Consider the following 64,751-nt stretch of genomic DNA (forward strand, 5'->3'; position numbering starts at 1 on the left):
GTCTGCTCTGTACAGACTATAAGGTTTTCTCCAGGGCTTTGGCAAACCATCTGAGGACTGTAATGAGATTGGTTGTAAATTCCAGTCACGTTTCCTGTGTACCTGACCAGTCAATTTTTGATAACATTTTCTTCATGCATGATGTGATTGCAGCATCCAAAATGTATGGCGTCGATCTGGGAATTTTATCTATTGATCAGGAGAAGGCTTTTGATAGAGTTGATATTTCTTTAACATCTTGAGATGCTTTGGGTTTGGGGAAAATTTTATCAAAATGATCAAACTCTTGTATAGTTAGTGTTTTTGGTATTTTAAAGATTAATGGCCCTGTGACCCTGTATTCGGATTCAGTGGGTTAGAAAATAGATGGATGGAAGATTAATGGCACGTTGAGTGCCCCTTTCTTGGTCAAGAGGGGGATTCGACAGGGGTGTGCCTTATCAGGGATGTTGTACTCTTTGTCAATTGAGCCATTCCTTTATCAGATTAGATAGATAGATAGATAGATAGATAGATAGATAGATAGATAGATAGATAGATAGATAGATAGATAGATAGATAGATAGATAGATAGATAGATAGATAGATAGATAGATAGATAGATAGATAGATAGATACTTTATTAATCCCAGGGGGAAATTCACATACTGCAGCAGCAGCATACTGATAATAAAACAATATTAAATTAAAGAGTGATAACAATGCAGGTATAACAGACAATAACTTTGTATAATATTAACGTTTACCCCCCCACCCACCCGGGTGGAATTGAAGAGTCGCATAGTGTGGGGTCTCCTCAGTCTGTCAGTGGAGCAGGATGGTGACAGCAGTCCGTCGCTGAAGCTGCTCCTCTGTCTGGAGATGATCCTGTTCAGTGGATGCAGTGGATTCTCCATGATTGACAGGAGCCTGCTCAGCGGCCATCCACTCTGCCACAGATGTCAAACTGTCCAGCTCCGTGCCTACAATAGAGTCTGCCTTCCTCACCAGTTTATCCAGGCGTGAGGCATCCCTTTTCTTTATGCTGCCCCCTGAGCACACCACCACATAGAAGAGGGCGCTCACCACAACTGTCTGGTAGAACATCTGCAGCATCTTATTGCAGATGTTGAAGGACGCCAGCCTTCTAAGGAAGTATTGTCAGCTCTGTCCTCTCTTGCACAGAGAATCAGTATTGGCAGTCCAGTCCAATTTATCATCCAGCTGCACTCCCAGGTATTTATAGGTCTGCACCCTCTGCACAGTCACCTCTGATGATCACGGGGTCCATGAGGGGCCTGGGTCTCCTAAAATCCACCAACAGTTCTTTGGTTTTGCTGGTGTTCATTTGAAGGTGGTGTGAGACTTGCCCGGACTCCACCAGTCGGAAACCACATCTTTATAAAACACATACGTTTATTAAAAGCACAAAAAAACAGTCCCCAAAAACAACACAGTACTCCCCAGCACCAATCCCCCTTTTGGGCTTCTCTTAGTGTCCCTTTTTTCCCCTTTTCCCCCTCATTATGGGGGCCTTCCCGGGTCCCCTCCCCAAATTTAGCTCCCCGATTGTAGGAAGGCAGCCCCCTTTTTTTCCCTTGGATTTACGGTGTCCCTGGCATCCTTCCGGCAGCACTTCCTTTTGGGGGTTGGACGGGGTTATAGCCACAAACTCCTTCTTAAAAAAAATTAAAAAATAACAGAGGATGACCCGATTAAATTTTTGTGAGCAAGAGAAACCATTTTTATACAGTGTAAAAGGAATAGACTGAAAACCAAAAAAGGTTTGGGGCGTTTTTATTTTATTTAGGGCTGCGGGGTTAATGAATACAGAGATGTTCCTATACTGAGTCCCGTACAACAAAAACTGTTGATGGTTTTTTAAGATGGGGTTTTTTGGAATAGGACAGAGTGATGTAGGGGCCGGAGGATGTTCTTCAGTAGTCAGAGTAGGTGCTGGAAGGGGGTAATATTCTGGGCATTTGGGGCCGGGGTATTCCTGGGTTTCCCGAAGGAAATGATATAATCTTTTAAAAAAGGCAGGTTTTTTCCCCTGGCTGGTCTGTAGAGATAACAGGGGGAAGGGTTTGGGGCCCTGCCACCCCTGGCCCGGGCTTTTAATTTCCTTTGCTTGGTTCCCCACAATGTTTTCCCCGGTCCCGTTGTGACAACAGTCTTTTAAAAAAATTTGGGGAAACCCCCCTTAATTCTTTGGGTTTTCTTTTTTCCCTTGGCTGAGCTTTCAAAGTAACCTTCCTTTTAATATATGACACCTTTATGGAAACAAGAAATATTTCAACCCCGTTTATTGGATTAACAGAAAATTGGGAGCCCTTAACAAAAAATTTGACAAGTGCATAAATGTGACTTAACAGAATTGACATCAATCAGTTTTAGCCTCCTTTTGCTCCCTTTTTAGCCTCAGATGCTGTTTTTAAGCCTTTTGATGAGTGTCTGGTTTTTGGATGGAGGGAACCCTTTTTTCCATACAAAATCTCTCCAGTTCAGTTAAATTTGATGGCTGCCCAACAAAGGGGGGGCCCCGCTTAAATCATCCCCTAGATTTTTTATGATATTCAAAGTCCCGGGTTTCTGTGGCCTTCCCGAACATTGTACTTCTCCCTCTGCATGAAAGCCCCTTTTTTAAATTTCAAACTTGTTTTTGGGGCATTTTTCTTGTTGGAATATCCCAAAACCCCCCGTAACTTCAACTTTTGACCCATGACAAACCCGAATAATGTGGTTTATACTGGGTTGAATTCGTGATCCTCGACTTTAAGAAGGGCCCGGGCCCCGAACTAGCCCCCACAACCTCCCCCAGCAGATGGAACCTCCATCAGATTTTTTTTGGAATGGGGGTGTTCTTCTTCCCGCCATGCAAAGCGCTTTTTTTTAGGACTAAATAACTCCATTATTGTCTCCCTCCCGGGCAAAGCACTTTGTTTAAAAAAAGAATCTGGGTTCTAAACCCGGCATACAACAAGCGACTCTGTTTGTGGCGTGGTGCAGAAAAGGGGTTCTTTCTCCCTCTCCCCCGCCATACAATGTTCTTTGTGCAATTTTGCTAATTTTGAGCGATGTACAGATACACCATCTGCAGTGAGATCTTCTTGCAGGTCTTTGTGGGTTTATCTGTGGTTGTCCCCGAACCCTTTTCCCCAATCCCCCTCCATTTTTCCCTCCTGTATTTTTTGGCCTGCCAGAAACCCGCTGTGTTGGGTTTTCAGCAACTGTGCCTGGAATTCCATTTCCCGATTTTTCCTTACAGTTGAAAATGGAGTTTAAACCCCCCTGAGATAACTTTTTGTAGCATTCCCCAAACCCGTAGACTGAAAAATCTTTGTTTTTGATCTTTTTTTAGAGTTGCTTTTGGGGGCCCGATGCGTCAGTCCCTTTTTGGGGGGAGGTCAAAGGGGGCACCAATTTTCCACCTTAAATACCCATTCCTTTATTTTGGGCACACCTGTCTAGGTTCAAGGCTTAACGGCTCTAACCAATTTGGTGTTGTGGGAATCAGCATTGAGCAGTGACGGCATTCAAATCAACAAATTACAAAGGGGGCCCACATTTGTTTTCCGGGCCCGTTTTTTAATTTTTTTTTTTCCCTTTTAAAAATTTTGGGGCACTAAAAAACTTTTTTAAAACAAGGGAAAGGGGGTTCCTAGGAAATGAAAGAAAAACCACTATTTTCTTTTTTTTGGGAAAAGGGGGAGTCTTTTTACAGGTTTAGGATTTAAAAATTTCCTTATTTTTTTTTTTATTGGAGATTTCATTTGGGTTTTTTAAATTTTTTTGTAAAAACTAAGTCTGGTTTTTTAAAATTGGGTTTATTTGGAGTGTTTTATGATTAAAAAACTGGAACAAAAGGGGAAGAAAAAAACAAAAAAGAAAAAAAAACAGTAAGGATAAGGACCAAAAGGGCGTCCCTTTTACTGTTTAGGCTGAACAATCACTCAAAGGGTAAACTTTTACTTTTAAAACTAACACACAGAAAGGACATTTTTGAGGATGTGTGGTGTGGAAATAAAATTCTGTGTTGCTATAGAGGAGGGAGAAATGAAAATAAATTAATAACTCCCGTTGAAAAACGAAAAAAATGGAAGTTATATGGAGGGTAAACCAAAATGAGAATCCCCGGGCCCCACAGGGCTTTGGTTTTAATTTTTAGAAAATAAATGGGGGGACATTTTGGGGGGATGGGAAAAAAAAAAATATTTTTAAATTAAAAACAGTGTGTTTTGGGGGTTTCAGGGGGTTTTAAAAGGGATGGAAAAAAGGGTTTGGGTCTTTTTTTATAGCTTTTTAAAAACTTTCTGTTTTTATCTGCTTTTATAAACCCGGGGTGTCTTTTTTTTGATATTTTCTGTTTTTAAAATTGGGAAAATAAAAAAAACTATCTATCTATCTATCTATCTATCTATCTATCTATCATCCATCTACCCTTTGACTCTCTATCTATCGTTTGACTCTATGTTGTGGTTTGAGTGTCTGTTTGATGATCGGGTCGTGTTGTGAGTATCTCTCTCTTTCTTTTTCGTTTTTTTTGTTTGTTTAGTTTCGAATACTTTCTTTTTAAAAGCGGGGTTTTTATTTGTCTAAATCTGAGATGCATCTAATAGTTTTCAAGTCTTTCCGAAGACACACCATAGTTCTTGTTGATCCGGTCTGGGGGGTCGCGTTATGAGTCAGTAGATTGGTGGGTTTGGATATGGTGCCTCCTATTGTGGTGGTGTTTTCCTGGATGTGGCTTTGGGGCCCTGGCGGCAGGGTGTTGTGTAATGTCCCCTTTCGTTGAAATCTTACGTGTAAATGATTAGATATGGTGATGATGTTATAGTATGATTTCACTGGGCTGCCCTGATTTAAAGCTGGTGTCTTTTACCACTTTATATGATTTTAAATACGAATATGACTTACTGTTTAAAGTTCTGAGTGGTGTGGATAGTTGTTTGAGTTCTGAGTGTGAAATGTTCAGTTGTGGTAGGGGACATAAAGCAATTAACTGTAAAGAAATGTTTATTTAAGTGATGAAGAAGTAGAGAGTGAGTTTTGGAGACTGAAGAGGAGGAGGAGGATTTGAGAGGTGGCTACGAAGGTAGAATTAGATGAGAAAGGAAAACTGAGAATAACTGACTGGAAGGTATGCTGCATTAGGGCTCTAAAAGAGCATGAAAATAATATGAGATGTGCTTTGGTGAGGCTTGATACACCCTGTAGATGAAGTGTCCCAGGTGAAGGCCTCGTCCTTAATGAAGGGTGCACGCTGGGACTAGGAGCCCTCACCTATCAGGCTGCAGAGGTCTGCAGTGATAAGGAATGTCACCCTGTTTCGGGATGAGGGGGCTGTAATGATACAGCAGGGAATGATCATCTCCAAGTGGTGCAACCTGCCCACTTAGTGAGAACAAATGTAGTCATGCCTAATTTTGATACTCTAGGGCAATCTGAGTTGGGCCTGGGCCTGAACAAATACAGCAGCAGCAGTAGGAAAGTCAAAGGTGCAAGGGGGGCCCCAGCAGGTGAGTGGGCAGACAAGATGGATGTAGTGTGGAGGCCCGGTGGGTGTAAGGGAGACATCGCTCACCACTAGAAAAAAAAAGCAGTCAGGTCCACCATGGGCACAAAAAGATTTTAATGTCCTGACAATCGGTCCAAAAATCAATTTGTCATTTAAAAAAGGAATTGCAGATATGGTGAAGGTGTGGAGTGAAGGAGGGGAATACCTCAAATTTCTGTAACACCTTCTCAGTGTTTGTTTTGACCTAAAGGGGGTTACAGCACTTAGAGGCATCAGAAAGTTCTTGGAATTTTGGGGTGTTCAATGCAGGACTATTTCCAGACCTGAACTGTTTTTGAGCTCAGGAAAATATAAAACACAATGCAGCTAATTTAGGGGTTTGGACCAAAAGGAGACCACTAGGTTAAAACGAAACTGAGCAGGTCAAAGATCCTTCAAAATAAGTCCTGAGGATGCTGCAGTAAGCCAGTGAATTCCTTGGTTTTCTGGTGTGTTTGTGTTTCTTTGTGGGTGTAACTAGGGCTGAGTTACTGTGGTCCCTAAATGTAATGGCTGTCGAGATAATTTAAAGAGGACCTTGGTCTGTGATTTTTTATGACAAAAGCACCTCAGTTGTGGGTTTCCTACAAAGAGACCCCATCTGATCCATGGGAATCAGACTGCCTGGGTGCAGGACTGGGGAGGGACAGGCTTTTTCAGTCATGGCACCAGTGTGAGTGCAGGGGGGGCCCCGGTGCTGATTAGGTGAAACCTCCCTTGTAAAAATCAAAAAGGTGACTGGGGTTATGGCTGGCAGATTTTGTTGAAAGTTGTTTGCAGGCGAGGGAGGCCCCACTGGTTGGTTTTTTTGTGTTTTGCCCCAATAATGGCACTGCCAGGGTGGATTTTTTTAAATTATTATGGGGGATTTTGGATGAATTCACTAAAAGCGAGATCGTTTGTGCTTATTTTAATTGTACAGAGGACTGGTTTTATGGATAGGAATGGGACAGAACCACTTGGGTTCAGTCCAGGATCTCAGGAAATTAAGGACCTACGACTTGGTGGATGTGTGTCTCACTTTCAAACTGACAAACAGTTCCCATTGGCTCAAGGGTGCAGAGGGACCTTCGTTTTCTACGTTTAGATCGCTTTTGTTTAAAAGCGGCACCTCAATTTTAATTTCACTCTCATCCACTCCTGTGCTTTTTCCGATCACTCTCTGGTTTCTGTTACTTTTCTCCTCATTAAATCTTGACATTTCCAACACCTCCTTCGGGGACAGTCACTTTTGGAATTTTTTAAATTTCTTTTGGAAGAAGTGGATTCCACAAACTGCAGTTGGATCCCTGAGACAGTGGTGGGACTGTGTCAAGGTGCAGATCGACAATTCTGTCAAAAGTACACTGAACCGTCAAAGGCCTGCATTTTAAAAGAATGGAAGACTCGAGGGGGGAGATCATGGGGATCCATCAGACTCCTAAATGGCTACTCGGAGGATCTGTTTTTGCACACAGCACAAAGAAAACAACATTTCACAGGTTGTGGAACTTGAGGCTCCACGGGCTTTTGAATCGTTAAAAACCTTTCAACAACAACCACCTAAAGCACCTACAAAATTTTTCTTTGCTTTGGAAAAAGGGAGGCCCAGGTGGGGTTTCATGTCCCTCCAAAGACACTGGAGAGCTGAGAAGCCTGAGGGACATCGGGACTTTGCTGTGTCTTTTCACGAGACTTTGTTTCAAAGGGCGCTCAGTTTCTCTTCTTCATCCCCCTTGCACAAGGACTGCCTCATATTTCTGATATTTGGAGTTTATGGACAGTGCCCTCAATTTTCAAGAACTCAAAATTTGCACTTGACAGTCTAATCGGAGATGCGAGAGGGGGCTTACGGTTGAATTTTATAAACAGTTCTAGCGTTTGGGCATGGACTTCTTTGAGGTGGTACAGGACATTTTGCAAGCAGGGAGCTTCTGGTCAGCTTTTGAACTGTAGTCCGTTGCTACCTAAAGGAGCCCTCTGTCTTCTGAAGAACTGGTGGCCGTGAGCTTACTCTGCCCCAGATTAAAACCATCCCGAAGGGGTTGCGGGAGGGCTGAGAAGTGAAAATCATAACCCTCCCAGCCCTTTATGCGTACGGACAGACAAATACGACAACATTTGGCGCAGGGATCATTTCACCATCAAAAGCTTTCAACCCTACGATGTTGCGTTCATGTTGCCAAGAAAGGCTTTTTGTCGAGATCACAAATATTTGTTCACAACTTTAAGAGTGTTTGGTTTTGTTTTGGTTTTACCTTTTGTACAGTACATCAAACTGTTGTATTCCAATGTGTTTGGAGTGTTGTAAAATCAATGGGGTGTTAAGCCGGCCATTCTCTGTGACCAGAGGATTAATCAGGTGTCCTTTAGCCGGGTATGTTACACCATCTCTTTTGAGCCCTTTTTTCTTGGAAGCGAAAACACCTACAGGGTTTCCCAATTCCCGTTGTGTAAAAATCTAACTTTTAAATTTCTGGCCCTTCAGACAATGTCGGGGTGTTTGTGAGATTCTGATCGACATCTCCACTGTGTGTAAATGTTTAGCATTTTTGAAGGAGCATCTTCTCAAATTAACTGGAGAAGGGGAATTCGTTTTTTGGGGTGGGCACATGGTCCCTCCCAGTTTACCTCAGGGCTGGGCTGGAATAGGAGGCTTTCCGTTACCTTGGGGTTTTGTTGGGGTGGTGAGGGACACGGGAAAAGGACAACTGGGAGGGCTTTTTACAACAGATTGACTTGTGGTTAAAAGAAATGGCAGTGGAATGCACCTAAACTCTCTTTTAGGGAAGAGTTCTAAACAATCTTGTTGCCTCCATGCTGTAGCACAGACTGATGAGTGTTGACCCGCCAGCAGGACTCTTACACTCCATACAAACATTATTAGTTGACTTATTTTGGAATGGCATGCACTGGCTCAAGAAAGGACTCATCAGTTTACCGGTGGAGGAAGGGGGGACAAGGGCTGATTGATGTCGCAAGGCGCTAGTTTCAGGTTGATGGTTTTACAGCACCTGTTTTTCTTTGGAACCCTTAATTTGGAAAAACTGGCTCTTTCATTTTCCATAAGATTGAAAATTTGATTTTTTGATTGCGGTTTTTGCTAATGGACTTGAGCAGGTTTGATCCCTCCTTTACCCAAATTTTATAAAGGGAGTTTTATGTCGGTTCCTTTCTTCAGAGAGTGCCACCCGAATTCCCTGGCTTTTCAATGAACACCTCATTTTAATTCTTTATTCCAATGCCCACTGCTTTTTAAAATTAGTTTTGTAAAGACTTTGATCAAAAGTGGCATTGTGGTTTTTTCTCAGTTATTGAAAGATGAAAAGAAGAGTTTTAAAGATCCCACTGTGTTGGCTTCAAAGATGGGCATTTGATCAGTAAGAATTGTCAATTATTTACCATCCTTTATGACAAAAGACTTCATCAGGCTAAGAGAAAATCAGGGGAACTCGACCTCAGTGCAGACAAAGATGGAGGAGGAGGAGGAGGGCTGCTTTACAGATCTGAGGTGGAACCCAAATTGGACATGAATGGTGTGAGGGAGGAATCGATTTTAAGGCTTGACGCACAGGAAAATATTTTTTTTCGATCTTTAACTAAGAAAGACGTGTATGTGTACTGTGTGACAAAACGAGTCAGAGACAGAAAAAGGTTTGGGGCAGCCACCCATGTAATTTGGTATCCCGGCTGCAACTTCGTTCGCTTTTAAATACCAGCACTGAAGTGCTTACAACAGAGTCCAAAACAAGACTGACACAGAAGGGAAAAGGGAAGGCTTTTAAAGGGGGAGACAGGAAGTGAGGTCATAAGGGTCGGGCGCGTGTTCATTGTTCATTGGTTTAGTCCCGGATGTGACATCAGGGGGGCCGGAGCTGGCAAGGTCTGTCTCCATTGGCTCGGTCCCAGAAGTGACGTCCAGAGAGACAGGTGGAACCTCCCGGGTTAGGTCTACAGGGAAGTGAGAAAGAGAGTTAGTGCGCTCTGCCACATCCCGGCATGGCTCAGAACTGCCTTCACTCGAGCCCTTTAGCTGCCTCCCATGCGCGCGTGTGTGACAAGGCCCCCCCCTCAGCCCAGACCGCGTGGTCGGGCGACCTTAACCGAGAGGTCGAACCCGAGAGAGCATCGGCGTTGGCATGGAGAGCACCCCGACGATGAACGAGCGAAAACTTGTACGGCTGCAGGTCAAGAAACCACCGGGTGACCCGCTGGATTCGACTCCTTGTGCAGGGCCATCCACTGTAGAGGTGCATGGTCCGTGACAAGGGTGAACTCACGGCCCAACAGGTAGTACCTCAGCTGAGTGATCGCCCATTTAATGCGCCAGAGCCTCCCTCTCCACCGCATACCTGGTCTCCCGGTCCAACAGTTTCCGGCTCAGGAACATGACAGGGGTGTTCGACACCATCGACACTTTGGCTCAGCACGGCTCCCAGGCCTGTGTCAGGCGTCCGCCTGGAGGATGAAAGGCAAAGAAAAGTTAGGTGCCATCAAAATAGGTGCGGGCGTAAGGGCCTTCTTCAAGTCACCAAATGCAGTGTCTGTTTTGCAGTCCATACCACAATGTTCGGGCCCTCTTCTTTGTTAAATCAGTCAAGGCGCCGCTTTCCCAAAAACGGGTACAAACCGGGCGGTAGTACCCGGCTAACCCGAGAAAGGCTTGGACCTGCCGCTTGGTTCGCGGACGGGCCATTTCAGAATGGCATCAATTTTGGAGCACTGTGGCCTTACGGTACCCCTACCCACCAGGTAGCCTAAATATTTGGCCTCGCTTAATCCAAAGAAACATTTCTTGGGATTAATCCGAGCCCGCCTCACCAAGTGTCCGTAATACCGCTTGGACATGCTGTAGGTGTTCCTTCCATGTGCTGGAATAGATGACCACGCCATCTAGGTAGGCAGCACTGTATGAGTTATGAGGTCAAGCACTTTGTCCACCAGACGCTGAAAGGTTGCTGGAGCCCCGTGTAACCCAAATGGAAGGACACGATACTGCCAGTGTCCGCTAGGGGTACTAAACGCGGTTTTTTCCTTCGCGGAGTCCGTTAAAGGAACCTGCCAGTACCCTTTTGTCATGTCAAGTGTGGTCAGGTATTGAGCCTGTCCAAGCCTCTCGAGGAGGTCGCCGCAGCGCGGCATTGGATAGGCATCAAATTGGGAGACTTGGTTAAGCCGACGGAAGTCATTGCAGAACCTCCAACTCCCGTCAGGCTTACCGACGAGCACAATGGGGCTGGACCAGGGACTATAACTCTCCTCAATTACACCTAGTTCCAGCATATGCTTGATCTCAAGCTCCACTTCAGCCTTTTTTGCCTCGGGAAGACGGTACGGGCGTTCTCGGACAACAACCCCGGGCTCTGTCACAATGTTGTGCTCAATCAGAGAGGTCCTTCCGGGGTGTTCACTGACTACCTCTCGAACGGTCCGGATAACTGTTTCCAGCTCCTGCCGTTGTCTGGGTCTCAAGTCTGCCCAAAGTTAAGGTGGTGTGTGTGTGGCGAGAGAGTGAGCCAGGGGCTGGCCGGAGGAGGGATCAGGGTCCCTGTCCTTCCACGGTTTCAGCAGGTTCACATGATATACCCGCTCCTTTGGCCGACGATTGGGTTGACTCACCAAATAGTCGACCAGTCCCTTCCTCTCCTTAACTTCGTAGGGGCCCTGCCAGTGGGCAAGCAACTTAGAGTGGGAGGTAGGCACTAGGACCATGACCACCTCTCCCGGGTGGAACTCCCAAGAGACGTGCAGCGGTTGTATGCGAACCTGTGCTGCTTGAGCCTCCTCCATGTGACTTTTAAGGACAGGCCAATCTTTCCAAATCTATCAGCAGAATCGCGCCGATATACTCCAGTATGTTAGTGGTGGGAAGAGCCTCTTCTTCCCAGCCTTCTTTCAAAATATCAATATGCCCGAGGTTGTAGCAGCCCATACAGTAGTTCAAAGGGGGAGAACCCCGTGGAGGCTTGTGGGACTTCCCGATAGGCAAAAAGGACGAGGGGGAGGAGCTGATCCCAGTTCCTTCCATCCTCGCTGACCACCTTACGTAGCATTTGCTTGAGAGTTTGATTAAACCTCTCTACTAATCCGCCGGTTTGAGGATGATACACCGAGGTTTTTAAATGCTTTATTTTCAGTAATCTGGCAGTCTCCTTGAGCGTCTCCGAGGTGAAGGGGGTCCCCTGGTCTGTCAAGACTTCTTTAGGGGATCCCCACGAATACCCCTAGTAATTCCGTCGCGATGGCTTTAGAGGTAGCTGAGCGCAACGGAACAGCTTCGGGGTATCGTGTAGCATAATCCACGAGGACTAAAATGTACTTGTGTCCTCGGGCTGAGGGCTCTAGAGGTCCCACCAGGTGGACCCGATTCTGTGGAAGGGAACGCCAATCAAGGGAATAGGAACAAGAGGAGCACGGTCCCTCCTAGGAATCTGTCGCAGTTGACACTCCGGGCAGGAAAGCGCAAAAGCGGCGAACCTCCCTCATTAATTCCTGGCCAGTAAACCGAGCTTGATCCGCTCCAGAGTTTTTCGGTGCCCAGGTGGCCACCTAGGAGGTGGCGCGTGCTAGCTTCGCAGACCTGCCGCCGAAGGTACAGCTGCACTAGCAGCAGCCTCGCTCTCCTGCCCGCCATGCATTGCTACACGGTAAAGGAGGTCATTATCTAACACAAAGTAGGGGCCCTGTGGCATCGACTGACTAGTGCGCTGGCCATTGACAAGGACCACTGCATTTTTACAAACTTCAGGGAGTCGCCATTCCATTGCTCCCTTTTGAAAGAAGCGGCGCTTTTTAAATTGAAACCGCAACACGGAGAGAGGGTCAGCGCCGACCTCAATGGGCGTGGTTTCCTCCCCCTCCGCCCTTGGCGTTGGTGGACGACGTGTCAGCCTGCGACGGCCGGGAGTTACCCACAGCCAGGACGGCTGCTTCACCTCTCTCTGCCGGCTGATTACACGCGTGGAGGCAGCTTGAGACGGTTCATCTCCGCCCATAACGAGGCCCAACTTAACCCCGGAGTGGTATGTGTCTCACGCGCTTAATGTCAGACCAGTCCGCCCTAGTATCACCGGGTGCGGAGGATCAGGAAGGATTGCCCACGGTTACTTTCTGGACTGATCCTCCGTAGCTAATGACACAAGCGGCGGTGCTGTACCAGCTGGTTTCCCGTGGACACAGGTTATACTGGTCTTGAATTTTAGCCATTGTCGCTGTAGCAAAACGGCGGGCAACAATGGAAATGTTGCTGCCGGAATCGAAAGCAGAGAAGAAGTTTTAAACCCGCTAACGATCACCGTCTGCCTGCGGGACCCGCCAACGGGTTTGTCAGAACACACCAAGCCCTCCTCCCCTCCACCTGCATTCCTCCCGCCTCCAAGCGGTTTTGCGTGCCACTGGCGCCGGACGCCGATGCAAGCTCGGGTTATACAGGGAGGAGCTAGGTCTTAGGACATACCCGGCTGAGTTTGGCAGAAGGGCGGTTCCGCTCTCCCAGAGTGTGAGGCCGCCCTCTGTGTTCCAAACTCTATGAGCTGACATGTTCTTAAACTACGCCCCAGACCGGCTGGGTGAAGCCCTGGGGAAGTGCTTTCAGGAGCAGATAGCACGCTACCTGCTCAATGACCTGGTGGGGCTTGTTTTCCAAGGGCGTAGCCACTGCCATACTTTTGCCCATAAGGACCAGGCTTGTTTAGCTGGTGCGGCCTCTCAGGGTCCAACCTCCCACTCGTTATTTTACTCCCCCTGCCAGTCTGGGCACCCCAAGGTGGGAAAGGGGCTGTGGGTTTTACTGGGGGCAGGCCTCTCCCAAGAGGCTACTAGTCCCCTTGTCTCCCCTCCAGGGCAGCCCAATTGGTGAGCCCCACGCACACTCCCGGCCCCTCTAGGCGGCCCTGGGTTTTCGTGCTGGGAGGCCGGAGCCCTTGAGTTCCTTTAACCACGGGGCACCCTCCCGCCTGAAACTGGCCATGCGGGTCCCACCTGGGTGTTTTGCAGGTCCTGTCCCTCTTTACGGGGCTTCTCCATCCTGCCGACTTCGCCACTGTTGCAAAGCAGGTCAGAGACAGAAAAAGGTTTGGGGCAGCCACCCATGTAATTTGGTATCCGGCTGCAACCGTTTCTCTCAAAATAATCAGCACTAAGTGCTTCAACAGAGTCCAAAACAAGACGGCACAGAAGGGAAAGGGAAGGCTTTTAAAAGACAGGAAGTGAGGTCCTAAAAGGGTTGAGCACGTGTTCATTGTTCATTGGTTTATTCCCCGGGTGTGACATCAGGGGGGGAACTGCAAGGTCTGTCTCCATTGGCTCGTCCCGAAGTGGCGTCAGAGACAGGTGGAACCTCGGGTTAGGTCTACAGGAAGTGAGAAGAGAGTTAATGCGGCTCTGCCACATCCCGGCTGGCTCAGAACTGCCTTCACTCGAGCCCTTTAGCTGCCTCCCATGCGCGCGTGTGTGACAACTGCATCAAAGTTTTCCATTTTTCAAATCTAAAAAACACCATCATGACACCCTGGACTGAAAAAATTTAAAAATAAAGTAGGAGGTCGGCCAGCATGGAAGAATAAACCCTTAATAATAAAGAGGCAGCGATTTACAATGGAGACTTCTGCAGGGGTCATACATGCTAATGTGTTCCTTTTTTTTTATTAATTTTGTACAATCCATACAAAGCAATCAAGATTTTACAAAAAGAAAAATTGGGTTAAGAACAGATGATTCCCACCCCTGAAGAGAGAAACAAGCCAAATAGCGTTAAATTTAAGCTTGTAAAACATACCTAATTTAAAAAAAAAATTTTCTGTGCTTTATAGACTTATTTTAAAATTATTCTGATTAGATCCTGCCATGTTTTGAAAAGGTCTGTACAGATCCTCTAACTAGTATTTGATTTTTCCAATTTCAAATAGTATAACACATCGGTTTACTGACTTAAAGAGGAGAGTTTGGGTTCTTCCACTTTATCAGAATAAGTCTGCGTGCCAAGAGTGTAGTAAATGCAATCACAATTTGTTAGTTTTTCTCCACTTTAAGCCCCTCTGGAAGAACCCCAAACACAGCTGTTAATGGGTTAGGAGGGATTGTGAGTCCAAGGCTCTCTGACAGGTGATTAAAAATTTTTGTCCAGAATAATGTTAATTTGGTGCAGGCCCAGAACATGTAACCCAGTGAGGCTGGGGCTTGGTTGCAACGTTCGCAGGTTGGATCATGCCCTGGAAACATTTTAGACAGTTTTAGTCGAGACAGATGTGCTCGATATATAATTTTGAGTTGTATAATTGTAGCTTTTGCGATATGGAGCTCTCGAAGTGAATTTCTCATTGCTACTTTCCACTCCTTTTCTGATATATTATGAGAGATCTTTTCCCAGTGTACTCTTGGATCTTTGAAAGGAGGGATTGTAAAAGGATTTTATATATTGTAGAGATGGAGTCTAACTCCTTAAAATTGAGCAATAATTTTTCCAGCATGGTTGAGGGTGCAAGATGAGGAAAATCCGGAAGGTTCTGTTTAACAAGTTCTGATTTGAAGATAGTAAAGAAATGTGTAGCTGGAATGTTAAATTTGGAATGTAATTGTTCATAGGATGCAAAGCGTTGTCTATATAAAGATCTCTAAGCAAGTTAATTCCAATTTTTCCAGATATTAAAACTGCATATGTTTGTGAAGGTTGAAAGAGGTGGTTCTCTTTGCAGGGGTGCCACAGATAGAAGCTTCTCCGTCTTAAAATGCTTTCTACATTGGTTCCAGATTCTAAGTGAGTGGAGCACAATTGGGTTATTAGTGTATTGCGATAACGTCTGTTTATTGGAGCACAGAACAGGGAATATAAAGAAGTACTGCAGGATTTTACTTCTATTGCGGTCCAAGCCTGTGTATGGTCTTCTATTTGTGTCCAGGTTCTTATCGCCTGTATATTTGCTGCCCAGTAATAAACTGGAAGTTAGGTAGAGCCATGCCACCTTCTGCCTTTTGTCTTTGTAGGGTCGCTCTTTGATGCGTGGATGTTTTGAATTCCAAGTAAATGAGGTTATTGTTGAATCTAATTGCTTAAAGAATGATTTATTAATGTATATTGGGATGTTTTGAAATAAAAGGAGCTTAGGAAGAATATTCATCTTAACAGTGTAATTCTTCCAGCTAGGGTGAGATGAAGGGTTGACCATCTATGCAAGTCTTGTTTAATTTTTTTCCATGCAGACTGCGAAATTTTGTTGATATAGAACTTTATGTTTACTTGTAATGTTTCGAGGTATTTAAACTGTTCTGCAATGATAAAAGGTAGGGTATCTAATCTAATATTATATGCTTGAGAATTCACTGGAAAGAGTACACTTTTATTCAGATTAATTCTGAGACCAGAGAGCTTTTGAAATTCTGTGAGTGCTGCTAAGACTGCAGGCACAAATTTTCTGGTCCGATATATACAGTACCATGTCATCTCGTATATAAGGAGATTTTCTGTTCCAGTCCTTCTCTGCTAATCCCCTTTATCTGATCAGTATTTCAACAATGTATTGCCAGTGGTTCAATGGCAATCGCAAACAGCAGTGGTGACAAGGGGCATCCTTTTCTAGTGCCACTCTAGTTTAAAGTAGTCTGAGCAAATGTTGTTGATGAAACTGAAGCTTCTGGGTTAGTATACGTAATTTAATCCATGCACAAATGTTTTGGGCCAAACCCAAAACTAACTCAATGTAGTAAAAAGGCATTTCCATTCAATCATGTCGATCTTTTTCTGCATCCAATGATAATAATATTTCTGGGGTGTTTGGTAGTTGGTGAGTATATTACATTAAACAGGCTGAAGATTTGAAGATAAGTGCCGGCCACTAATAAATCCAGTTTGGTCTTGTGATATTACCAAGGGGAGCACTTTCTCCATCCTTCTGGCTAAGATTTTAGAGAGTATTTTAACATCGTTATTCAGAAGTGAAATTGGTCTGTATGATGCACATTGTAATAAGTCCTTATTTTGTTTGGAAAGACAGTGATTAGTGCTTGGCGAAGGTTTCGGGAGAGATTGGTTATCTCTGGCTTCTGTAAATGTTGCTAATGAGGAGGACTAGCTGAGCAGAGAATTTCTTGTAAAACTGCAGGGTAGCCATCAGGGCCTGCTGCTTTTCCGCCTTGGAGTGACTTTATAGCATCTAGTAATTCTGATAATGCCAGAGGTTTATCAAGTTTCTTCGCACTAAAAGCGTCTATTTGTGGTATCTGTAATGTATCCAGAAATGTATTGGAGTGTGTATTGTCTTCTTTAAACTCAGTAGTATATAGGGATTTATAGTAGTCTCTAAAAGTGCACATTATATTTTTTGTTCATGATTTTATCTCAATTAGTGTTAGTAATTACGATTGCATTGCAGTACTTCTTGCTTGAGAATTTGTTGAGCTAAAAGCTTATTAGCTTTCTCCATGTTCATAATAATGATGTCTGGATTTGTAAATTAGTTGTTCAGTTTCTTTAGTTGTCAAGAGGTTAAATCTGAATGCAGAGCCTGCCTCCTCCTATGTAGAGTCTCAGCTTGGTAGTCTGGCATGTTCTTCATCTATTTTAGTAATTTCGCTTTTTATCTCTGCTACTTTCTTGGCTTCGATTTATTTCTGTGGGAAAGATATGAGATAATCTGTCCTCTTAAGAAGGCCTTAAGAGTTTCCCAGAGAATTCCTGCAGAGATCTCGGGGATGTATTTGTCTCTAGAAAGAATTTGATTTGTTTGGATATAAATTCTGACAATTCTTCGCCAGCTAATAGAAGTGGGTTGAGGCCATCTGCGTGGTGAGTGTGTGGGCTTAGTAATTTAACTCCAAGATCATAGTGCATAGTCAGAAATAACAATAGCATCATATTTGCAAGATTTAATCTTAGGCAAGAAGTTGTCTATAAAGAAGTAATCAATCCTTGAGTAGCAATGATGTACTGGTGAGTAGAAAGAATATGTTCTTAAATTTGGGTTTAAAAACCTCCAGGGATCTGATAAGTTGTGATCAGTTATAAACTTTGTAATTATCTTTGCAGTGTTAGATACTGTTCACCCTGTGGAGGAAGTCCTATCTAAATGTGGATTTAAAACACAATTAAAGTCCCCAGCCATTATAACTTTATGAGTGTTCAGATTGGGAATGGATGCAAATAAATTTTGTATAAATTCCTTATCATCAACATTAGGTGCATAAACATTTATCAAAATAATTTTACAGTTAGATAAATCTCCATGACCATTACATATCTCCTTCAGGATCCAGTACTACAGCTGATGCTACAAATGGTACTGTTCTATGTATGAGAATTCCCACCCCTCTAGTTTTCTTTGTAAAACTAGAATGGAACATTTGACCAGTCCAGTCTTTTTGCAGCCGGAACTGATCCTTACTTAGTAAGTGGGTTTCCTGTAAAAATACTATTTTAGCATTTAGATCTGTTAGGTGAGAGAGTACTTTCTTTCTCTTTAATTCGTGATTCAGGCCTTTAACATTCCAGCTATTGAAGTTAACTGTCCCATCTGGAGACACTGATTCTGAGTTTTGATGTCATTTTATAGTCTTAACTGGGAGTGAGACATCTTTTGGTCTTAATTTCCTATTTCCCCTAGAGTTGTTGCCATATAGCTTATTATTATGTTGGTAGTAATAATTATAAAGATTAATAGAATAGATTAGGTATAGATCAGGCCTGCTCTCTTTCTCTCCCACCCTCCCTCTTTGCCTCCCCAAGTGAGGCTAAAACCCACTTCACACAGTCCCAGTCCTCTGACACATACCCAGAGACAGAGCACGTCCAAAGCAAAACAAGCCCCATGCAGTGGGGGTTAAAAGATAGAGATATCTGTTACCAATATAGTCTTTAAAGAAAAAAAAAAAGAATTTTGCACTTAAAATATATATATATAGTCTTCAGCAATTTTAGTGCATTAAGATGATACACCCAGATAATAAACCCGGGGTGTTAAAAATGTGTCCAGAATAAGCATAACAAGTCTTAATGCAGTAATATAACAATAAACCAAGGGTATGATATTGAACAGTCTCGTTTAGGGTAGATAAAATAATTAGAAAAGAAAAAAAAAAAAGATTAATTAAGCACAATAAAACATAAACAGATAGCGCCCTAGTAATACTAAGTAATAATGAGAATATATTCTGATAAAAACCCGTATTTTAAAACAAACAGATCAGACAGTAGATTGTTAATCATTGCTATATCATTAACGGCCATGACTCACTATTATGTATCAGAATAGTCCAGGGATCAGCTTTCTTAATTCATTTTCTGCTTCTTCCTTGCTAGCGAAGACATAGAATTGACCCTGCCATTCCACTTTAAGTTTTGCCGGATACAAGAGGCTGTATTTGACGCTGGCTTGCCGTAACCGCTGTTTAATGTTATAGAAGGCTGCGCCTTTAGTAGCTGTTGCTGGAGAGAAGTCAGGGAAGATACGAATGTGGTTATTTTCATATGTAATATCTTCCTTTTTTCTGAGGAGTGCCATCACCTCTAGCTTAAATGCTAATCGTTCAAAACGAACTATAAAAGATCTTGGTCGGGGTCTAACGGTGTTTGATCCACGTGCCATAAGCCGCTGCTATCTCAGATTCTGCTTTAAAGTCCTCCCCGATTATTTTGGAAAAAAGTTCAGCTGCTTGAATTTCACAGGGTTTGAACTTTCTCGATTCTCAGGCAGACCTTCAATTCTGACATTATACCTTCTACTCCCATCTTCCAAAGCAGCCAGTTTTTCTCCAAGTTTTTTGCATTCGGAGCTGATATTAACTGCTTTTTCCTCGGCACTGGCAGCTGCCTTTTCGGCCATTTCAATCCAATACGTGAATGTCTCCTTGAGATCCTCCAATTGATCAGTAAGCGTGCTCAGTTTTCCTGAATGCGCTCTTCAATTTTACCCAGCACCTGTCGAAGCTCAAGTTGCACCTCTTGACGCAGCCTTTCCATCTCCTGTTTCAAATCCTGTTTCAGTCTCTCAAGTGCCTTTGCCGTTGCTTTCTCATTAGCCTTCTCGCTTTTCTTTACTATCTCAGCGTGAGCTCAGCGAGCAGCACCTTCAGTTCAGATAGTTCGATTGTGCTTCTTTGTACCGAAGATGAAGCAGCAGGCTCTGCTGAAGCCGGTGTCCCTGCTGCTCCCGCTACGAAGTTGCGTAATTGAAGCCGCTGACTTCAAGGCCCTTTCCAGCTTCAGGTGATCTTCTCCGATCGGCGAGCTATCCAGATCTGCACTCACGATCGCACCTTCGCTCCCCTTTTCGCTCTCAGCCTACGACGATGTAGCGGACCGTGGTCCCGAGGAGTCTGTACTTTCGCCCATCTGATCCAGGCCGTATCTCGAGCTAGGGCTTGCTGATCGTAGCTTGGATGTAGCTTTAGTCTTGATTCTTTCGGACCCCCCTTCTTGTTGGCCATGTTTATATGTGCTTACATATACTGTAGCAGTCCCTCTCGGGTTGAATAAATACAAGATATCTCAGGATAATAAGCAAATAATATGAAAAATAACACCACTGCTAGCGGAGCTCCACTTTAGACGTCCATCTCTCGCAACGGACGAGACCAACCTCCACTAATGTGTTCCTAAATAAACTTCAGAGTGACTTGAGTGATAAATGGGGTTTCTGTGTGGAGAAAGAAACTGTTTACCATTTATTCTTATATTGTCTGTTTGTGTTCTTTCAGAAAATATGTGAAAATTTAATGTTTCTTTTGATGATCAGAGATTTATTTGGGGCTTGAAATATAACAAAACATCAAAATTAAAATTTCAACTTTTAAATTATTTAATTGGGAAAGCAAAGTTAGCCATTTTAAAAAGCCGTAATAATAAACAGATTAGTACGTTACCAGATGATGTACTGTTTATTTTCAAATTTTATGTAATTTTGAGAATTAAGCTGGAATTTATGTATTATAAAACAATGTGTGATATCGTAGAATTTGAAAAAGTGTGGGGAGTGAAGGGGGTGCTGTGTTCTACTGAGGAGGGGCAACAAAAAATTAATTTGGATTAACGAAGAAGAGCGGGTGAGCGATTGTTTTATTAAACGTTAGGAGGATTAGACAGAGTACTGAATACTAAATACAGACGTGTGTACTTAATGTGTGGGGACCGGGGAGTTGTGGAGGAGTACTGTCAGTGTTATTTGTATTGAGAAATTGTCATTTGTATTGATGTGTTCATGTCTGCTACTATTGTGCAAAATAAAGTTTATATTAATAAATAAAATTATCTATCTATCTATCTATCTATCTATCTATCTATCTATCTATCTATCATATAGTGCCTTTCACATCTATCTATCTATCTATCTATCTATCTATTGTGGAGGACTGCCGGCTTTGTGCTCCGGCCCTCACCCCTAGGCCACCAGGAGGAGCTCTCCAGACAGCAGGATCATGCCCTGAGATCGAGATACCTTGGGGGCCACCAGGAGTCGCTGTGGGAGGGCTTTTGGGCTCTTTTGTGCCTTATGACCCAGGAGTACGTCACGGTCATGTGACAGGAAGGAACGACGTGCTCCCGGGTTGAAGTAAAGGACTGATTGCCCGGAAGGAATAAGGAACTGTGGACTGTTGGGACAGATACCCCTCCGGGTCAGGGGCTATAAAAGGGCGATGCCTCACTCCAGACAACGAGCTGTGCTGGGAGGGTGTCGACGATTCTTCTTTTATTCATTATTTCCCGGACAGAGTAGGAGTCTCACACCAGATAAAATTAATCAGTAATATACACTTTATTGCACCTAGACTAGAGAAGCCCTCGTACAGGAAATTCTTTGCTCTTTTATAGCTTACAGAGTTGAGCAAAATGACATTATTATACCAAAAATAGAGGCGGCGGTACATATTTCTTACTGCTGACAAAATAAAAAAGAAGAAGTTACCTTATTTGGAGCTTTAAAAACAGGAACTATAATAAAAAACTGGTTAAAGGGCAGATTCTGAGACAAACAGGAACTATAATAACAGACTTGTGCTGGGCAGATTCCTTTGACCTGCTCACCCAGTACACTCTGTACCTCACACAAGGGTATACATAGAAATGTCACATACACATTTTGTAACTGCTACATGTCACAGGGACAAGCTGTATTTTTCCATTCCACACTCGACCCCTTTGAGCAGAAAAAGGAATCTGGCAGGTCAAACTTCGGAATCACTTTCAGGGGCCAGAAGAAAAACTTGTTCTTGACGTAGGAGGTAAGCTTTAGATAGAGCAGAACGGAACACACGAGCAATGAGACAGCGGACAAGAGGAAGTAAGCAGCAAGAGGCAAGAAGGAGTAGAACAACTCCAACAGCAAGGGAGACAAAAATAGATCTGAACCATTGCCCCCAGGAGCCGAACATAGAGGTGAACCAAGAATGGAGAAGGAGGGAAAAGACAGAAGAGAGGGGAGCAGGAGGAATTCGAGAAATGGAAGGAGTATTAAAAAGGGAAAGTAAGCAAGGAAGAGAGTTGGAGGAGTTATGGGACAAAGGGAAGGGGGTGGTTGCGAGATGGGGACGAGCAGTGGCACACACATAACAGTCGGATTGATTGAGCTGACGAGCTGAATACAGGACCCATTGCAGCCAACGGTTCCGATCACCGTACCCAGTTTCAACCTCGAAGGTGGATTCTATGGAAAGGACGGACAGAGAGGAGAATGGAGAAGTAGTATTGGAAGAAGAAGAAGCGTTAACAGGAGAAGATAAAGAGGAAGAGGTGGGGGAATTGGAGTACACCTCAATCTTGAACTTTCCCAACAGATCTGTACCAGAGACATAGGCACCAAGAATGTAGATGCCAGAATCATGTAAAGAAGCATTCTTAATAGTAACTACTAAAAGATTGCATAAAATAGGATTATTGCCTTTACAGGTTTCAGCATACGGGTGTCCTTTTATAATTGAAAAACGAGTCTTTAGACCATGTTGCGTAGCTTGTCTAGGGTTATACCCCAGTCCTGGTTTCGTGTTAGCGAACACGCCGCTCCATGAGCTACATTCTGGGACACAAACGTATTTTTGTGAGGAAGTCCAATCACGTGGAGAACCAGTACAGGACGCAACAGAACAAAAGTCCAGGGTAAAAGAATGAGTAGTACCCTGAAGAACGCGGAATCCTTGTGGTTCTCGGGTGCGAACAGGGATAGATAGAACAAAACGGAAAAGGATCAAAAGACAGAGGAATGGTGCCATCTTTACAATGAGATGCGTGGATCCAGGCAGGTAGTCCTTCAACTTTCACAGCGTGAGGGGTTGACAGAAGAACTTGGAACGGTCCTCGCCACCTGGGTTGGTGCCAGTGTTTCCTGCGGGTGTCACGAACCAGGATCCAGGTTCTTAATGGGATAGGCGAATCCTCAGAGGGAGGGGTGGATCTCCAGGCTTGCTTCACTTGTTCATGGACCTCCTTCAGAGAGGCTCGGAGACCTGAAAGACTAGAGAGAAGATCATTGTCCACAGTATGTAGGTTCACATTCCCTATAACCATACCAACTGGCATGGATCTACCGGTAAGAATCTCAAACGGCGATAGCCCCAATTGTCAGTGTGTCCGCGTAGCCCCATCAGGGCCAGTGGAAGGGCATCAGGCCAGGAAAGATTTGTCTGCTCACAAATTTTTGCTAATTTTGACTTCAAAGTGCCATTGCATCTTTCAACTATACCTCCACTCTGTGGGTGATACGTACAGTAGTGGTGTACATTAATTTGGAGCCATGTGGTTAGTTCATTTATGACTGAATTCACAAAATGTGTCCCATTATCAGTCTGCAGTTTCTGAGGTATAATTTCCTTTATTAACGCTTTAGCCACAGTTTTGGCATCATTATGCTTAGAAGGGAATGCTTCTACCCATCGGGAGAACACATCGACAATTACTAAACAGTACCGATATCCCTTTGACGGCGTTAATTCGATGAAATCCATTTGGAGATGCTCAAATGGTCCCATTGGATTCGGGGTAACGGCGGGACTTACCTGCGTGCCTTTTCCCACATTAAACCTTTGGCACAGCGCACATCTCTTACAGAATTGATCTGCATAACTAGAAAACCCTACTGCTTCCCAATGCTTCTCAACATCCTGAATCATAGCATCTCTTCCCGCATGGTCCAGTCCGTGGGCTATTTTCGCCATTCCTGGAAAGGAAGCTTTCGGAAGAAAAGGCTTATTAGTCTGACGGTGGGTCCAAACACCTTCAATCAAGGAGCCTTCCTTGGACCATTTCTTCTTCTCAAGATCCGTTGCTGAGCTCTGTAAAGAAATCATCTGGTTATCTAGAACCGACTCCGAACTCTGTTGGAAAAGAGAAACTGGAACATTATTATGAGCAGCTCTTTTAGCAAAGTAATCAGCCAATTCATTTCCTTTACTAACAGGATCCTGTTTGCCAGTGTGTGCCTGGCACTTTACAATAGCCAATTTAGATGGTTTAGTTATGGCATCCAACAGAGATTCAATTAACTTCTGATGTTGAATGGGCTTGCCAGTACTGGTCTTAAAACCCCTTAATTTCCATAATGCCCCGTGATCATGGCAGACTCCAAAAGCATAGCGAGAGTCTGTGTAAATAGTTATGTCTTTTCCTTCTGACAGCTGACATGCTCAAGTTAGGGCTATTAGTTCAGCTGCTTGTGCACTGAGGCTAGAGGTAATTCGGTTAGCTTCCAGTAGGTGGTCCCCTTGGACCACAGCATAACTGGTCGACGAGCTCCATTTTCTAATCTTAACGAACAGTCATCTACAAATATGATTTCACCTGTTTCTAATGGAGTTTCCTGCAAATCAAATCGGCTTAACTTCTCGAGCAATCACTTCCTGACAATCATGCGGTTCTCCCTCCTCACTAGTCGGGAGTAGAGTAGCGGATTGAGGGTAGAACACCTTTCAATTGTGACATTTGAGAGAGTGCAAAGAACGTTCTGATAATGGATGGCTCTTGCTGTGGTTAGATGAGAAGTTTTTGCTTGTACTAAAATGGAATGAACTGCATGCGGAACTTTAACTGTCAGTGGACTCATGAGTACTATATCGGTGCTAGCTAAGACTGCTTCTGTGGCAGCAGCAACTGCTCTTAGACAGGGAGAAAGAGCAGCTGCAACTGCGTCTAATTTTTCGAAAAATATGCAACAGGCCTTTGTTTGTCTCCATGTATTTGAGTCAACACGGCATTCATATATCCCCCCTTTTCGTCCACAAACAATGTGAATGGACGAGAATAATCAGGTAAACCGAGGGCGGGGGCAGAAAGGAGGGCAGTCTTTAGGTCAGAAAATGCGGTCTCAGCATCAGGAGTCCAGGGAACGTGGCCAGATAAGGGAAGGCCGGGAGTGTTGGCCAGATCTTGCAGTGGCTGAGCACGTGCCGAAAAGTTAAGGATCCATTGTCGACAATATCCAAGAATGCCTAGGACAGACATAACCTGTTGTTTAGTGACCGGTCTAGGAAGATTCTGAATGGTTGTAATGCGACTAGTGGAGAGAGCTCTTGTGCCATTAGTAATGTCATGACCTACATATTTAACAGTTGTTTGTACCAATTGTAATTTAGCTTTGGACACTTTATGGCCATTTTCAGCCAAGAAAAGAAGTAATTTCTTTGTGTCCGTTTCACATGATTCCTGCGAATCACTGCAGAGCATGATATCATCAACATATTGAATTAATGTGGAACCACGGTCTGGCCAAAAACCCTCAAGATTTTGAGCAAGCGCTTGTCCATACACACAAGGAGACTCAGTGTAGCCCTGAGGCATAACAGTCCAAGTCCAACGGCGGTTTTGAAAAGTAAAAGCACGGAAGGAGGATTTTGGGTAGATCACCAGAGGTTCACAATGGGCTATTCTGCCAAAATCGTTTTTATCCTGAGACCATAGGCAGGATGGGATATCTGCGAGCCAAGGCAATGGAGGAAATGTAACTTGTAAGGGAAAAACAGAACATGACGGGGAAGGTGTGCAGAGACTACGATTGACTAAAAAATCAGTTTGGAGAACAACCTTTGTAATTAAATGGTCAGAGGTGTCGAAGACACCAGGGCAACATATTGCCAATCTGTCCGTCAAGACAGTGTTGAACCCAAGGTCCAATTTGCACCCACTGGGTGTCATGCGATTTGGCAAGAGAAATATGAGGGACAGAGTCACCCAAATAGTAAATTTGCTGGGAAGGGGTGAGATGGACAGATGTAGCAGCTTTGGTGGAGGACAGGAATAAACAGGGAACAAGTATAATTTGCGGTGTGGGAGCTGAGGAAAGAAAAGATTTCAACCAAGGGGTATCAACTTCAGCAGGGAAGTATTGGGCAGTACAGTGAAGGGTGTCAGGGACCTGGAGATGGGGAAACAAGCAGGAAGGGAATGAACTAAGGGCTTTTAATAAAATGGTGTGTGGGGAAATGGAAAGAGTCCAAGCTGCAAAGGAAGGTGTTGGGTGAGAGGATTGAAAAAGAATCATAGGGGTGGAACAGTTAAAGCCTTTGGGGGTCATAGTAATCGATAGGGAAAGTTTAGTCATGAGGTCACGTCCCAAGAGGTTAACAGGGCAAAGTGAATTAAGGAGGAAACGGTGTAGTATGGATGGACCAGAAGGAGAATTTTGGACAGGGAGTGGGAGTGAAACTTTAAGGCAATGTGGTTGTCCAGAGGCTGTCAGAACAGTAATTGTGTCATCCGAGGCAGGGACCTTAGCCAGAGAAAGAGTAGAGGCGTAGCCAGTGTCAACTAGAAAAATAGTCTTTGTCCATTAACATGCAGAGATAAAAGAGGATCATCCTCAGGATCCACAGTCAAGAAGGGAAACATGGAGTGGCTAGAGGTCCCTGAAAATTCCTAGGGCCAGCCTTGGTTTTCGGGGAAACCGGGTGTAAATTCATCTCCGGGGGTAGTCAAAAGAGGCTTAATCTGACGATTTGGACAGTCTCTTTTATAATGGCCTGGCTGACCACAATTATAGCAATAGTAAGGAGTGGGGAGCTGTTGTTGTTGAGAAGGGTCTTGCAAAGAGGTAAAACCACCTCGACCCTGGCCGTCCTCTTCCTCGGAGCCTCCCGGGCACAGCGTGGACCGGTGAAGCCTCCTCGTCCACCAGTGTAGTAATTTAGTTGCGCAGCCAGCAACTTAGCCTGATTCTGTTCTTGCTTTTGTGAGGTCTGCCTTTCAGCATGTTCAGCATGTCGCTTGACCTCTTCAAAGGTAGCAGATTCCCAGCCAATACATGAGATACGGACTTTAGATTGAATGTCTGGAGACCGGAGACAAGGGAGGCACGGCGCACAAGTCGGTCCTCAGCCCGCTCTATGCCCGAATAGGTAGCCATCAAATCTTGAATTCTAAGCCCCACTCATCCACAGTCTCATCTTTTCTGTTTTGCAGCAGAAATCAAAGCCCAGTCAGTGCCCTTTTATACTTGTCATCTAAATTCGCTTTCAGTAGACGCCACTGAGTTTGAAAATCTGCATCTCCATTCTGACCATCTCCTCGATGGAAGGTCTCACGCCAAGTCCACGGTTGTCCATTATTATCAGTGCCATGATTAACAGAAGCCCAAGTTGGACCCAATTTACGAAGGACCTGTGTCCATTCAGCAGCGTTTGGTTTATACATGCTGTCCAACTGTTCTAATTGTTCAATAAATTTCAGTCCCCCCTCCTTTTTAGGGTCAACTAAGGAGCTGACCACCTCTTTTAGCTCACTTAAGTCCCAAATATGGGAAATGGAAATTGTCAAGGGATTCTGGTCACCAGTAGGTTGATTGGGATTATGCCGGGATTAGGGATCTGCATTAATGGGAAAGAAGTAGATGGAGGGAACTCGGGGTCAGGGGCAGTGGGGGAAAGTGGAACAGAGGATTTAAACACATGGGGTCGGTCATCGTGTAAGGGATTGAAAGGTGCCTGTGTCTTAGCCTGTCTTGGTGGTAACTCCCTTGTGTCCGATAAGGGGCTCGGGTTTTATTTCTAGTGGTTCTTTCTCTACCACCTCTTCCCCTTCTGAACCTCCTGGAGAATCATAGGGTGGAGGTTCGGGAGCCTGAGTCCCAGAACCATAGAATATAGGGTATAGACGTTTCTTTTTCTTTTAGAATGGGTGTCAGGTGGTTGGGCTGTTTGTAAAACTAAAAGCAATTCATCTTTTTCTTTTCTGGCCTTAACTTCATTGGCTCTCAGAACCTCATTCTGTCTAGTGATCGCCTCTAAATTTCGATCTTTTATAACCAATTCCCATCTATCAAACATATCCATGCGATACGGACCTCCCTTGCAACAACCAATATTTTCCTTATTTCCTGAATCTCACTCGTATCACGGTGCCTTCTAATGGCCAACGCCCGCTCTGTTTATTCCACTTCTTACATGCCTTTTAAAATCTAAGCCTGTCTTTTTCTCAATTAGTTTCCTAGGTGACCCATTTTTCCGTGACGTCTGTTGATCCTCCGAAAACAGTCCTTCCAGTATAAACTTAGACCCATCAGACCCCTGCTTAACTTTTTTACTACTAGCGGAACCCATTTTCTTTTATTGTCCTAGTTTCTTCCCCTGAAACTATATCTTTTATTTTCTAGTTTCTTTTCCTGAAACTATATTCAGTGTACACTGTTATTTTCCTACTCGATTTCCTTTTCTCTTGAATTTCCTAACTGTTAACCGTCTTTGTCCGTGACTGACCTTTGACGGGCAATGGGCTCTTTACCTTAGGTGTGCCACGCACCTTTTAACCGTCCCAATGCCTATCCCACTAATATCCCAGTTCGGACTCCTACATCCTTTCCCAACAGTTAATTAAAAAACCTCGAGTAGATAATTAATATCCTGGGCCGCTAGTGTCAGTTTAAAAAACTGTCAGTTACTTATCACTCTTATCATACCCACCACCAAGGAAACCCCCGACGGTACTTACCCTAGTCTAGGCATTTAGTCTGGTGCGCAACGCAGAGTACTCCACTCGGAGTCAGGAGGAGACCGGGGACTTCTCACTCAGAAGCCGTCCTAGGACAGGACAGTCCTAACTTTTATCGGAGCTGTTTACTCTGCTGCGGTGCACACAGTAGCGCAGTCTGCTTCAAAGAAGACAGATCCATAAGGCGGTACCGATCAAGGAGTCAGCCGATCGTCTCCTGCCCCACGTTGGGCGCCAAAAACTGTGGACGATTCTTCTTTTATTCATTATTTCCCGGACAGAGTAGGAGTCTCACACCAGATAAAATTAATCAGTAATATACACTTTATTGCACCTAGACTAGAGAAGCCCTCGTACAGGAAATTCTTTGCTCTTTTATAGCTTACAGAGTTGAGCAAAATGACATTATTATACCAAAAATAGAGGCGGTACATATTTCTTACTGCTGACAAAATAAAAAAGAAGAAGTTACCTTATTTGGAGCTTTAAAAACAGGAACTATAATAAAAAACTGGTTAAAGGGCAGATTCTGAGACAAACAGGAACTATAATAACAGACTTGTGCTGGGCAGATTCCTTTGACCTGCTCACCCAGTACACTCTGTACCTCACACAAGGGTATACATAGAAATGTCACATACACATTTTGTAACTGCTACATGTCACAGGGACAAGCTGTATTTTTCCATTCCACAAGGGAGAGGAGCAAACTGTCTGGGAGTGGAGGAGAGAGTTTATTGTGTTTATTATAGTTAGTAGTGTTTTGTATGAGTAGTGTGGAAGGTGCTTGGTGCACTGTGGAAAAAAATAAAAAGTCTTGGACTTTTACCTGGTGTCTGGAGTTGTACCTGAGGGTTCAAGGGAGCACTAGCGCCCCCTACTGCCACACTATCTATCTATCTATCTATCTATCTATCTATCTATCTATCTATCTATCTATCTATCTATCTATCTATCTGTCTCTCTAGTTCCTCACCTACTGTTCTTTCTGGCCGTGTGGTGTGTCGCCATATATTAACGTTTTTCTCTCTTCTCTTATTATTTTCAGTTTCTTTGTCGTCTTTTCCATGTATAATAAACCCAATCAGACCCTGCGGGTGAGTGTTAATGGCGGTTGTGTTCATGTAATTCTCCTAAATGATATCACAGATCTGATTGCCATGTGACTGACTACCCTGACATCTCAGGCCCCACATAACCTGTTTTCACTTTGAATGACGTGAGCTCATTAATAAGGTCCACTTGTCAGATTCGGCCCACAGTCCTTGTGTTTGCCCCCCTGCTCTTGACCCCCTGCCTATTGTTGTTGGACCCTTGTTTTCTCACATTTTTACCACTCAGTGAAGTTCAAGCTCATAGTCTGAGGTGTTGTATTTGTATTTTAAATTTGTAGGACAGTTGAAGTAAAAGACTTGACCAAAAATCAAACCAATGCTGGCGGATTTTGTGAATTCCAGTTTGGGGGAATAACAGAGTGGGACAGTAACGGGTACGAGACCCCCAGAGCAGGCAGTCCCAGTCATGGACCTTATGAAATGGTTGACAAGTCTGAGACTCTCCGAGTCCTGGAGGAGGACAGGAAATGCAGGGCCGAGCTGACAGGGGGTCTCATCTTCTTTTCTGCCATTAAGAACGTTCGGGTGGTCCGTCACCTCAGCAGAACACATGAATGACGTTTCATTTGGTCTCAGCACACAAGTCCCCTGTGTTCTGAGTGTTTCATGTTTTTCATTTATTCTTGATATGGAGGTTTGCTCCAAGTATGTGAGGCAGTACGCTAACTGCTGTGCCACCATGCTGCCCACTTGTCTTGTGTCAGTTCCTCTTCCTCAGTTGGTGAGCTGCATGTTTGTTTCAGACGTTTGGACCTAATTAGCCTTTACACTTTAATTAAATGCTTTCTTCCACTCAAATGATAAAATACTTTTGTCATAAAGATAAGTGACTGTTTGGGACCCAAATAGAGACAGGAGGGAGTCACACTGTGATTAAAGGACTGATGAAGATGGCCGCCTCCTCTTCATCACCTTTTAAACTGACAGACAGCTCAAGCCCCACCTCCTCTGTCATTTTGTCCAATCCTATTGGCTGAGGTCCTGGACTTCAAGTCCCCAGGACATGGGTTCAAATCCTGCCTCTGACATCCCCCGTGAGTCACTTCACCTGCCCGTATGACTGTGTCTTGAAACAGAAAGGGCTATATAAAATAAAGGTGCTTGTTCTGTCTCCATATTTTATATTCCAGAATGTTCTCAGTGATATCTGCACAGGAGTTCTGAACTGAACGCCAGTCCCACTTGTCAGCGTTGATGGAGGCCTTGAGAACATTTTGGATTTCTGATTTGTCCATTTCCTTCTTATCTTCTCCTCTTTATTATTTTTGAAGTTTTTCAGTTTCATCACTAAAGTTCAAATCCCTTAAATGTGCTTCACTGACCAAGGAATATGAAGTGAAGGATTATGGGAGAAATAGTGACATTGAATGGGACTGAGGTGACAAGTCCAGTGTGACATTTCCTGTCCTGAATGATTAGATGGGTTATTCCTGTCACTCGCTGTCATCACACAGGTGTCACTCGGTGTCTTGTTCCTCGTATTTTTAATTTTTACTGACATATCTGACTAACGTGCAGCACGTCTCCACTCTCTGGTGCTGTGACAAACAAGAATGGATTACAATGCAGAAGGTCACTGGATTTAATCATCTATGTATCTCACTCCTTCAGGAGACCCCAGCAGATCAAAGGCTTTTCTTCTACCCTTCCTGCTTTTTTCTGAGTTTTGGTTTCATTCCCAAGATGCTCTCTGTTCTGCTGTGATCAGTGCTTCACTGTGGATGAACATCACGGGGACTAAGGCTTTGTCACAGTGTCACTTATTTATTGTACTGTTGTCCTCTTTGTCTATCTCTCCTCTGTCCTCACTTGTCTCTCTTTGTCTCCACAGTCTCTGGTCATGTCGTCTCACCGTCAGATGTTGCTCAGCAATGTCCTCGGCTCTCTCTGCTCCAAACTCACAGCTGACTGACCTGAGGCTGAGTGAGAACAAGAAGATGGAGGACTCAGGAGTGGAGCAGCTGTGTGAGGGGCTCAGGAGTCCAAACTGTAAACTGGAGACACTGGGGTGAGTAGCAAACACTGAGAGTGTGAGTGTGTGTCTCTGTGTATTTGTGTGTGTGTGTGTGTCTATGTGTGTGTGTTTGTTGAGTTCTGTGTGTTCTCACTTTATTGCTCTGACTGTCAGACCCAAGCGCCGTCTTCTTCTCCTGTGTACTTTGTCCTCAAGTGCTCTCCGTAGTGTTGAATGTCCCACAGGTGTAAACTGCAGGAAGGGCAGACGTGTTTTCCCAGGTTGACGTTGGCTGAGTGAGGTCCACGTGTGTTTATCTCGCTAACACATCACAGACACCAAAGATAACAAGAAACAGCAGAACAGAGGAGAACATGGAGATGTGAGAGAAGACCACCTGAGTTCCCCATCACCCCTGGACCCCAGTGGCTTCATGACATCGGAGTGTGTCATGCGTGCTGGCGGCCGGTGGGCTGTGCTGAGTGTTTGGTGCTGCGTGTTTTCTCACTGTGTGAAGCGTCACTCGTTTTTGACGTATTTTACAATTTACTCCTGACTCATCACTGTTGATCTCTATTGAGGGGCCGAGTTGTACACTTAACAGCTCTTTTTTCCTTTTGGTGGGTTTTTTGCTCTTTTTTATATTCCAGAATGTTCTCAGTGATATTTACACAGGGGTTCTGAGCTGAACGCCAGTCCCACTTGTCAGTGTTGATGGAGGCGTTGAGAAAATTTTGGATTTCTGATTTGTCCATTTACTTCTTATCTTCTCCTCTTTATTATTTTTGAAGTTTTTCAGTTTCATCACTAAAGTTCAAATCCCTTAAATGTGCTTCACTGACCAAGGAATATGAAGTGAAGGATTATGGGAGAAATAGTGACATTGAATGGGACTGAGGTGACAAGTCCAGTGTGACATTTCCTGTCCTGAATGATTAGATGGGTTATTCCTGTCACTCGATGTCATCACACAGGTGTCACTCAGTGTCTTGTTCCTCGTATTTTTAACTTTTACTGATATATCTGAATAACGTGCAGCACGTCTCCACTTTCTGGTGCTGAGACAAACAAGAATGGATTACAATGGAGAAGGTCACTGGATTTAATCATCTATGTATCTCACTCCATCAGGAGACCCCAGCAAATCAAAGGGTTTTCTTCTACCCTCCCTGCTTTTCTCTGAGTTTTTGTTTCATTCCCAAGATGCTCTTTGTTCTGCTGTGCTCAGTGCTTCACTGTGGATGAACATCACCATCGACCCTCAATAAGGACTCAGGCTTTGCAACAGTGTCACTTATTTATTGTACTGTTGTCCTCTTTTCTGTCTGTCTGTCTCTCCTCTGTCCTCACTTGTCTCTCTTTGTCTCCACAGTCTCTGGTCATGTCGTCTCACCGTCAGATGCTGCTCAGCAATGTCCTCGGCTCTCTCTGCTCCAAACTCACAGCTGACTGACCTGAGGCTGAGTGAGAACAAGAAGATGGAGGACTCAGGAGTGGAGCAGCTGTGTGAGGGGCTCAGGAGTCCAAACTGTAAACTGGAGACACTGGGGTGAGTAGAAAACACTGAGAGTGTGAGTGTGTGTCTCTGTGTGTCTCTGTGTATTTGTGTGTGTGTGTGTGTGTCTATGTGTGTGTGTTTGTTGAGTTCTGTGTGTTCCCACTTTATTGCTCTGACTGTCAAACCCAAGCGCCGTCTTCTTCTCCTGTGTACTTTGTCCTCAAGTGCTTCCCGTAGTGTTGAATGTCCCACAGGTGTAAACTGCAGGAAGGGCAGACGTGTTTTCCCAGGTTGACGTTGGCTGAGTGAGGTCTACGTGTGCTTATCTCGCTAACACATCACAGACACCAAAGATAACAAGAAACAGCAGAACAGAGGAGAACATGGAGATGTGAGAGAAGACCACCTGAGTTCCCCATCACCCCTGGACTCCAGTGGCTTCATGACATCAGAGTGTGTCCTGCGTGCTGATGGCCGGTGGGCTGTACTGAGTGTTTGGTGCTGCGTGTTTTCTCTCTGTGTGAAGCGTCACTCGTTTTTGACGTATTTTACAATTTACTCCTGACTCATCACTGTTGGTCTCCATTGAGGGGCCGAGTTGTACCTGTGGCAGCTCTTTGTTCCTTTTGGTGGGTTTCTGCTCTTTTATTCAATTCTCCAGGAGTGATGGGCGCATTGGGAGTGAAGGATGAGGGCATCTCAGCAGTGTGTGGGTGAAGTGTGACAGTGACAGGGGGTTTAAATTGTGGCCATTCAAACAATTTCAGTATTTACAGCCATGCTGAGTTTGTAGAAAGGAAGCCGTGAAGAAAGGTTACTTGGGAAAAAGAGAAGATTATGGGAAAGTCGAGTAAGAAACACAAAAACAAAAATACAACTGAAACAGCAGTAGAAGGCTTAAAGAATTCAGTAGTGAGACCCCTTAAACAGGAATACGGGGGCTCAGAGGGGCCAGTGAGTACCAAACAGGTCCTGCAGTTTGTTAAAGTCACAATTCCATTATAAAGAGCTTAACTGTCAGCCATTGTAATCGTGAGTCCTGGGAGATGTGGGGTTTAATGGACACTGGCTTGGTCAAGGCCTGCTTCAAGGGGTCTTACATCTGAACCAGCACCTCGAGCTTGGGGTCTTTGAAGTAGACGAGGAGGCTGCTGTCCTACATTGGAGTGAGGAATTGGCAGATCTTGTCCAGGTGTCCTGTAAGGAGGTAGTATGGACCCCCAAAGTGGCACAGGTGGAGACGTCAGACCAGAGAGATATAAACAGGTGGGTCACGGTCTGACCTAAGTGTAAAGTAAGAGGGGCACACTGTCAGGGGGCATCAAGCCCAGAGTTTGAGGTGTTCAGGACCCTGCAATCCTCCGAGAGACACCTGAGTCAGTTAGTGGAGGAGTGGGGGCAGGATAGGGAATTTAGGACACGTCATTTCAGGCATCTAGTGCTGCGGCCGCTGACACCGCCAGTTTGTCACCACCACAGACAGTGAATTGGCGGTGACAGTGGCCACAGCATGAAGCACAAGATGCCTGAAATAGTGACACTAGTGTAACACATACTGCATAAGGACAGCTCGGTGGCCCGCTGCTGATGGCTGCAGCTGCACAAAGACAGCTCAGTAGGTGGTCAGCTGTGCATTCCTGCTGTCCCTTCACCAGAGATGGTGACAACACCACCCAATCTAGTGTGTACCTCTTGTCATCGTAAGTGTCTGTCCACCCTGGTGAATGTTGCTGTAGGCCCATCAGCTACACAAATGTGTGCAGCACTGTGATCAGCTTGGGGCCTATCAGCTGACGCAGGTGCTTCACTTTCACTCTCGATTTCCAGATCACTTCCATGAACATTGAAGTCTGATAAGTCAGAGTCTGATTCAGAAATGACACGCTTTGCTTCGCTCTCTCACCAGGGGCCTCATGTATAAACGGTGCGTACGCACAGAAATGTTGCGTAAGAACTTTTCCACGTTCAAATCGTGATGTATAAAACCTACACTTGGCGTAAATCCACACACTTTTCCACGGTACCTCATACCTTGTCGTACGCAAGTTCTCTGCTCGGTTTTGCAGACTGGCGGCACCCAGCGTCAAAGCAGTGCTACTGTTCCTGTGTGGTTACACCTTAGTGACGGCTACGCCAATATATATTGAATATTAAACAGAAAGAGAAAATAACAACACAGCTAAAAACACAGCGACAAATTTCGGCAAAAGTTAAATGCTTGTGTCATGAGCACGAGACGGCTATGCAGTGTCATAGCGGACTTAGCCATCCACTGTGCATAAGCTACCTTACTGACGGGCGGGCGAAGGAGCCACCGATTCTTCCTCTGCCCAGTGCCACCACAAGCCTAGAGCCGCCCCTGAGTACTGCTGCAATAAATTATTTCATCAAAGTGAAACACATGTTTAATAACGTGCTTTAACTCCTGTCATCATGAAAATGACATCACGTATACATCTCAGTATTTTAGTTATTCAGAGAGCTGTAATATTATGAATGTAACGGATTCTGTGTACAGTCGGAGGAAGAGAGCCGGTTTAAGAAGCAAGTAGTGATTCACACACATAGAGCACATAGAAGATCAAATACAAAACAAAGCATTTAACGTGCTACTTTAATTACGATGTGATTTGAGAAACTGGTTAATTAAACGATTTTAAGATGAAGTTTATGATGTTCTACTTTAATGACAAAATAAACTACGTGATTAAAGTGGAAATGTCGAGATTGAAGTTGACATTTCGTGCTTTTTCCCCACCGTGTGCCTTTTTTCTCTGTACCCTAATAAGCTTTCATATGACACTCAGACAGTGGGCTTACAACTCGGCTTTTCACGGCGACTTTGATATGTGACTTCTTTTTATTTCCGGCACTGTGCGATTTGTGAATATGAGCTTTCAAGTTTCTCCAACACGCTATGTCACTCGATCAACTTCCTTTTGTTGATTATACCACGGTTTATTTGAACAAATAGTATGTTTTTCATTTGCCTCCACTTGGTATTCGCTGAAATTGTTATATTTTCCCCCGTGCTTTTCCCATTGTCTTTTCACAGAAGGCTGCGCTTAAGGGCGATTTATATTGATTTGCATATTCAAATAGGCGTAATTCTGGGAGGATTTGGGGAGTTACATAATGCGCGTGCACGAGCGTTACTTTTCACGCTGATCGGGATTTATGTAGCGGAAGAACGTGGAAGTTAGATGCGCACAGATTCCTGCATCTGGATTTTTCTGTGCGTAAGCACATTTCGGCTTTTGTGCTTATGCCATGTTATAGTGCGAGTTCTACGCGCGGCGTTGTACATGAGGCCCCAGATGTTGATGCCATTTTAGACGTTGTTTGTTCTTCACGGCTCATCATATTCAGGAATTTAAGGTCAAATCAACAAAGCTGACTTTCCTTTGGCAAAGAGAGCTGATTCCCACCCTGTACCACTAAAGTCGACATTCATCTTCAACTGCTGGGGTGTCGCCGTACATCAACATCCACCCTGAAAGAGTTAACTACCCGAATATTAATGGGGGCTAACGTTACAAATAGCAGAGCACAAGAGCAGGAGATGTTAGACGTAATCAGCGACTGTTTATTAACATACCAGAGCAGGGGCTGTCTGGACTTGGCGTCCTGTAATAAACAGCGTAGAGCTGAGGGTGCAGAGGTCACTGAGCCATTAGGATCGAGTGACCAGAACATCACAGAGTGACAGACGGAGACTGAGACAGTCACATTTATATTTAATGGGCCATGTTTGGGTCAGATGTACCAAAGCCTCAGTGAAATAAACTGTGGAGACAGTGGAGGAGATATGGGGCATGGTGAGAAATGTTTGATATTTAATACAGGACTGGTGCATCACAAAATTAGGAAATCCGAAAAAATAAAAACTTCATAGTGTGGTTAATAAGAAGATAAAAAAGAAGCTGCAAAGAATAAAACAGATAAAGAAGAACTTTAGCACAAACCATAGGACATACAACAGCAGGAGAGCGACAGTGAAAACGACATTAGGGACTCAAATATTCAGACTGTGAACTCTCTAAACTTGCAACTTTTGTGAGATTTTCCACCATGAAGAAAACGATAAACTGACAAAAGTAAAAGGGGCCACTAAGAGGGTACTGAGTGGTCTGCTCAGGTTAAGTAGGCCGAAACCTAACAAATCAGCAGGACCAGAGAACGTTCATCATAAGGGCTTCAGGAGGTCTGTGAGTGCAGACAGAAACTCTTGACTTATATTTGATCAGAAATTCCTGAAGGCTGGGGCCATGAAATGTTATCCTGTCGTATAAGGAGGTGATGGGGCAGAGCCAAGAAACCACAGGCCAGTAAGTTTAAAGTGCATCACAGGGAAATGAATGGAGGAAATCATTAAGAAAAGACTGAGCAGCGCATGACAGGAACAGAACAAGACGTTTAGTGAGCAGTCAGCATGGGCTGAGACGAGGAGGTCATGTTTTACTAACGTGCTGGAATTCTGTGAGGAGGAAAGAAAAGGATCTGATCAGAGCGGTGCAGATGATATTATTGATCTGGACTTTCAGAAAGCATTTGATAAGGCGACACTTGAGAGGTGGGCATCAAACTAAAAGAAGTGGCAGTTCAGGGTGTGGTGTGTAGACGAGGGCAGAATGGGCTCAGACACAGGAAGCAGAGAGTGATGGGAGAGGAACTTTATCAGTTACGAGTGGTGTCCAGCAGGGGTCAGTGCAGGAGCTGCTGCTAATTTTAATCCACATAAATGATTTGACAAGAATACAACGAGTGGGTCAGTTGAGTTTACAGAGGATCCCAAAGTAGGTGGAAGGTCACGTGTGGTGGTGGTGCTGCATGGTGAGGTGGGGCTGAGTAGTCAGCTCAGTGAATGTCACCAGGAAGTGGTCCGCTGGTGGTGTTTAGAAGGTGTCTCTGCACGGCCAAGTCTAGGACTTCTCCTATTGGCTCACGCTGATCAGACACTGAGGGCTTCTTAGGGCCATTCGTTGTAGGATTGTGGTGGAACACCAGTAGTTACCACAGTGCAAATCTGCTCACTGAGGTCGCTCATGGTGTGTTTCTATAACAGTCCAGTAGATAATAAACAATCAACTGAATTGTCACAGAGGCACTTGGACAGGGTTGGGCAGATGAAACGTAACATAAATAAATGTAAAGAATTACACGGAGGAAGTGGACATGTGAGATTTGAGTACACAATAGGGGTCTGACACGTGAAAGTGATGCTTATGAGGAGGACTCAGGAAGTCATAGTGGACCGGTCACTCTCTACACCCAGACAGTGTCCAGAAGACTTTAAGAAGGGTCTATCACAAGAGAAATGAGCCACAATACGAATTAATTAAAAGGTGGTCTTTATTATCACCAATGTGATTCAGAAACTCTTCACTGAGGTCTCAATGCCCGTCGTGCTCCGTTCACAATATCTAACAGTATTGAGGCCCACCTAATCTCCTCACATCCACCCCTTGACCTCACACATGGCTGTAGGCCTTTACTCGCTGTCAGTGTGTGAAATCATCAACAACAGCCAGAGAAGATGGAACTTACACAAATATGATTAGTTTGTTGGTTAGAGAAATGATCAATACGTACTTATCTACGATATTCAGATTCAAACTCAGGGGCGTAAGCAGGACGTAGGCCTGCATCTCACACATTGTCATTGTTTTATAAATTCAGATGTCATGAAATACGTTTGGCAGATGGCTGATGTGTCCTGTAGAAGTTTAGCACTGCAGTCACAAGTGACAAGTTCTAAAGGTGACAACAGCAAACCAATGACAAATTAAAGAAGGAGAACACATGAAGACACAGATTTGTAAAAACAAAGAAGTTTGTAACAGAAGTGGAGCCCAGCAGTGTCCAGAGTGACCCTTGAAGGAGAAGAACAGCAAATGGAGACGCACAGCACACTTATAAAGATGAGCACAAGTTCTACCACAAGTCACAGAGTGTCATCTTATATAGCGCTGACGTGTGGAGAACAAGTCACAGGAGGGTCTACTCTAGTTATATAACACACTGGTGAGGTCTCAGCTGGGGGGCTGTGTGAAGTGGGCGTCTCCATATTACAACAAAGACAAAGCAGCAGTGCTAGTGAAAGTCCAGAGAGCAGCGACAAGGCTGACTGATGAACTGAGGGGTCTGAGCTGTGAGGGGACATCAAAGGAGTTGAGCGTTTCTACTGAGTGAGAGTTGAGGGACTGAACAGCTGTTAGTTTAAAATAAACTCCACAAACAGAACTCGGGGACACAATGGGAACTTGTTAAGGGTCATTTAGCACAATGACACATGGAGTAGGTGACCAAGTAGTGTGGTGGACAGCAGGATTTTAGGGACCCTCAAAACTCGACTTGAAGTTATTTTGGAAAATCGAGGTGAAGAGGATGGATGAGCTTGTTGACCTGAAAGGCCTGTTCTCATCACAGTTGTTCTAATGTTGTCATGAAAGGAGACAGCAGGACAGATGGACAGGGAGAAGGAGTGAGAGGTGGACAGCAGCAGTAGAAATGACCAGCTGACTTTAGACGGAGGGACAAGATTGTTCTTGTGTAGCCCAAAATCTCACAAGGAATGACTCAAAGGGGAAAGGGAGGAGAGGAGATGGGATTAGGACTGAGGGGAGTGTGAGACACAGCGGGTGACCAGAGGGCTCAGCAGGAGTCCATCATTACAGCAACTGAACAGGCCGACTTCTGTCTGAGAGGACACTAAAAGAAGACGTAACTGACACACACGTCACCTGAATGAGACATCCAGAGGCACAGAGATGAATTCTGGGGAGGTGACATCACTGGGGGTAGCCATTGACATATTATAGAGAGTCCATGTTGCAAAGTGGCGCCCCCTTGTGTTTGTAACTCGTACTTGTGTGTCTTCACAGGCTGATCACAGAGAAGTTTAGACTGTAAGGTGACTTTATGAATATATAGTACCTTTTTATAGTTTTTATACACATGTGATGTGATTGGAGGTACAAACCCCAGGCCTCACAATCCTTCACTTGCTGTCTCCGTCAGGATCTTCCTAAATCCAGCTGCAAATCAAAAAGCTGACTAGAGATGTGAATATTCTGGCCATCACTCCACGGTCTTTAAGGACGCCTGTCACACCACCCTGTGCTCCCTGGTCACTCTTGTCACTCTGTGATTCTTCAGTGAATCATGAAGATCGATTTGTGAGCATAAAGGGGTCGACTCAGCAGAGCTCCACCGCAGTGCTAAACGCATGTGTGATGTCGTCAGCCTCTTCATTTAGAGCTCTGCTTCTTAAACTTGGGGTCTCAGACACGTCTGTGATGGGTTGTAATGACTGACCCCTTACCAGACCAAGATCTGTGGCCTGGCTAAATGAGGAATCTAAAGACAACACCAAGCCGTACCCCTTACAAGCAGTCTTATCCCCCAATTGATGATTAAACAGGCAATGCAAGTCAGAGTGTAAAATTAAGTGCAGATATATTGAAAAGTGATAACAAATTATATATATTTATATATAATGGGGGGTCTGACACATGAAAGTGCTGCATATGAGGGGGACTCAGGATGCACATGAATATAAAGCAATCAAAACAATACAAAGCCCTCCCTTGTGCCTAAACAATAGATGAATAAACACAGACCACAGATCAAAAACAGACTGCCATGAAGAGATGAGACAGAATGAATGTCCTGAATGTAATGAAATACTGTTCGATATGACAGGTGTGCTCCTTCCTGAAATAACTCAAAACGATCTCACCATGCGAGTCCTTAGCAGTGGTTGAAATAAATCCTCACCCGGGATTTCTCCGCACTGGCTGACGTACTGATGATCCTGTCAAGGAATAAAGCAGACAGTAAAGTTGCACAATGAGAAGTAAACACTGATTTTGTGAAGTGAATGTGAAATGGCTCCTCTCTCCCCTTGATCTCCCCCCTTGATCCTTGCCTCCTGTGGTATAAAAATATCTTGGATGAAATTGGGGTGTTAACAGGAAATACCAGTATTGGGGTCTCTGCATCCCTGCATCATCCTTCCCCATTTGTTTCCCTAGGACAACATTTACATAGACACACAACTGATTTAAAGGGGACGATGCAAAAAGACGCGACTCAGCACAAGACACACATCAAATATCTACAATCATGTAGCCACGCTAGAGAGTCACCACATAATAGTGAGGTAAAATGAACAAGTCTGTCTAAGAGCGAATTCTGTATCGAGTGATAACTGTATGAGTGGGTGAAACAATGCCATTGACGCATCACAGAGATCTGAGACCCTAACATATAATAAGTATTCTCACCTGCCATCACACAATCAGTGAAACAATCAAACTGAGAAGAGGGACAGCAAAGACACGAATAAGAAAAGGGGAGACAGGAGGACATGACAGACAGATGAGCTCGTGAGGTGAAAGAACCACCGCGCCGGTTTGAAATGTCGAAATGAAAAAATAGGTGTGGCTCAAAGATGTGATGATGTTTGGGGTCTTGTGAGGAATGATCCACTAGAGTGAGGGTCTCATAGAGCGCAATGGCAGTACGGTATTTAATACTAAATCAAGTTTCAATGGCCATGGACAACTGGCTGGTCCCTCATTACGCGTTCACCTTTATGGCACACGTTGAATCTAAATCTGTGTAACAACCAACGGGATGACAGGAACGACACACACACCAGCTTTGAGAAAACACGAATCAGGCATTTTACTTCACTCAACGAAACAACAACTCCAGACACGAGCTGAGCCTTCCTGTTGTTTAGGCCACATGAAAGCCACAAAACGTCTCATCTTCCTTCACACCTCACTTCTTCAGAAGACCCTCCTTCATAGCACTGGCTCCTATTTAGCCCCGCCAACACTCCGACTCCACCCACCTTCCTTTGTCGTCCTGAAGGTCCCCTAGAGAGTGCCCCCCCTTAGCCTGCATGTCTCACCCCTCTCAGTCTTGTTTTTGGACACGCCCACCTGCCTCATCAGCCCACTAGCTTCTACACTGTGGCCGCCCAGCTCCTCATCCCTGAGGCAATACAAAATCTTCATAGTGCTGGACAGGCAGGTTGACCTTCTAGGAGATGAAACAGATGGGGAGAAGGATCAACAGCCAGAAGATCACCGCGGTCTGACGACTCTGGACAGTGTGAGATGAGACGCCTCTTCTATGGGTTTAGCTCCCCACTCAGATACAAAGCTAAGCAGACCTGATGGACACAAACCCTCTTCCTGGAGTGGGGTATTTGCACCCAGTACACCGCCTCACCCACTCATTCTAAAACCTCACAAGGTCCCACCCATGAACTGTCCCGCTTAGGGGATTCACCTTTCCTTCTTTTAGGGCTATAAAGCCCACTCTCTAAAGGCCGCCCCCCACACTCAGATGTCTCTTCTGTGTCACGCCAGCTTCTTCCAAATGATCTCGAGCAAAACTGTTTGTCACTTCCAACATGTCCTGCCGCTGTCTGGCGTCATTAGGGGGAAGGCCCAGCATCATCGCAGTGGGAGTCCTTATTTCACGGAGTTCCTCTCAGATGGGACAGTGGATAAGCGCTTCACGGTTAGTTTATGCTTTTGTGGCACTCTGGCTTTAGTTGCTGTGCTGACACTTGTCACCTTGTCAAACACCGTGTTGTCTGCTAGAACTCTGTCCCGGATTTCACAGTCGTATGGCATTGTCAGCAGTGACCGTGTCTAGAATGGCAGTTTCTTGCTCATCATTAAATATTCTGCCTCTGCCCCTGTGAGAGGTAATCTTAGTATCCTGCTGTGAAGACACAAACCAACAGTCAATGGCCATCACTCGACTGTCTATAGCAGTACGGTAATGAGAGCTCTGACACCACAGACAACTGATGTCACTGAGGCTCGCTGCTGATGTGGCTGCACTCGTAACCCTGCCTCTCAGTACGAGGGTCTGTGATTGAAAACACGCATTTCATCTGTGACCACTGCCCTTGCTCTTCCTCGCCTTCGTTGGCCTCTTCCTCTTCCTGCTACAATTCCTCTTCATTGTTGACCTCCTTGGTCCATGTTTACAGCCACAGACATTTCAAAGATGACCTCTTATCTTATATATGGATGACAATGACATCAGTTTACTGCCAAACGCCTGATTGGGTGATCGACTAACACAAACCAGCTGGGTTTGATCTCGTGTCAAGTGACGTGTTTTGTTCATGTTATGTGGTTTTTATCATTTATTTTAGTAACGTCTTGATAGTAATTTAGCAAATTGTCCTCTCTAAGTTTTGAAGTCTTCTTAGTGGTTTTGGTGACAGTAGGTAGGCCTGAGCAAAATGCCCTCTGAAAGAGTAATGCTGTGCTGTGCTGTGCAGGAATCCATGAATGTTGAAGTGTTTAGTCATTGAGTGCATTTTGTATGAAAGCAACGAGAAATGCTTAACAGTTTGGCACACAAAGGTGACGCTGAGGTGACTCTATGAAGAGTTTTGAGAAAACGACTTCAGAATTGCAGAATCTGACTTAGAAACTGAAACAAACTGTAAAGCACAGACACGAGTCACGCCGTCGACCTCTTTTTAGTTTAGACATGTAAAGCACAAGTGACAGTGAAGCCCGTCTGATTTGTCATTTGTTGTTTTACAGCACAGTCCTCATTGGCGTAGGGGATCTCACTCATCGCTCGTTCATCAAACAAACACAACACGGTGACAACACGTTTAGATTTGCATGTATTCATTGTCTCGTAAAGTAGGGATTGTCTTCAACACACTAAATAAATGTCGTATTAAACTAACACACTTCTACACGGCCAGATCAGGGTGACACGGTGGTCACTCAGGGGCTCTGCTCACACCACACTGTCAATCAGCCACCACTGCCACCACTCAGTCCTCCCGATTATAAACCTGTCTGATTAGACCTTAATTAAAGAAAAATAAAAAGAAAAGATTAAAATATGAGAGGGAGGAGCAGAATCAGAGCGGGGGGCTAATAAGTCACTTCTATGAGATCAGACATTTGATGTCACCATGTCACCAAAGACAAAGTGGCACTGCAGGTGGTGGCAGGAATTCTGACATTCTGCACTTTTAAATGGCCACTTCTCAGCTCTTTATTTTATTATCATTTGACTGCAACCCTGATCTAAGGTGACTTACAACATTTCAGAGACAATCTATATAAATTATTCACTAAGGGCACGCAAGACAGTGAGCGCAAGACAGAGAGCCACGCCCGCCAACTTACAGAGCCCTGCCCACCAACTCTAAGACCATGGGATACGCACGACAGAGCCCCACCCGGCAACTTTAACCCTCCTCCCGCGTCATGGGATACACACGACAGAGCCCCACCCGCCAACTCTAAGTCTCCTGCCGTGTCCACCCTCGCTCTCAAGGCTAAAGAGAAGGCTAAATCAAACAGCAATAATTAGCAAACAAAGATAACTGGCAGTAACAGTGCAAAATTCACAATTGGTATGCCAGTTTGAAAAGATAAGTTTTGGGGGTAGTTTTAAAATGTATTATTGAATCGAGCTGACAGATATGAGAGGGAAGAGAATTCCCGAGTTGAGGAGCACAATGAGAGACGCTCGAGCTCCCATAGCACAGAGTTTGATGTGTGGTACAGAAAGTACAGCTGCAGATGAGGATCTGAGTGAGTGTCAGTCTATAGGTGATCAGTGAGGTTGTGGAGAGCTTTAAATGTTCAGAGCGGTATTTAGTATTGTATTCAGTAGTTAACAGGGAGCCAGTGAAGTTGAGGGTGAATCGGTGTGATATGTTCAGTGGATTTAGAACAGCAGGTTATTATCCTGGCAGCAGAATTTTGAAAAAATTGTAAGTGATGAATACGTTTTTGTGGGATGACAGATAGAATACCATTACAGTAATCTATACGTGAGGTGACTCGGGCATTAACTGATACTTCAGTACTGTGCTGGGTAAGAACAGGACGAAGTCTAGAAATGTTTCGGAGATGGAAGAAAGCAGTCCGAGAAATGTTACTTACTGTATATGGGAGGAATTATTTAATAATAATACTAATTATTATTATTTTTTAATAATTGCCATTATTAGTGTATAAATGGATATAAATAATTGCATGTAAACAATTCGCCAAAATCTGTTGTATGTAAACGATACTGTTTAAAATGTTATTGTATTTTCATCAGAAAACCCGGTTTCCACGTCTACCTGTATTAGTTTAAATGGCACTTTTACCACTCACAATAGGGCGGATTCGCAATCTATATGTGTCTATTTTGTCCGTAGCCTGCTACAGGAAGGTATTCTCTCGACCATTGGCATTGGTTTCACTCCTTGCTATTTTCGTTATACTGCAACGGTGGTTTCCTAAGCCTTTGTTATACTGAATTCCTTTCTCACCGTTTTCCATTCCTATTCTTACACCGCCATATGCTACGGCGGGCTTCGGCTAGTTCCTTATATTTCTTTTTGTCCCCAGGTAGGTGAAGTGACTTGCTCAGGTCACACAGTGTCACTAGTGGCATTTCAACCCACAGTCTCAGAGTTTGAATTCCAAAGCCTTAACCGCTGAGCCATTAGCAGACAGACGGAGTGCCAACTACTGAGCCTGAACTGATGGCCGGGGTGCAGGAGCTTTGATCTTCTTACTGTGACGTGTCAGCGATCAGCTGACTTGAATTCTTTTTATTGCTTGTTACCCTCACCACACGCCCAGACCACCTCACTGCTCCAAGTTTCTTAAGTATTCCTCAAGTCCTCACCTTATCCACATGACGGAGCCCACCAATCCATCACAAGACCCTGGCTTTGGCTGCTTGTACCCCATTCTCCTTCTTTCTGTCACCACTCAGCACTCGTGTCCTCAGGTAAAGATCTGCTGGTGGGCTGACTGGTAAATTATAATCAGAGGACGCAGCTCACCTTCACCACCGTGATCTGGTAAGACATTCACAAAACACAGACGCCATGTGGCACATGGTCACCACTGTCACTGATGTCCACAAAGCACAAAGCTGAAGTGTCAAACTCCCATGAGCCCTCAAATATGTGTAAGAACAAAGAGCTGCTCCAGCGTTATGGGCAGGATGGACTCCACGCTGCTCCTCCTGAGCCTGATTTTCAGTTATTGATGGAGTCTCCATGTCACTAGTCTGACTTGTGTGTGGTCACTCAGTAACTGGGACATCTCCTGCACTCCTACGGCCTTGGCACTTTTTGAAGTCTTTGTCACTGTGGCCACCTTTATAGCCTGCTGATCCTGCTCTGTCAAGTCCATGAATCCCAAGGCCCTCCAGGTAACATTGTAGGGAAGGTCTCTAATTTAACCTTCCTGTGCCCCTGATGTCCACCTTGACAGGTAGCAGCACATATGTGGCCACAGCTCTTGCCGCTGAGATATTAAAACATTTGCATTATGACTTCATGTTCTCCATACCCAGAGGTGATCGTTTTACCCATCCTGAACAGTGCCATCTGCTAGTCATTCCCAGTATGCCACCACTACCCATTTGGTCAGAACACCAAACACTCAGTTCGTCTGAGGCAGCCTACTACACAATGGTGACATCTCAGCTTCTCACTATATCTGAGTGTCCCCTCCATACAGCCTCAGGTCAGATGGGATGACGTTACAGTTGATCATTGACACCATGGCGTTCGTTACGAACAAATCCTGACCAGAATAGAAAGTCAATAACATTTCACCAGTGGAACTCGGGTCAGGCAAGCCGCTTGTCCCAGTTGTGTTCGTTGAAGTATCAACATAACAAGATGGAGTCCTCGGGTGGTACTGAATATCGTGTGTCATGTCTGGAGCATCGTCACATTTATTGATGGTGGTGCAGTTTATAAGATTTAATAAGTCAACTGAACAACAGAGCATGTGAGCAGATCCACAGGACAAGGTGACCCACTGAACAAGATAGTATCTATCTATCTATCTATCTATCTATCTATCTATCTATCTATCTATCTATCTATCGATTATATAGTGCCTTTCATCTATCTATCTATCTATCTATCTATCTATCTATCTATCTATCTATCTATCTATCTATCTATCTATCTATCTATCTATCTTTCTTGACAGTCCAGTTCACTTCCTGTGGCCTCAAGTCTCCATCACAATCCCCAGCACTTTCTATTAGTTTCTGATTTCAGTTGTCCCACCCTGTGACCCTTAGTGACAAAGTGACATTTGCTCAGCCCCTCTTTGACGTCACTTTTCTGCTCCTGATGTCCACGTGCCCCTTTGTGGGTGTCCTGCACATCAGACTTGTGACGTGACCCCATTGTCGTGTATTCTACCCTCACAGCTCGAGTCTTGCCTGTTTCTTAGACAAATCGCCACTTGATTGATGACAACGGTGTCACCCTTTATTACAACGCTGGCACCTTGAACAGGGGACATGTCCTCATTTGATGTTCAAAGTGTCTGCAGACATCGGCCTTAAAAAGTGTATCCTAATGTGACATCAAGAACACACAAATGACAGGGGGGTCCTAAACACGGGGACAGCTGTAGTGGACGCCAATACTCTTTAATGTCACACACATCATTGTCATTGTCAAAGAGTGACGTTTTTAGGATTTATTTAGTGACGTGTGTTATGTTTTATTGTTTGCCCTGAAGAAGTCATTGAGAGAATCACGTTGGCCCTCAGACTGTGAGGTTTATGTGGTCGGACCTTGAGAAGCAGGACCCTCAAACAGGCTGCCATGGTGGGCTTCACTTGTGTCTTCAGAACTAAAAGGATTTGCTTGTGATTTAGGACTGACCTATGAAGAGACAATTGTTTGGTTTTCTTTTCACATTCTCTCATATTCTGTCTGTTTATTATGGGATGTGTTGTTGTTCTTTTGATTTGTTTCCTGATCTTCACAGGTGATTTAATCCTGGTGGTCCGGACTGCTGAATTCCTGATGATTGTCGTCCTTTTCTGAGCCCCTGACGTGTTCTTCTTGTGATCTTCTGATTCTTTTCTCTTTCGGTGGCCCAGCTGCTGTTCTTCTTGTCGTTTTATTCTTTAATTCTCCGTGTGGTTTGATGTCACTGAGATGTCAATTGTGTCACTTCTAACACCTACCAGCAGGAGGCGAGGCTAGCAGGTCACTCTGCCATTTTGATCTGAATGGGCAGCTCAGGTCAGAGGAGAGCTGGGAGTGGACAGCAGTGGTCAGCAGTAATGGGGGTCACTTCACAGTCCACTCAGACCACCTCTGTGCCCAGGGGACTGGACTTTGGGAGGCTGAGTGTCCATTCAGCGCTCGTCCACTGGCTTTATTACAAATTAGCAGAGAAATAAGAAAACTGAGGTCAACAGCAGTGATATCAGCTGGTTAGAGGCACCGATCAGCATGTGACGTGTGAGTGTCAGAAGTGTCACATGTCAGTCCTGTCCACCCTGTCCATTATGTCACTGATCACACAGTCAGTCCAGTCTTTGTCACCATAGACAGACAGAGTGTCCTCATCGTCTAAGTGGTCTGACATCAGGAGAGCCCACCATGACAGACATTCGAGTGTCGTGCTCTCCGATGTCCAGCAATGACCGGCGTGTCCAACAGGAATCTGTGGATGGGGTCCTGCAAATCAGTCAAAGCCCCTCCATGTGCTGAGTCCTCAGTTACAGACACAAATCCAAGGTGGTCCCTCCACTGTCATTGGCTTTGACAAGTCTGTCTGAACCCTCGAGTGTAGGACACTGTCAGCCTCATGTCCTCAACATTGTGTCCACATGTCACTTTGAGTGAAGTGTCACCAGTCAGTGTGGCAGGAAGGCAGAAGACACTGTCAGGTATATAGCGCCTTACCTTATAAGGACAGCGGTGGTCTCAGGGTCAAAGTGCATTTCAGTGAAGACAGCGCAGTCATTGAGCCCTTGTGCTGTGTGTCCTTCTGTCTGTCTGTCTGTCTGTCCTCACACGTCTCTCTTCTTCTCCACAGGTTGGACTCTTGTGGTCTCACCTCAGCCTGCTGCTCAGCCCTCTCCTCGGTCCTCTCGTCTCCAAACTCACGGCTGACATATCTGAACCTGAACAGAAACAACCTGGGAGATTCAGGGGCTCGTCAGCTGATTGAGGGTCTCAGGAGTGACAACTGTAAATTAGAGAAACTGGGGTGAGTAAAGGGGGGGTATGAATGTGTTATTGATGGGCGGGCTGATCACATGACATCATATGGAGTGACCAGAGTGACAGTGACAAGTGGAGCTGACTGAGGTGACAGACAGGAAGGACAACAAAGATAAGGAGAGACAGACAGAGGAAGATGAGGAGGAGGAGGAGTGTGAGATGGTCAAGAAGAAGAAGAAATGGACAACAGCTGAGTGTCCAGCCAGAGACAGGGGGACAAGGACACAGGGGGGATCAGGACAGCAGGGAGTGTGGACAGGAGGAGAGGGGGACATGACTGTCTGGGGGCTGAGGGTCATTTGGAACAAACAAGAAAGAGCAGAGCAGCAGACGGGGGGATCAGTGGACAAGAGGAAGAAATAAGATGGAGGATGAGAGACGAGCAGGAGAAGAAATGAGAGAAGACATGATAGTGAGGAGGAGAAGAAGAGAAAATGAAGAGAGACGGAGCACTAGAGAGACTGACAGGAAGTGACCACAGGGGGACAGAGGGGACAACAGCATGTCAACTGGACAGACCACCTTCTTTATGAAATGTGACGCGACCAGCAGGCCTTCAGAGGATGTTGATCAATCGGTGAGAGGACTGAGTGACTGACAGGCTGACACACACGTCATGTGACTTAGATGAGCACAGACACTGAGAGGAATTCTGGGTGACATCAGGGGGCGTGTCAGTGTGACAGTGCAGTGTGTGTGTGGCGCCCCCTGCTGTTTGTAACTCACACTTGTGTCTCCTCACAGGCTGCAGTACAACGGGATCAGTGGGAGTGTGAAGAGGAACCTGAAGTTACTACAGGAGGAGCTGAGGAGGTCTGGACGTCACCTGACTATCTACATAAGAGAAGACCAGCTCTGGTGATCAGACTGACCCCCCTGTCAGTGACGGAGCCCCCCATCCACTCTCCCCTAAATTCTCCTCTTTCTTCTTTTTTTTCTCCTCTCAGTTCTGCTCCTCATTTAATAAACTCTCCTTGTCCCCTCAGCCTGAGTGCTCCTCCTTTAACGTCACTTTTATTTTTAACACCTTGAGACCCCCAACTGGTGACAAAACTCAAGCAGACTCGGACCTGCAGACCCCTGAGTTTCACCACTAGAGGCAGTAAAGCAATGGGGGTCATCCTATAAAAAGTCCCCCAAGTCACCTGTCCCACCGAGGAGCAAAGAGAGGTGGACAGTCCAGTTGTGGGGTGACAGGGGGCCTGAGGCTGTAGTGACACTGGGGACGAGGCTGAGACAAACCCTGGACAGGACGCTGGTCCATCACAGGACGCCATCAGCGCTCGTCTCCATCGTCACTCGGTGTCATTTGAACCCGTGTCTGCTCCGTGTCCCCCAAGTCCTGTCTGCCACCTGTTGATTCTCCTTTGGTGACACTTTAACTCCCACGAGGCTCCGTTTTGATATTCATTTTCTTTTTTATTCCATCGTCTCCACTTCACCGTCCCCTCCAGTCGTGTCCTCGTAGTGAGCAGCGGCCTGAACAAGTGAGCCGTTAAAAAGAAATAAAAGAAAAGACGAGGGGAACATGGAGGAGTGTGGAGATGGGATGGACTGGCGCCTTCCAGGGTGGGGTCCTGACTTGAGTGACCACCACCTGAAGTGGACTGAGGGGGCTTAGAAAATGGATGGACAAACAAAGGAAATAAACTGAACTGGGAATTAAGAAAGAAACTGGGAAAATAAAATAAGACTGGGAGTGGGATGAGGGACTAAAGGAAACAAGTGGGGGACCCCAGCCTGAGGGTGGGCTTCTATAGGACAGCTGGGTAAGATAAAGAGGAACAGCAACAAGAGTGGGAGAGAAGGAAACAAACAGAGAGATGAACAAGGGGGGCAAAGAGGAGAGAGTTAGAAAGTGAAAGACAGTCAGTGACACGAGGGGGACGAGGACAGACGAGGAGGAGGAGAGGAAGAAGACAAGTCAAGTCGACTCCATTTTATTTCTAGAGCTCATTAAAAAACATCAGGGGTCGACCAAAGTGCTGCACAGCTTCACCATAAGTACCCCAAATACACACAGCAGACACAGTAAAGAAATACTGACGGACAAGTTTAGAAAGCCAAGTCAGAAAAGTGGGCTTCAGGTGGGATTTCAAAGTGACCAGTGTCAGTGCTGACCTTTTAGAAAAGGGTCGACTACTCCAAAGCTGAGGGGCAGCTACTGCAAACACACGGCCCATCTATGCTTAAGTTGAGAACTCAGCACGACCAATAAGTTCTGATCAGGGGACTCCCATGACCATGAAGGAGAGTGAGTATGAGGGGTCAGTGAGATAAGAGGGGGCTCAACCATTCAGGGTCTTAAAAACCAACAAAACTCAATCCTGTAGCAAGCAGGACGTCAGTGTAGAGACGCTAAGACTGCGGTGGTGGGATTGTGTTTGGTGGGCCTGTTTGATGCCTGGCAGCAGCGTTCTGGACGAGCTGAAGACGAGACAAGCGATGGACGATTAACTCTGAGGTGTGATGAGGTACAACAGTCAAGATGAGATGAGACAAACGCGTGAATTGGTGTTTACAATCATCTACTGAGACAGAAAGAAAGGGCTCGACCTGCGCTAATCACCTGAGTGGACAGACACAGGCGTTAACAACGGAGGTCATCTGTTTATCACAAATCACAGCAGGATTGTCTGTCAGGGGTTTACAGTCGGTGGTCAGGGGGCCTTGATGAACTGTAGGAGCACAAGTGAGGTCAGAAGGTCCAGAACACACAAGGTCTGTTTGTATGTCATGTAGACTAAGAGAATGAGGTGACCTTTGTGGTCGAAGGTTCGAGAGAAACAGCAGACCGACACTGATTAGAAGAAAAATATAAGTTTCTTTATTAATTTTTTAGTGAGCAGAGAGACTCCTGCTGCATCAGCCAACTATGTCAATGACAGTCACTTAAGCAAGGAGCCCCCAATCTTGCGGGGGTTGAATTCCCTTTTATAACAGACTTCAGAGTCAAGTTTAGCATCAGACAAGATTACACAATAGTTTGGGAGGGTTCAGTACTATGCCCAAGGGTAACATCATTTTGTTCAAAATAAGTAAAGCAGAAGTGAAAGTACCTGTTTGCTGCTGATTAGACAAAACACGCAGACGTTTCCTAACAGATCAACAGTCTTCTTTTAGAACAGACTAAAAGTCAGCAGCTTTCTAAAAAATGTTGCAAGTTAATTTTTAGTTTACATGTATTAAACAATGGCTTATTGATTATTAGTACATTAATACATACAATATTATAGCTTAATGACAATTTTTCTTTCTCACCTGCATGGCTTAATGTCTTCTGGACATTCTAATAAAGGGTTAAGAGAATTGGTTTGGATCTGCTGAGTGGAAAATACGTCAGAGTGTCATCTGTGTAGCCGTGGAGAGAAATATTGAGTTATTTAAAAATGGATACTAAGAGGAACATCTACAGTGCAATAAAGAATAGGCCGCAGAATAGAGGGGGGCCGAGGATGAGGAGGAGAGGTGGACCACCCTGACTAAAAGCCTCTGCCTGTGAGGTGTGACTGAGCCAAGACGGCCGATGAGGATGTCATGGTCAGCTGGGTCAAATACTGCAGTCAGAGCTAACAGCAACAGGACAGCCGGACCACCAGAGACTCTGATTAAAAAGACAAGGAATGGGAGACAGCAGAGAGCAGCCATATTTACAGAAAATGAAGAAAAAAGCCGACGGACAACATGACAAGGGCAGATATTTGTATTTCTAAGGTCAGTCGTCTTGACTGGCATTATCTGTTCAGGTTTGAGCAGATCAGTGACCTGTGTGTCAGTGTTGAAGACGTAAAGATGGACGCCATCCTCAGTTATTGATGACAAAGAACAGCAAAGTGGACAAGGCATGACAGGTGTGTTTGGTGACCTGGTCAGTTGGTTTGAATGTTGGGACATTTGAAACTTCTCTGGTCGCTTCATCAAGGGGTCTGTTCTCACAGTTTCTCTTATTTCATATTTCATTAACAGTGAGTCACATTCACGAATCACAGCAATCACAGAATGTAATGATGTGTAATAAGAGCAGTGGTAGATCCAGCAGGGTGTGATCAGTCCAAGGCCCACAATAACAGGGTCCACAAACCTGACAAAAAATATAAAAACACCTTAACCACATTCTGTTACCCCGGAATATAAAGTCTCATCTAAATAATATAAATATGACAGGATGCTGTTTTGCTGTTGCTGCCATATTAACACTTGCTGTCATCACCAGGCTTTCCCCTCACATGCTGTCCCACTATGGATGAGCATACATCAGGTGCACTGAAGCACAAAGCACTGAGAAGGAGCACTTGGTGCTCCAGCTTTGGTTCTGTTCACACGCTTATTTGGTCCAAGCCCACCGACAACTCCTCCTGGTCAAAGCCATGATGTCAAAGTCGATGAAGAAAAGCAAAATGATGAGGTGGGGGATCATCTGATGAAGTGTCAGTGGTCTTGGCGTTAGAGTATTTGAGGGGGCCACTAACAAGCTTGTGTCCCCAGTGCCAGCCTTAGTTAGTGACGTACATACAGTGTGTGTTTTTAACACTAGAATTACCAGAGCCTACGAAAAAACTTGTAAATCCGTCCCACCTTAAATCGCTTCTTAAAATCGTTAAATTCTTAAAATCGTGTTTTTGGGCTCGTGAACACGGCTGAGATAATAAAACTGATTAAAATAAAAAAAAAACAGAGCTAACCTTAACAAGTATCATAAATTACATCGGCTGTTACAGACTGAAATCAAATGTATGTTTTTATTCTAAAATAGTAAGACTAAGAGCAGTTTACTTCTCAAAACAGAGTAGTGCAGGATCAAACTCGCGACCTTTTGATTCCCAGTCGGCAGCTGATTCTATTGCGCCACGGAGGCAGTCATAATAAATAGGTGTCAATGTCGCATGTTAAGGCTGCTTTTTGTTTCTGCAGTTATATTTTTGAATAAAAGCGCAATTGTTGTGTTAGATTTGTACCTTTTGTGAGAGTGTTTCTTTGATACTTCAGGCTTCATACATTATATAGTTTATGCCTACATTTTGTCATCTACTACTAGAATATAAAAAACGTTTCTGTTTTAACAATGTGTTTACACAGATAACTGTAGAAACGGAACAGACATGAAATGCGTGTGTTCCAAACAACGATCTGTTATTTCCACTATAAAACTCCACTTCACTCCCAGGTAATCAATCAAGGCAGGAGCTGAAAGAAGTTTGTGCACGTTCTAAGTCAGTGGGGGAATGGAATAGCCGGCTGCTTTGCAGCCTGATTTTTATCAGCACATTTAGATGACAAAAGACGCTGGTGGAGAGGTGAGAACGGTTTTAAGAAGCGATTTAAGGTCGGACGGATTTACGAGTTTTTTCGTAGGCTCTGGTAATTCTAGTGTTAATCCCATTTTCTGATATCAGGTGGCTGAAGTCGCCATCTCAGACAGCAGAAGTGATGTGAAGATCCCTAAACTGCTGTTACTGATTTGGGGGTGTGTGGCTCACTGGACTTCTTAGACATCACAATTTTCAAAGAAGCACCTGTGCCCAACAGGGGGTGCTTTCTTCTTGGGTTTGTGTTCTTTTAGAAATGGCGGACACACAAAAGCACAGTCTACAGTTTGGGAGTTAAACAGATACTTTATGAATAGATTGATCTTATTTCTGGGCACTGTGTAAGAACTGCCCTTTTACAGAAGCTCCGTACTTCTCTCTGTTTTTCTTTGTATTTTTAGTTACTAGCTATTAGTCTTATTAAAGATTAGAATAAATCGAGCCTCAGGCTTGTCACTGATAGAAGCCACTAGAAATCAGATAAATGGATTTTAAATCAATTTTAAATGTACTCACCAACTGCAATGCACACAAACCCAGGCGCTGGCTCATCTTTAGTGCCCCTCAAAGGGGCTGTGCAGTTGGGAGTCGTGAAGTGGCCCTGAACTCAATTATTCAAGAATGTCTGCCGGTCATATGGGCTATTGAGAACTGGTGACATTTTCTTGAGGGGGTTCTGTATGAAGTATATACTGACCACCTGCCCTGCCCTGGCATGGGCATTTAACTGCCCCAAGACCTCATCCAGATTGACTAGGTGGGTTTTACGCCTTCAGCAATTTATTTTTAGAGTCTTTTACTGGAAGGGTTGTGGAAATGTGGTACCGGATGCGCTTTCCCAGGTTCTGGAACCACCGATAACTTCTGCTGTGGCCCTTGTATCAACTCAAAGGACAGACCGGCCTCTGGACCTTCAGGTCATAGTTCAAGTGCAGTCAATCAGTCCTATTGGTCAGGAGGCACGGAATAACTCAAAAAAGCGAAAGGGTCACATTACTTTTCAGGAATTTCAGGGTGTGTTATATCAAAATTGGGAGGACACAAATATCAGCTTGTTGTCCCTGAATCACATTCCTGAGTTTCTTGCCTATTTCCACGAAAGCCCTTCTGGTGGTCATCTAGGTCAGCTGAAGACACTGAAAAGGATATTAGAGGTAGCCTGGTGGCCGACAGTTAAAAAGGCGGTTTGGAATCACATAAAGACTTGTATTATCTGTCCAGCTGGACCACTTCAGTCCACAACAGTGAAAGACCCTGAAGAAGCTTGGGAGGTCGATCAAATGGGACCACTCCCAGTCAGTAAAACAACAAAAAAAAACATTTAATGGTGGCAGTGGACTATTTTACTAAATGGGTAGAGCTGTTTGCCTTGCATGGTGATAAAGCCTCTCGCATTTCCTCTCTCCTCAGTGAAATTTTGACTCACTGGGGAATTCCCAGATTTATGATCACTGATAGGGGGGCACAATTCATGAGTTCAGAGATGGACAGCTTTATGGCAGATTGAGGTGTTCAACACAAGAGGTCCACAGCCTACCATCCTCAGGCTAACCCAGCGTTTCTCAACCTTTAAGTCTTTGTGACCCGAGTTTTCATAACAGTTTTAATCGCACCCCCCCCCTAACATTTTTTTGAAATGTAGATGCATATTTTATTATACCTACTTAACTTTTATCGACATTTATCTAACTCTATATTTATTGTTCTAGTATCAGAATGTAGTTTAAGTTAATTTGTTTTGGTTTCAACAGATTTTTTTTCAGATTTTTGATTCTTGTTTTCTTTTTTTCACATCTTCACGCCCCACTTTGTGTTACTTTGCACCCCCCTAGGGGTGCCCACCCTACAGGTTGAGAACCACTGGGCTAACCTCTCAGAACAAGTGAACTGCAATTTGAAATGTTGGGAACCGTACTAAAGACTGGGATCCAAATCTTCCTGAACTACACTTGGCCCTGAACTCCGCCTTTCATGAGTGAGTCTCCTGTGCAGTTAGCTCTTGGAAGACAAATTCTTGGACAATTAGAATGACATATTACTCCTCCATGTCCTGATACTACACTATATCAGTAATTAAAGGCATTAGAACTTTTGAAAAAACAAGTTAGGGAATGGGCGGTGAAGTCCGAGGCCTAACAGGCAAACTACTGCAATAAACATCGAAAAGTAGTTCTCTATTTGGTGGGTTACCTGGTTTGGTTAGCACTAGAATTACTGAAGCCTACGAAAAAACTCGTAATCCACCTTAAATTCCCTCACACCTCTCCATCAGCGTCTTTTGTTTTGTAAATGTGTTTACAGCTTGTTATCTCATCCCGCCCCCCCCCACCCCACCGCCGAACTTGGGGGGGAAAAAGTTCTCCCAGCTCAAGTCTCTTCAACAGGGTGTGACGTACCTGGAGTTATAGAGGGTAAATAATATATCATTATTTGGAACACATGCATTTCATGTGTGTTCCGTGTCTACATCAATCTGTGTAAGTGTAGGATGCGAGAAATGCAAGAAATGTTGAACACATACCTAAAACACAAACTTTCTCCATGTTATAATAATTACAAAATGTAGACATGAAGTATATAATGTGTGAAGACTGAAGTCCAAATATCAAATAAACACTTTCACATAAGGTACACGTATAACAAAACAAGTGTGTATAACTGAAGAAAAGAAATCAGATTAGGGTACAACACTGATACGACCGCTTGGGTGGTGCAGCGGTAAGAACTGCTGATTCATAATCAAGAGGTCGTGTTGAAGCAGGTTGACATGGCAGAGGTGTCCTCAGCCCCAGTAAAGGGACACGGTGAAACGGACCACAGAGCAGAATTAAGCTTTACTATATGGCGCGTATACAGACTCACTTAACTCTTTTAGGGCGGATGTCGACTTTTGTCGAAATTCAGGGGTAAAGGACAGCAATCAGCTGTAAACTGTGACAGAACTCACCGTTGCATTTTAGTTTGACTCTCTTTGCTAGAAGAAAAGTTAACTTTGTTGATTTTCCCTGCATGTGCATGAGCAGCGATGAGCAAACAACCGCTAAAACTAAATCGACATCTGGCAAGAGACCAAAGTGAATGCGCAAAGCAAAATACACCTTGGATGACATTTTGTGTGTTATTACCGAATCGGGCTCCAATTTTGATGCAAGTGGTCCAGAGATGAAGATTGAAAAGGAAAGTGAGGTGCCAGCATTAGCTAATTTGTGTAGCTGATGCACCTACAGTAAAGTTTGCCTGGGAGGACCGCCACTTATGATGACAAAAAGTTTGCCTGGGAGGACCGCCACTTATGATGACAAGAGGTACAAACCAGATTGCACCACACTGTGTCTGCCAACACTGCCAACCTACTGTGACTGCAGCCAACCCACCATGTATTGCTGCTGGCCATCAAGCCACCCCTGCGCAACCAGAAAACATAGTTTTTTGGTAAAAATATTCAGCCCTCAAAGAGTTAAGAAGGAACAATGAGCATCCAGCAATGGGCACCTTTCACTTTTATTACAATTCTTATCATTTCAGCCAGTATTCTTCCTCATCTGACTTCTAGCATTCCATTGCTCCAGTCCTTCCCCTAATTAATCTGCCATTATCTCTCAGCTGGGTGGGTGTCAAACTCTTTGCTGTCCATCATATCTGTCTGACAGCCCCTATCTGCACTCCATTCTTTCCCATCGCTCACCCATTATTTACAGTAATCTGAGCAAATGTTGTTGATGCAAACTGAAGCTTCTGGGTTAGTATACAGTAATTTAATCCATGCACAAATGTTCGGGCCAAACCCAAACTTCTCCAATGTAGTAAAAAGGTATTTCCATTCAATCATGTCGAATGCTTTTCTGCATCCAATGATAATAATATTTCTGGGGTGTTTGATTTAGTTGGTGAGTATATTACATTAAACAGGCGAAGATTTGAAGATAAGTGCGGCCCTAATAAATCCAGTTTGGTCTTGTGATATTACCAGGGAGCACTTTCTCCATCCTTCTGGCTAAGATTTTAGAGAGTATTTTAACATCGTTATTCAGAAGTGAAATTGGTCTGTATGAGGCACATTGTAATAAGTCCTTATTTTGTTTTGGAAAAACCGTGATTAGTGCTTGGCGAAAGGTTTATGAAAGAGATTGGTTTTGTCTGGCTTATGTTGCTAATAGGAGGGAGCTAGCTGAGCGGAGAATTTCTTGTAAAATTCTGCAGGGTAGCCATCAGGGCCTGCTGCTTTCCCTCCTTGGAGTGACTTTATAGCATCTAGTAATTCTGATAATGCCAGAGGTTTATCAAGTTCCTCCACACTAAAAGCGTCTATTTGTGGTATCTGTAATGTATCCAGAAATGCATTAGATTGTGTATTGTCTTCTTTAAACTCAGTAGTATATAGGGATTTATAGTAGTCTCTGAAAGTGTGCATTATATTTTTGTGTTCGATGATTTTATCTCCGTTCGTGTTAGTGATTACGAGATTGCGTTGCACTTCTTGCTTGTGAATTTGTTGAGCTAAAAGCTTATTAGCTTTCTCCCTATGTTCATAGTAATGATGTCTGGATTTGTAAATTAGTTGTTCAGTTTCTTTAGTTGTCAAGAGGTTTAATTCTGAATGTAGAGCCTGCCTCCTCCTATGTAGAGTCTCACTTGGTAGTCTGGCATGTTCTTCATCTATTTTAGTAATTTCGCTTTTTATCTCTGCTACTTTCTTCCTTCGGATTTATTTCTGTGGGAAAGATATGAGATAATCTGTCCTCTTAAGAAGGCCTTAAGAGTTTCCCAGAGTATTCCTGCAGAGATCTCGGGGATGTATTTGTCTCTAGAAAGAATTTGATTTGTTTGGATATAAATTCAGTACAATTCTCTCAGCTAATAGAAGCGGGTTGAGGCCATCTGGGGTGAGTGTATGGGGCTTAGTAATTTTAGCTCCAAGATCATAGGTGCATGGTCAGAAATAACAATAGCATCGTATTTGCAAGATTTAATCTTAGGCAAGAAGTTATTGTCTATAAAGAAGTAATCAATCCTTGAGTAGCAATGATGTACTGGTGAGTAGAAAGAATATGTTCTTGAATTTGGGTTTAAAAACCTCCAGGGATCTGATAAGTTGTGATCAGTTATAAACTTTGTAATTATCTTTGCAGTGTTAGATGCCGTTCCCCCTGTGGAGGAAGTCCTATCTAAAAGTGGATTTAGAACACAATTAAAGTCCCCAGCCATTATAACTTTATGAGTGTTCAGATTGGGAATGGATGCAAATAAATTTTGTATAAATTCCTTATCATCAACATTAGGTGCATAAACATTTATCAAAATCATTTTACAGTTAGATAAGTCTCCCATGACCATTACATATCTCCCTTCAGGATCCAATACTACATCTGATGCTACAAATGGTACTGTTCTATGTATGAGAATTCCCACCCCTCTAGTTTTCTTTGTAAAACTAGAATGGAACATTTGCCAGTCCAGTCTTTTGCAGCGGAACTGATCCTTGCTTAGTAAGTGGGTTTCCTGTAAAAATACTATTTTAGCATTTAGACCTGTTAGGTGAGAAAGTACTTTCTTTCTCTTTAATTCGTGATTCAGGCCTTTAACATTCCAGCTTACGAAGTTAACTGTCCCATCATGGAGACACTGATTCTGAGTTTTTGATGTCATTTTATAGTCTTAACTGGAAGTGAAATAGTTTAGGTCTTAATTTCCTATTTCCCCAAGAGTTGTTGCCATGCAGCTTATTATTACGTTGATAGTTATAATTATAAAGATTGAGGTGATAGATTAGGTATAGATCAAGCCTGCTCTCTAAAACCCACTTCACACAGTCCCAGTCCTCTGACATACCCAGAGACCGAGTACGTCCAAAGCAAAACAAGCTCCAATGCAGCGGCACTTTAGGGTTAAAAGATAGAGATATCTCTTAAAAAAAGAAAAAAAAAAAAGAGTTTTGCACTTAAAATATATATATAGTCTTCAGCAATTTTAGTGCATTAAGATGATACACCCAGATAATAAACCTGGGGGATGGTGTTAAAAATGTGTCCAGAATAAGCATAACAAGTCTTAATGCAGTAATAGCAATAACAGTAAACCAAGGGTATGATATTGAACAGTCTCATTTAGGGTAGAGATGAAATAATTAGAAAAGAAAAAGAGAAAAAAAAAAGGAGGAAAAGTAATTAAGCACAATAAAACATAAACAGATAGCCCTAGTAATACTAAGTAATAATGAGAATATATGAGAATATATGCTGATAAAAAACCCTTATTTTAAAACGAATGGATCAGACAGGAGATTATTAATCCTTGCTTTATCATTTACCGCCATGACTCACTATTATGTATCAGAATAGTCCCGGGATCAGCTTTCTTAATTCCTTTTCTGCTTCTTCCTTGCTAGCGAAGACATAGAATTGACCTTGCCATTCCACTTTCAGTTTTGCCGGATACAAGAGGCTGTATTTGACACTTGCTTGCCGTAGTCGCTGGTTTAATATTATAGAAGGCTGTGTTTAGTAGCTGTTGCTGGAGAGAAGTCAGGAAGAGATAGAATGTGGTTATTTTCATATATAATATCTTCCTTGTTTCTGAGGAGTGCCATCACCTCTAGCTTAAATGATAATCGTTCAAAACGAACTATAAAAGATCTTGGTCGGGGTCTGACGGTGTTTGATCCGCGTACGCGGTAAGCCGCTGCTATCTCAGATTCTGCTTTAAAGTCGCCCCCGATTATTTTAGAAAAAAGTTCAGCTGCGAATTTCACAGGGTTTGAACTTTCTCGATTCTCCCGCAGACCTTCAATTCTGACATTATACCTTCTACTCCCATCTTCTAAAGCAGCCAGTCTGTCTCCAAGTTTTTCTCCGAGTTTTTTGCATTCGGAACTGACATTTACTGCTCTTTCCTCGGCACTGGCAGCTAAATGTTCGGCCATTTCAATCCGATTTGTGAATGTCTCCTTGAAATCCTCCAATTGATCAGTAAGCGTGCTCAGTTTAACCGAGTTTTTCTGAATGCACTCTTCAATTTTACCCAGCACCTGTCGAAGCTCAAGTTGCACCTCTTGACGCAGCCTTTCATTTGCCTGTTGGAATTCCTGTCGCAGCCATTCATTGGCCTGTTTCATCTCCTGTTTCAATTCCTGTTTCAGTCTCTCAAGTGCCTTTGCCGTTGCTTTCTCATTAGCCTTCTCGCTTTTCTTTATATCTTGCGTGAGCTCAGCGAGCAACACCTTCAGTTCAGATAGTTCAATTGTGCTTTCTTGTACCGTAGATGAAGCAGCAGACTTTGCTGTAGCCGGTGTCCCCGCTGCTCCAGGCTCGCGTAATTGTGTAATTGAAGCCGCGGACTTCAAGGCCCTTTCCAGTTTCAGGTGATCTTCTCCAATCGGCGAGCTATCCAGATCTGCACTCACGATCGCACCTTCGCTCCCCTTTTCGCTCTCAGCCAGCGATGATGTAGCGGACCGTGGTCCCGAGGAGTCTGTGCTTTCGCCCATCTGATCCAGGTCTGTCTCTGAAAGGCCGTATCTTGAGCTGGGGCTTGCTGATCGCAGCTTGGGTGTAGCTTTAGTTTTCGATTCTTTCGAACCCCCCTTCTTGTTGGCCATGTTTATATGTGCTTACATATACTGTAGCAGTCCCTCTCGGGTTGAATAAATACAGGATATCTCAGGATAATAAGCAAATAATATGAAAAATAACACCACTGCTAGCGGAGCTCCACTTCAGACGTCCATCTCTTGCATCGGACGAGACCAACTTGCTTGCAGTCCTAACAGCACTTACTAATTTGAATAAAACTGTGCTCTTCCCAGTGAATTCTCAAATACATAACATTAGATTGGACACCTTCCCTTTTATCACCTTAGATCAGTTTAAATACCTGGGGGTTAACATCAGAAGTAAACATAAAGCTCTTTATCAACAAAAGTTCACCGTTTGTATGGAAAAAATTAAGCAAGACTTGCATAGATGGTCACTCTAGCTGGAAGAATTAACATTGTTAAGATGAATATCCTTCCTAAGCTTCTCTTTTAATTTAAAAACATTCCAATATACATCAATAAATCATTTTTTTAAGCAATTAGATTCAACCATAACTTCATTAATTTGAAATTTAAAACATCCACGTATCCAAAGAGTGACCCTACAAAGACCAGAAGGCAGAAGATGGCATGGCTCAACTCAACTTTCAGTTATATTACTGGACATGGACACCAATAGATCAACATACACAGGCTTGGCCCGCAATAGAAATAAAATCCTGCAGTACTTCTTTATATTTCCTGCTTTGCGCCCCAATAAATGCAAGTTATCACCAATATACTAACAACCCAATTGTGCTTCACTCACTCAGAATATGAACCAATGTAGGAAGCATTTTAAGATGGAGAAGCTTTTATCTGTGGCACCTCTGCACGAGAACCACCTTTTTCAACCCAAACATATGCAGATTTTAATATCTGGAAAACATTTGGGATTAAATCACTTAGAGATCTGTACATAGACAACGTCTTTGAATCCTACGAACAATTACATTCCAAATTTAACTTTCCAGCAAAACATTTCTTTCACTATCTTCAAATTAGAAACTTTGTTAAACAGAACCTGCCCAATTTTCCTCATCTCGCACCCTCCTCTATGCTGGAAAAAATATTGCTCAGTCTCGAGGACTCAGACAGCATTTCTGCAATATATAAAATTATTTTTCAGTCCCTCCCTTTCAAATATCCAAGAGTACAGTGGGAATAGGATCAGAATGGGAAAACATATCAGAAAAGGAATGGAAGGTAGCAAAGCAGAGAATTCACTCGAGCTCCATATGTGCAAAGCATACAATTATTCAACTCAAAATTATATATCGAGCATATCTTTCTCATTTAAAATTATCCAAAATGTTTCCAGGGAAAGATCCAACCAGTGAATGTTGCAATCTACTGTAGTTCCAGCCTCACTGGGCCACATGTTTTGGGACTGTGCCAAATTAACATCATTCTGGACCAAAATCTTTAAATGCCTTTCTGACAGCCTTGGGATCCCAATCCCTCCTAATCTACTAACAGCTGTGTTTGGTAGGCACAAAGAGAGGCTTAAAGTGGAGAAAGACAAACAAACTATAATTGCCTTTGCTAAACTATTTGCACGTAGACTTATCTTGCTCAACTGGAAGAATCCTAACTCTCGTCTTTTAAGTCAGTGGGTAACTGATGTTTTATACTATCTGAAAATGGAAAAAATCAAATACTCACTTAGAGGATCTGTGAAGAACATTTTCAAAGCCTGGCAGGATCTCATCAGTAACATTTTAGAATAAGCTTTTAAAGCACTGAGGAAGTAGATTCTCCCTCCTTTTCTTTATCTTCTCCATTTATCTTTATTCACTTATTAACTCATCTATCTACTTATTTTTACTAGATTTAAGTTTTACTCTGCCAGCTATGCTCTTTTTAACAGCGGTGGGGGTTGATTTGTTTTCAATCCTATTTTTGTAAAAATTGATCTATTTGTATGGAATGATTACAATAAAATCAATAAAATAAAAAAAAAATAAAAAAAACACCCTCAGATCAAACATTGCATCTGTGGTGCTCTTTCTTGGCCTGCAACCATCCTGCTGCTCACTAATCATCCCCTAACTTCTTAACTGAGCTTCCACTACTCTTTCCCATAACTTCATGCTGTGGCTCATCAGTTTTATCCCCCTGTAGTTACTACAGTCCTTCACATCCCCCTTATTCTTAAATATTGGCCCACCAGTACAGTTCTTCTCCACTCCTCAGGCATCCTCTCACTTTCCAAGATTTCATTAAACAATCTGATTAAAAACTCCACTGCCATCTCTCCTAAACACCTCCATGCTTCCACTGGTATGTCGTCTGGACCAACGATCTTTCCATTCTTCATCCTCTTCATCACTGTCCTTACTTCCTCCTTGCTAATCCATTGCACTTCCTGATTCACTATCTCCACATCATCCAACCTCTTCTCTCTTTTGTTCTCTTCATTCATCAGCCTCCAAAGTACTCTTTGCATCTGCTCAACACAGATGGCTCCTCGCTTGTGAGTACGTTTCCATCTTTATCCTTTATCACCCTAACCTGCTGCACATCTTTCCCAGCTCAGTCCCTCTGTCTTGCCCACCAGTCCTTTTATCCCTCATTAGTGTCCAACCTCTCATACAACTCATCATACTCCTTTTCTTTAGCCTTCGCCACCTCTCTCTTCACCTTGTGTCTTATCTCTTTGTACTCTTGTCTACTTTCTGCATCTCTCTGACTATCCCACTTTTTCTTTGCCATCCTCTTCCTCTGTATACTCTCCTGTATTTCCACATTCCACCACCAGGTTTCCTTTTCCTCCTTCCTCTTTCCAGATGTCACGCCAAGCCTCCTTCTTGCTGTCACCCTTACTACATCT

General features: G+C 44.0%; 1 protein-coding gene across 1 annotated transcript; it reads left to right on the forward strand.

The window, feature by feature from the left end:
- The first annotated feature begins 31,361 nt into the window (after positions 1 to 31,361).
- On the forward strand, positions 31,362 to 51,590 carry LOC120521849 (NACHT, LRR and PYD domains-containing protein 3-like). The gene is made up of 4 exons (XM_039743171.1): positions 31,362 to 31,529; positions 32,848 to 33,024; positions 48,855 to 49,028; positions 49,787 to 51,590. Exons 1-4 carry the CDS (start codon positions 31,393 to 31,395, stop codon positions 49,902 to 49,904), a joined length of 606 nt encoding a protein of 201 aa, XP_039599105.1. The 5' UTR covers positions 31,362 to 31,392; the 3' UTR covers positions 49,905 to 51,590.
- The last annotated feature ends 13,161 nt before the right edge of the window (positions 51,591 to 64,751 follow it).

The sequence above is a fragment of the Polypterus senegalus genome, unplaced genomic scaffold (genome assembly GCF_016835505.1).
Source record: "Polypterus senegalus isolate Bchr_013 unplaced genomic scaffold, ASM1683550v1 scaffold_4735, whole genome shotgun sequence".
Lineage (NCBI taxonomy): Eukaryota > Metazoa > Chordata > Cladistia > Polypteriformes > Polypteridae > Polypterus > Polypterus senegalus.

Excerpts from the sequence above, each read along its gene's own strand:
- LOC120521849 (XM_039743171.1), top strand. The coding sequence starts at position 31,393 with ATGTCCTCGGCTCTCTCTGCTCCAAACTCACAGCTGACTGACCTGAGG. Across the intron at positions 33,025-48,854 it reads TGTAAACTGGAGACACTGGG|GTTGGACTCTTGTGGTCTCA; the intron begins GTGAGTAGAAAA and ends TCTTCTCCACAG. Across the intron at positions 49,029-49,786 it reads TGTAAATTAGAGAAACTGGG|GCTGCAGTACAACGGGATCA; the intron begins GTGAGTAAAGGG and ends GTCTCCTCACAG.